Source organism: Lipotes vexillifer, unplaced genomic scaffold (assembly GCF_000442215.2).
Source record: "Lipotes vexillifer unplaced genomic scaffold, Lipotes_vexillifer_v1.1 scaffold164, whole genome shotgun sequence".
Taxonomy (NCBI): domain Eukaryota; kingdom Metazoa; phylum Chordata; class Mammalia; order Artiodactyla; family Lipotidae; genus Lipotes; species Lipotes vexillifer.
Genome location: NW_006789313.1, coordinates 4,866,498 through 4,920,760, shown reverse-complemented (window position 1 = coordinate 4,920,760; position 54,263 = coordinate 4,866,498). Strand labels below are relative to the sequence as shown.

General features: G+C 43.2%; 2 non-coding genes and 1 pseudogene across 2 annotated transcripts; 1 reads left to right on the top strand and 2 right to left on the bottom strand.

The window, feature by feature from the left end:
* Positions 1–14,720: 14,720 nt before the first annotated feature.
* Positions 14,721–17,689, bottom strand: LOC103088480 (apoptosis-enhancing nuclease pseudogene; annotated as a pseudogene).
* A 10,744-nt stretch (positions 17,690–28,433) lies between these two features.
* Positions 28,434–28,523, top strand: TRNAY-GUA (transfer RNA tyrosine (anticodon GUA)). Its single transcript is given in 2 exon segments — positions 28,434–28,470; positions 28,488–28,523. It is a non-coding gene; the product is annotated as a tRNA-Tyr (tRNA).
* Positions 28,524–53,465: 24,942 nt separating this feature from the next.
* TRNAP-UGG (transfer RNA proline (anticodon UGG)) lies at positions 53,466–53,537 on the bottom strand. The gene has a single exon. It is a non-coding gene; the product is annotated as a tRNA-Pro (tRNA).
* Between the last annotated feature and the right edge of the window lie 726 nt (positions 53,538–54,263).

The following is a 54,263-nucleotide window of genomic DNA, read 5'->3' as shown; positions in this document are numbered from 1 at the left end:
CCAAAAAAAAAAAAAAAAAAAAAAAAAAAGATAAAGCCGGTCTCAGCCTTGCTAAGCAGGGCCAAGAGGGAAATTTCGACCTGTTGGCTCTCGGCTCGTGGGGAGCAAGCAGCATAGCGCCCCCTGCCCGCCGGTGCGGTGCGCGGCGCCTCCGCCAGAGAAGAGGGTAGAGCCGCCAGAGGAAACGCTGCGAGCCGGGATCAGTTTTGTGAGAACAGCTCGTGAACAAATTGCCTCCATGACTCAGAGAGCATAACCCTAGGGCGGGATCAAGGCTTCCCGAAGTAGACGCTGCCCCGCTCCCACCCCACGCACCGCGAACCCTGCCAAGATTCCCCAGGCGAAAGGGGAACCAGGGAAAAGCCGAACAAGTGGCAAGTCTCAGCCTATGATGTCACGGGGGCCCTGCACTCATCTGGCAGGAAGGGCAATCACGCACGGAGGAGACAGCATGGCCATTCTCCCGTCGTGCACCCATGTCTCCTCACCCCACTCCCTGTCACTTGAGGCGCCCTGAGAGAGTTGGTGGGCTGGGGTCAGTGAGCTGTGCAGATTCGGGCAAGAAGTCTAACGAGGGGGAGCACGACAAAAGGCGGTCCAATTAAGGCGCTGGGGCGCTGAGATCCTCAGACGGCCCACGGAGGACCCGGTGACCCGGGAGTCCAGCCCTCCAGATGAACCTGCTGGCTCGGCACACAGGCCACTCGGATGTGCCAGGACCAGATCCTAAGACCTGTAAGGACAGTCAGAGCGCTAGGACCCCAGAGATACCACTTGGTGGTGAGTTTTCAGAGGCGGAAAACTCATTCATTCCGGCACCTGGTAGGTATGGCGCTGCACACCATTTATCCTTTGCAAGCTCTGGAGAAGGAAGGTATTGAGGGACTTGCAGACCCTAGAGACCACTCCCCTGTGCCGCACCATCACGTGGTGGTACTGACTGGACCCACGCAGGGTCCTGGACCTGGGGTAGTCATGATGACGCTGTGGGAGTCCTGGGCCTGGGAGAGAAACAGTCTGATCTAGCAGCAGAAACTGGAGGAGGGTCCACATCATAACTGTGTTTTCTGTGAAAGGCACACAGTGAGAATGTCTCTTCCCCGAGACACAGTATCTTCCGTCCTCCTATTCAGGAAATGTAGTACTGCAAGTTCTCGCCACTCTCTGTTGGAATTTTCCGACACTCCCTCTTCTGTACCAGTTCAGACACTCACTTGGCCACACCCTCTTCTACTTGACCCATCTGCTCCTTCTGCTTCTCTAGAGCTTCCCCATCCTTTATTCCCATCCCTCTGCACTGGCCCAGCACATTCCTAATCACAGTGCTGGGGTCTAGATTTCTTCAAGGAACTGAGGTAGAGGGAGCTGCCACACAAGAAGAGGGCCACATCCCACCTCCTTCTAAACGTGGCACAGACATCCCATCGTATCCCAAAGCATCTATGATCCTCACTTAATCGCTCCCCAGTAATTGCCATAACTTACATTTGTGAAGTGGTTTAGCGATTACAGAGCCTTTGTTTTCCTTTTTTTTTTTCCCATCTGATCCTCACCACAACCTTATGAGTTAAGGCAAGCATTTTTACAATCCCATTTTATTATTATTATTATTATTATTATTATTATTTTTGCTGTACGCGTGCCTCTCACTGTTGCGGCCTCTCCCGTTGCGGAGCACAGGCTCCGGACGCGCAGGCTCAGCGGCCATGGCTCACGGGCCCAGCCGCTCCGCGGCACGTGGGATCCTCCCGGACCGGGGCACGAACCCGCGTCCCCTGCACCGGCAGGCGGACTCTCAACCACTGCGCCACCAGGGAAGCCCTACAATCCCATTTTATAAAGAGATAACTGACTCTCAGAAAGTTTCAGCGCCCTGCCCGAAGTCAGACAGCTAAAAAGTGAGAGGCAGGCTAGAATAATGGTGAGCCCTTCAAATGCAATAAAAATAAAGTTCTCCACCGTTAGAAACCTGCCTCATGCTGCAAACTAAGAAAGCCTCCCCAGCCTCCTCTTCCTCTCATGCTCACTTTGCCTTATGTATAAGTACCTCACTCAGCCCCTTACCCACTCGTCTCCCCAGGACCACAGAAGGGTCACCACAGCCATTGCTACCCCTCCAGTGAGAAGCCTCACTTCCACAATCTTGATCTCATGTGTGCAGCCCCCTTTACTAGGCCCTGGGGCTGAGGATCTCGCAGAGTTAGAGTTGAGGATTCTGTGGCTGCAGAAGTGTTGAGGGTCTTTCCTCCCAAGGTGTATTGTTATATTGCCCAGGGAGGGAGGGACTGGACGTGGTGGGGCTGAGTAAGGAGTACTGTCGCATTATCTTCCAGGGATGAAAGTTGAGACTTTTCAGTCTTGACACTCAAATAGGACCTCAAGCAACATGTGACGAGACTGCATAGCAGGAGCCCAGTGGTCCTTGGCGGGGGACATCAGACGCAGGCATGGCCTGGAGGGTGAAAAGAAGCCAAGAGAAGGCAGCCCCAACTCCCGGACTCCCCAGGTAATTGTCTCCTCTCCTTGAGCCTCTTTTTTGCCGCAGGTTATAAGGGGAAGGAATCCGATTGTTCCATTTCATCTGGAAGAGCAGTGGTAAGGAAGAAGAGAGTCTAACTAGAAAGCATAAATCCTTTCAGCAAATGCAACCCAGGCTGAGCGACACGCCAGCCTCCGCCCTGACCGTCCTCTCCCCTAAGTAGCCCTGGGGCTCTGTCATTTGAAGCCAGGAAATCAAAGGGCCTATTCATAGATCCCCAGTGAAGAAGAGTCCCTCAGCTGGAAGGAAGGGAAGAGGGCCTGAGGACGGAAGGTAGCAAGAGCAGGAACTGAGATCCGAGGAAAAGAATTGGTGCTGACTGCGAAAGTAACGCTGCTCCCTCTAATGCCCTCCCAGCTGCCAAGAAGAAAAATCCTAACCCCCCAGTCCTCTTCTCCTTCCATCATGAGAGCCAGAACTTTGGTCTCAAGACGTTTTTGGTCACAGTCCACACTTGGGGACAGCTCTCTAAATGCCTCATCAAGCTCATGCACTGCAGGCTGGGTCACCCTCGTGCTCAGCCAAGTCTCTGCTTTTCTATTAGCTGGTTCTTTCAGCCTGAACACTCAGCCCTGATTGGCCTTCTTCCTCCTGGATTCAGGGCTCCCCCTGTGAGTCAGACCCTATTCTGATCTGCCACAGGCCCTTAGACAAGAATCATTATCCCTCGTCTGGAAAATTGAAGTAAAAGATAGATACACGCTCACTTATGATGCATGCATGGCCCATAGCACTTGCCAAGCAGATCTGTCCCGAATGAAACGGAGCCACCCACTAGGCGAAAGGAGAGTGCCTGAGTCCCTAAACCCGGCATCTCAGCCATCTAGCCATTCACAGCATGGTGGGGTGATAACAGGGCTTCTCCTATTCATAGAGCTCTCCAGGGTCTCCCAGATTCCCTATGCTGGCATCTACATGATCACTGCTGGAGATTGCTTTCTCATATGTCTAAATGCCTTTGCGACCAATGTACTGCAGTTGTGACCCCACTCAGCTTGTTCTTGTTTTGGAGGAGATGGAATATAAAAACAAAGTACATGTTGACTCTTCTTAGTGTTGCAAAACTTTTTCTTCCCCAGGCCCTCTCCTTTAACTTTTCCTTTAGGTTATAATTCTCAGGCTTTCAATCTTCCCATCTCACTCTTGGCAATGCTGGTGAGCAGGATTAAGTCCATTCTTCTCTGGAGACAGTTAGTGTGTGTTCCCATCACTTTCTCCTATACTGTGGCCTGACTCTCTGCTCTGCCAAGGCACCAGGGGCCCCATGCCAGATGCAGCTGCCATGGGAAAGGGAAAGGATCATGTAGGTCTTGCCTGTCTTGTGCCCTGTGGCTCCAGCTGCCAGTCTCTCCTACCCAAGAAGTCATCTCTGCTTCTTGTTAGGGGCTCAGGGATCACTGAAGTCCTGCATCGTGTTAGAGAGACCCAGGGAATGAAGCTCATGCTTGCCAGCTGCTACTACAGGGGAGTTTGTAGCCAAGGTGGCATGATTTGCCTATGTCTATCCCAGGGAAGTGAAGGGATGAATATGTACCTTTAGGCAGAAAATAAAAACCAGAGTCAAGGGAAAGACACTAAACGTGCAAAAAGTTTTTCTAATGTCAGCCTTGAGAATGGTTGAATAACTTTCTGGAATCACTTCCAGGCCTATCCTCTAGCCAGGCTGAACCATGGACAGCCACCTCCAGGTGGTATTCTGGCTCTGCCTGGAACATCCTTCCCCACGTGGTTTTCTAGGGTAATTATTTATCCTCCCAGATTCAGTGTGGTGTCATCTCCTGCAGGAAACCTTCCCTGTCCCCTGCCACACACTCACCAGACCTGCAGTTAGGCCCCCATCTTCCCCGTTCACCTTTGTATTATTATTATCTGATTATTGGTATGTTTTCCCCCAGCCGACCGTCAGTTCCCGAAGGGCACAGTATGCAACACCCATCTCTGATGTCTCTGCCTAGAATGTTATCTGTCGTTTGGAAGGGACTCTATAAATGTTTACAGAATAACAAAATTGGGATCAATGGATCAAAGAACACAAACAATCCTTTTGGCTCTTGATATATTGCAAACTGCCCTCCAAAACGTTAACACCTATTTATAATGCCATCTGCTGGGGAATACAAGTTTCACTGCAACCTTGCTTTTTTAATAGGAGGAACTGTGCCTCAGTGCTTTCTTTGGGCAGGGTGGGGGGGCGGTTATATTTCGCCGTGCCACGCGGCATGCGGGGATCTTAGTTCCCTGACCAGGGATCAGACCCGTGCCCTCTGCAGTGGAAGTGCAGAGTCTTAACCACTGGCCCATCAGGGAAGTCCCTATCCGAATGTTTTAACATGTATTTCTTTACTAGTGAGATGAAATAGTTTCCCCAATGTTTATTTCACTAATCATAATCCTCTACTGTGAACTCTTTATATCTTAGTAATCATTTTCTGACAGCTTGCCAAGGCTACAGGCAAATTTCTTTCTCCCCCTAAGCAAGGAGCCACAGGCCCAACCTTGCAGTTGAATGAAGGACTTGTTTCCTAAGCTCTGTAGATCCATATGAACATGCCCCAGAAGGGCAGCTTACAACCTAAGTTTGCTACAAGGCCCAAGACAGGTAAGATTCTCCACGTTACAGACTTTATTTTCTTGGTAGGAGCTACAGATAAGAATTACAGTCTGACAGTTTTCAGCAGATGCCTAAAATTTATGGAAACGTGCAAGTGTGTAAAAAAAAGACCCATCCCATCTATCCCTTGAAATTTGCCAAGTCTGTTCTCTAGAACTTCCCTTCAACCTCTAGATGGAGAGGGAAAGCAGGAGTAGGCAGCAGGTGGTTTTGCCAGAGCACAGGTCAAGGACATGCCCACACTGAAAACTTCTTAGCCAGCTTTGCAGTCAGCTGGTTAAGTTGTTGCGATATACATTTGAAAGGCAAAGTGTTTTTCTCCAAAAAATGTGGCCTGAGATCCTATTCTATCCCCATGCCTCTCTGGCATGAGGGAGGCCTCTCCCGTTCCCTCTGATACATAGTTATGTAAAGCGCGTTGTCACCATGGTGACAATGACTCTTCACAGTACATGCTAACTAGAGAGCATTAGGGCAAGTTTCTGGGTACTGTCGCAAGCCACACGATGTGCTTCGCACACTCTCAGCCACCATTCAGGCTGTGAAGCCTGCTGCAGTTCATTTCAAAGTTCACGTGTACGGCTAGTCTCCATTTCAGGCCAGAGCTCTTTATTTATCCCTTGATCTCTGAAGAAGCAGCCTTCTTCCAATCGGAACTCTGGGTCCAGCCTTCATGGCTCAAGTAGAAACTGCCCTCCTTAGGTCCATACAAAGTCAGCTTGAGAGCTTATCTGTATTCTGTTTAGAAAACATTTCTAAACTAGTCTCCTCCTGGCCGACAATTCTAACCTTTTCCTGCCCTGAAAACATTCTCTTCTTTTTTAAAAGTTCACCAACTATAGAGCATCCAGAGAGCCAGCAACACATCTCTTTCAAGAACTCATCCAATTCACTCAAAAAATTTTTTGATCAGATGCTTATTGGGAATCTGCTATGACTATATGCCTGGCTTTGCCTAAGTGCTGAAGATATGGCCAGAACTACCCTTAGGCCCAAGAAAGGAGAGCCCCTTCCCTGGGCCTCACATTTGAGGAAGCCCCACAAGTAACTAATGTAGGCATATAAATAATAAATTTACTAAACAACAGATGTGCCTCTGTTACTTGGCATCCAGTGCAACCTATCATCCTAAACTTCTGCTTTCGGGACTGACGTGGCTCTAATCCAGGAGAAACACTTTTCCACATCTCTTGCCCAAATCCTTAAAGGTGACTATGTCCAGTGACAAGACTCCTTATAGATTGTGCCTCTTCCAGGATAGGAGACAGGCACTGCTTCCAAGTACAGGAAGGACTAGGCAGCAGAAGCATATAGGGGAAAAAAAAAAAGACAAATTTGTCAAATTCTTCCTCTCAGAGAGCATGACTGCAGTGCATTTTTATATTATGATGTAACATGGTACAAAGCACCTATTTCTTTTTTCCCTTCATGTTCCAATGCACAGTTCTGAAGGTACTCAAAAAATTAGCACAATATCCCCAATAGTTGTACATGGAAGCTGAGGCACAGTTTGCAATAGCCAACAATGTCTTTACTCATAAATTTGTATATGTAGGTTTGGACAATATGTGTGAACTTGATATGAATTCTTTATAACTATCTCTGTATCTAGATGATGCTTTAAGAAATGGTAAAAATCACAATGTAAGTTACAGTACTTTATATAATAAAATAGTCCTTAATATTTAATGTGATCATGTTAATTTAACATATGCAAGCCCATTACAGTGTGAGAACACGGTATGTAAAACTACCAATTCATTTCCAAATCTAAGTATTGCTTTAAGGACTGTATTAGCAATACCAGTTGCTACGGACTTAACAGAGCAAAATATTTTCAAATTACATTAATTTTTAAAAACTGATAACTACAATGATTCAAGAAAGACTGGCTAATTTGACATCAATTGCTGTCCAAAGAACATAAATTATGTAGAAATCTGGACTGTAACAACACAGTGATTTTGCTGAAATGAGGGCAAAAAAAATTTTTCAGCTGTGCCTTTTAGAAGGTCGATCTGTCTGCCCTGCTTCCTTTAAACAGAAGACGTCCCACACACCATCGATTCTCTGCCGCTTTCAACTCCAGTGATCTTGCCCAGACTTTGGAAGGAGAAATTGCAAGGGACATGATTATATGGAAGTTAGAGAGCTATTTCTGGTACAGAGGATTTGTATGACTACAGAGAGGAGGCTTGAGGAGAAGCACATTAGATTCCGAGGCTCTTCACATGTTTCTGGGTCACTGATGCTATCAGCATTTGAGGTCAGTGAGCAGAGGCTGGAGGTTTCAAGCATGGGTGGGTCATGCATTTTTTGCCCCCTCCCATCCCAGGGGCCTGTAGATTCCCCTGTAGCCTCCTCTGCTTTCAGCCATCCTTCCAATGACCATTTCCTTTTCCTTTCCCAAGATCCTTACCAAACAGGACTGGAACCATCTTTAGTTTGAACCATATTGTATTGCGAGCTAGAACAGAGCTAGGGAATGCCGCAGAGAGAGAACATCAGGATCAGAAAAAGGAACAATCTTGATCATTTTCGAAAGCTCTGAATCCCCAGCAAGGAGCCAGACAGGGCTCTAAGGAAACAGAAGATGAACAGAAGTGATTTCTGAATGAGCTGGAAGTGAGGAAGAATGGAATAAGAACCATAGGACAGGAGGGAGAGCTGAGGTAGTTGGGGCGTGGTAACTAGAAATCAAATTCAGGATTGACTCAGGAAGGGACCTGGGAGCTGGGGAAAGTTAGGAAGAACCATGCCAACCACAGGGGGGGCACTGAATCCACCCCCCCCCCACCATGGGCTAGCCTGGAGTGTGCGGGACCAACAAAGTAGAGAGGTCAGTCAAGGACAGCAAAGCCCTTCTCCCTTGCCCCCAGCAGACAGCATCTCTCCCTCTACCTAACTCTTGGGTTTCTTATAGATGCAGAGGCATCTGTAGGAGAGAGACACACACACTCACCGCCCACTTCACACACATCCTCCATGACAGATACATACACACACACACACACACGCTCTCTCCTATGTACGCACAGCTGTGATTTACTCCCTCTTCCGAAGATTACCCTGCTAACAGTGTTATCTTTTTAGGCAAATGTACTGAGAGGACCTGCCTTCCCTTCCATGACGAGCAGCAGCAGCTATTGCTAGTCAAGGCTGTGAGTTCTTCGCCTTTTCCTCATGTTTATCTAGGAGCTCTTTGGTCCACTGACTCCAATGATGCTGTTTCTTTTCTTCAGTGTGGCATTTAAGCACTGCTTGCTGCCTGCCCTGCGTGTGGTTAGCCTCCCCATTCCTGGCCATCATGGAGCCACCTGCTGCTGATCAAAGAAGTTTGATGACTCCTGGAAATTATTGGTAATCATGAGACAAACCCTCCTTTTTGTTATAAAAGCAACTTGCCCCTTCTACTCAGGGAGCTAGCACTTTTTTTCCCATCTTCTCCCTTGTGCACAAGCTATTGCTCTCTTTTTTTAAATAAATTTATTTATTTATTTAATTTATTTTAGGCTGTGTGGGGTCTTTGTTGCTGCACTCGGGCTTTCTCTAGTTGTGGCGAGCGGGGGCTACTGCCATGGCTTCTCTCGTTGCAGAGCACGGGCTCTAGGCACGCTGGCTTTGGTAGCTGCGGCACACGGGCTCAGTAGTTGTGGCTCACCAGCTCTGAAGCGCAGGCTCAGTAGTTGTGGTGTGCGGGCTGAGTTGTTCTGTGGCACGTGGGACCTTCCCGGACCAGGGCTCGAGCCTGTGTCCCCTGCATTGGCAGGCGGATTCTTAACCACTGCGCCACCAGGCAAGTCCTATGTTTTTAATTGAAGCATAGTTGATTTATAATATCACGTTAGGTTCAGATTCATTTCCCTTAGAGTTGTTACAGAGTATTGAGAATAGTTCCCTGTGCTATACAGTAGGGCCTTGTTGGTTGCCTAAGAGTCTTGTGGAAACAATTATTCATTTCTGTGGTATTGCTGTCCAAAAATATGGAAAAGGCCCGAGAACATCCTCACGTATACACACATAGCTGTAATTTACTCCCTCTTCCGAAGATTACCCCAGTAACGGTTGCCAGTCAAGGCTGTTGCTGGTTGGAGTTCTTTGCCTTTTCCTCATGTTCTACCACAGCTTAAAAATATCAGGGCCTTTAATGGTACTCTGTCTGTGCTCATATTAAACTTGTATGTTCTTCCTAACACCAAGCTTTGTCTCATAAGAAAGAATGGCAGGAGGCCAAGGGAGAAGTGAATGATAATTCATCTTGGAAAAAATATTCTTGGATCAAAAGTAGAGGTTTTGGGGCTTCTCTGGTGGCGCAGTGGTTGGGAGTCCGCCTGCCGATGCAGGGGACGACCAGATGGCTTCACAGGCGAATTCTATCAAACATTTAGAGAAGAGCTAACACCTATTCTTCTCAAACTCTTCCAAAATATAGCAGAGGGAGGAACACTCCCAAACTCATTCTACGAGGCCACCATCACCTTGATACCAAAACCAGACAAGGATGTCACAAAGAAAGAAAACTACAGGCCAATATCACTGATGAACATAGATGCAAAAATCCTCAACAAAATACTAGCAAACAGAATCCAACAGCACATTAAAAGGATCATACACCATGATCAAGTGGGGTTTATTCCAGGAATGCAAGGATTCTTCAATATACGCAAATCTATCAATGTGATTAACCATATTAACAAATTGAAGGAGAAAAACCATATGATCATCTCAATAGATGCAGAGAAAGCTTTTGACAAAATTCAACACCCATTTATGATAAAAACCCTGCAGAAAGTAGGTGTAGAGGGAACTTTCCTCAATATAATAAAGGCCGTATATGACAAGCCCACAGCCAACATCATCCTCAATGGCGAAAAACTGAAAGCATTTCCACTAAGGTCAGGAACAAGACAAGGTTGCCCACTCTCACCACTCTTATTCAACATAGTTTTGGAAGTTTTAGCCACAGCAATCAGAGAAGAAAAGGAAATAAAAGGAATCCAAATCGGAAAAGAAGAAGTAAAGCTGTCACTGTTTGCAGATGACATGATACTCTACATAGAGAATCCTAAAGATGCTACCAGAAAACTACTAGAGCTAATCAATGAATTTGGTAAAGTAGCAGGATACAAAATTAATGCACAGAAATCTCTGGCATTCCTATATACTAATGATGAAAAATCTGAAAGTGAAATCAAGAAAACACTCCCATTTACCATTGCAACAAAAAGAATAAAATATCTAGGAATAAACCTACCTAAGGAGACAAAAGACCTGTATGCAGAAAATTATAAGACACTGATGAAAGAAATTAAAGATGATACAAACAGATGGAGAGATATACCATGTTCTTGGATTGGAAGAATCAACATTGTGAAAATGACTCTACTTCCCAAAGCAATCTATAGATTCAATGCAATCCCTATCAAACTACCACTGGCATTTTTCACAGAACTAGAACAAAAAATTTCACAATTTGTATGGAAACACAAAAGACCCCGAATAGCCAAAGCAATCTTGAGAACAAAAAATGGAGCTGGAGGAATCAGGCTGCCTGACTTCAGACTATACTACAAAGCTACAGTAATCAAGACAGTATGGTACTGGCACAAAAACAGAAAGATAGATCAATGGAATAGGATAGAAAGCCCAGAGATAAACCCATGCACATATGGTCACCTTATCTTTGATAAAGGTGGCAGGAATATACAGTGGAGAAAGGACAGCCTCTTCAATAAGTGGTGCTGGGAAAATTGGATAGGTACATGTAAAAGTATGAGATTAGATCACTCCCTAACACCATACACAAAAATAAGCTCAAAATGGATTAAAGACCTAAATGTAAGGCCAGAAACTATCAAACTCTTAGAGGAAAACATAGGCAGAACACTCTATGACATAAATCACAGCAAGATCCTTCTTGACCCATCTCCTAGAGTAATGGAGATAAAAACAAAAATAAACAAATGGGACCTAATGAAACTTCAAAGCTTTTGCACAGCAAAGGAAACCATAAACAAGACCAAAAGACAGCCCTCAGAATGGGAGAAAATATTTGCAAATGAATCAACTGACAAAGGATTAATCTCTAAAATTTACAGGCAGCTCATGCAGCTCAATAACAAAAAAATAAACAACCCAATCCAAAAATGGGCAGAAGACCTAAATAGACATTTCTCCAAAGAAGATATACAGACTGCCAACAAACACATGAAAGAATGCTCAACATCATTAATCATTAGAGAAATGCAAATCAAAACTACAATGAGATATCATCTCACACCAGTCAGAATGGCCATCATCAAAAAATCTAGAAACAATAAATGCTGGAGAGGGTGTGGAGAAAAGGGAACACTCTTGCACTGCTGGTGGGAATGTGAATTGGTTCAGCCACTATGGAGAACAGTATGGAGGTTCCTTAAAAAACTACAAATAGAACTACCATATGACCCAGCAATCCCACTACTAGGTATATACCCTGAGGAAACCAGAATTCAGAAAGAGTCATGTACCAAAATGTTCATTGCAGCTCTATTTACAATAGCCCGGAGATGGAAACAACCTAAGTGCCCGTCGTCGGATGAATGGATAAAGAAGATGTGGCACATATATACAATGGAATATTACTCAGCCATAAAAAGAAACGAAATTGAGCTATTTGTAATGAGGTGGATAGATCTAGAGTCTGTCATACGGAGTGAAGTAAGTCAGAAAGAGAAGGACAAATACCGTATGCTAACACATATATATGGAATTTAAGAAAAAAAAATGTTATGAAGAACCTAGGGGTAAAACAGGAATAAAGACAGAGACCTACTGGAGAACAGACTTGAGGATATGGGGAGGGGGAAGGGTGAGGTGTGTTAGGGCGAGAGAGAGACATGGACATATATATACTAACAAACGTAAGGTAGATAGCCAGTGGGAAGCAGCCGCATGGCACAGGGAAACCGGCTCGGTTCTTTGTGGCTGTCTGGAGGGGTGGGATAGGGAGGGTGGGAGGGAGGGAGACAAAGAGGGAAGAGATATGGGAACATATATATATGTATAACTGACTCACTCTGTTATAAAGCAGAAACTAACACACCATTGTAAAGCAATTATACCCCAATAAAGATGTTAAAAAAAAAAATGAGCATAAAACACAAGGCACAGAATCAATAATCAAAGAGAGAAGAAATATTCTTTGGCGGGAGGTAGGGAGCTGGTTTTAGAAATAGGTAGACCCCATAGATTGCCACCACAGGCAGAAGCAACACAATACCATTGCCTTTAAAAAGAATGTCTAAAACGTAACAAAAGAAAGGCTTTCTGAAAGTTGTTAAGTAGGAAAAGCAGATCACTAATAGAGCAATACAGATAATAATAAGCCATGGCATTCCACTGAAAAAATAAAAACTACCACGTGGGCACCAAGAAACAAAGGATACTTTAGTTAACTATGTATTCTTATGTGAAGACAACAGAGAGCCATTCTTCGATTACTAATATTTATTTAACTGACATTTCTTTTTTTAAATTTATTTATTTTTGGCTGCGTTGGGTCTTCCTTGCTGCGTGTGTGCTTTCTCTAGTTGTGGTGAGTGGGGGCTACTCTTCGTTGCGGTGCGCGGGTTTCTCATCGCAGTGGCTTCTCTTGTTGTGGAGCACAGGCTCTAGGCATGTGGGCTCAGTAGTTGTGGCTCACGGACTCTAGACCGCAGGCTCAGTAGTTGTGGCGCATGGGCTTCGTTGCTCCGCGGCATGTGGGATCTTACCGGACCAGGGCTTGAACCCTTGTCCCCTGCATTGGCAGGCGGATTCTTAACCAGTGCGCCACCAGGGAAGCCCCTGACATTTCTGAGTGTCTTTGATGTGACAAGTGCTATTCTAAGTGCTGTGCGTATAGTGAGCAAAACAGACAGGTGCCTGCATTTTAGAAATTTTGTCCCCATGATGCCAAAAGCTCAACGTCTCTGTCCGCCGGTGCTGAGTCAAATCTTGGCGATAGAGTTTTGGGTGAAATAGAAAAGGATAGCTTTAGCACTTTGTCAGGCAAAGGGGGACACAGTGGGCTCCTGTCCTTGAAAACTATGCATTGTCGCAACCCGGGAGGCCTGGAGGAGAAGTTTTACAGCAACGGTTCAAGGGCGGGGTCTCCGACAAGGTCGGGGTGAGCAGGGCCTGCGCTCCCTTCATCTCGTCTCAGGTGGTCGGTCCCCCAATCTGGATGAGCTCCTCTGGTCCTTCAGTCTGGCCTCAGGTGGTTTCTTGGCAACAGTTGATTAGCAGCTGTTCGAATCTGCCCTTTGGAACTCAGGGAAGGTCCTGGAGGCTGGAGTCTTGCCTACAAGAAACAGGGGCCGAAAAAGGCCTCCGTGCCCGGGAGCCCCACAGGGCCTCACTCGGTTTCACCCTCGGCTCGCTATGTGCCAGGCACTGTGCCAAGCACTTAGTACTTCGAAACAGCCTCGTGAGGCAGTTGTATGATTATCCCCACTTTACAGATGAGGGAAGAGACTCAAGAATGAAGTCACATACTTGCCTAAGTCTCAGAGCTCTTAAGATGGGGCTCAGGTTCTGTGTGACCTGAGCTCTTCGTTACCTCATACCCCAAAATTGCCCCTTAGGAAAGAGGGGTAGGGGATGAATTCTGACAGAGAACACTTTTAGAAATTTGGAGAAAACCCAGCCACTGCAGTGATTGGGGGCACCCACCTGAGTGCAGGCAAAAGTGCGCAGCTGTCAATGCCTGGCCCAGCCCCAGTAGACCGGCACTCTGCTCCCCTACAGACCTGTGGCCTTGCTTTCAATAAACAAAGGTCATCGTGGGCAATTCTGCACAGGAGTCCCAGATTTCAAATTGCTGTCTTGTTTCTCAGGCGTTTGCTTAAGAGAGCCTAGTGCTGGGTGGGCAGGAGGAATGCCTGATTCAGGTCAAAATAAATATGCCGGTCTCCACCCAAAGCTTATCTGCTCTCGCTCCTCCCAGAATAGTGCCTGGTGACTTCTGGTGGCACCATGGGAGGACCCAGCTCCCCATGAGCCTGTAGGCTCTGCTATTCCGTTGTAGCCTAGCAGTTCCTACAATGGCTACAGCCAGAGTTCCAGTTCTGAGAGAAAGGGATAAAATGACCCTTGAGTGGCCTTAACTCTATAGCTTCAGGGCATATTTATTCTCTGGAAAATGACTCTGAAGGAAGAGGCAGATGGCAACAACAGGATGAGAACGTTACCCCAGGTCACTGAGTTAAGAAAACTCTTAGATATTGACACCCCTACCCACCTCCCCAGGGAGGGAGACATTTAGAGTAATAGCCTGGGACCATCTGTTGGTACATTCCCTACTCCTGCTGGGCTCTAGCAGCTAGCCCACCGGACATTTTCATCATATCTATAAAGTGCCATTAGCAAAACCACAGGATTTGGGGAGAAAGGGCTGTCAACAGCCCTGGAGCACAGAGGGCTGTGCTGTGGGCAGAGGGAGCTCAGAGTAGATAGATGGTCCCAACTCTTTAGACCCTAGGGGCAGCTGGCAGCATCCTGCCCCAGCCACTCTCCTGGCCTCCCCTCCCCCAGGGAGCCTCTCCTTCCTCACTCCCTTCTGCCTTGTGCCTCCTCCGTTCCGCTGCTGGTGCCCTGGGCCAGGTCCTCAGGCCAGTACTGGTCCTCCATACACTGTTCCATGTCCGTGCTGCTCTCAGGCTCTTGGTCCTCAGGGTGGGTCCGGAAGCTGCTGGCCTCCTGCTGTTTCCACTGCACCTCCACCAGCCGGTAGAGCTGTTAGACCAAGTTCCTGTGCCCAAAGATGAACAGTGAGACCAAACAAACCGAAACGTCGCAGTTTGGAGCAGAGAAAGGTTTTTTTTTTTAATTAAAAAAAAATTTTTTTTGTACATCTTTATTGGAGTATAATTGCTTTACAATGGTGTGTTAGTTTCTGCTTTATAACAAAGTGAATCAGTTACACATATACATATGTTCCCATATCTCTTCCCTCTTGCGTCTCCCTCCCTCCCACCCTCCCTATCCCACCCCTCTAGGTGGTCACAAAGCACCGAGCTGATCTCCCTGTGCTACGTGGCTGCTTCCCATTAGCTATCTACCTTACGTTTGGTAGTGTGTATACGTCCATGCCTCTCTCTCGCTTTGTCACAGCTCACCCTTCCCCCTCCCCATCTCCTCAAGTCCGTCCTCTAGTAGGTCTGTGTCTTTATTCCCGTCTTACCCCTAGGTTCTTCATAACATTTTTTTTTCCTTAAATTCCATATATATGTGTTAGCATACGGTATTTGTCTTTCTCTTTCTGACTTACTTCACTCTGTATGACAGACTCTAGGTCCATCCACCTCATTACAAATAGCTCAATTTCGTTTCTTTTTATGGCTGAGTAATATTCCATTGTATATATGTGCCACATCTTCTTTATCCATTCATCCGATGATGGACACTTAGGTTGTTTCCATCTCCGGGCTATTGTAAATAGAGCTGCAATGAACATTTTGGTACATGACTCTTTTTGAATTATGGTTTTCTCAGGGTATATGCCCAGTAGTGGGATTGCTGGGTCATATGGTAGTTCTATTTGTAGTTTTTTAAGGAACCTCCATACTGTTCTCCATAGTGGCTGTACCAATTCACATTCCCACCAGCAGTGCAAGAGTGTTCCCTTTTCTCCACACCCTCTCCAGCATTTATTGTTTCTAGATTTTTTGATGATGGCCATTCTGACTGGTGTGAGATGATATCTCATTGTAGTTTTGATTTGCATTTCTCTAATGATTAATGATGTTGAGCATTCTTTCATGTGTTTGTTGGCAGTCTGTATATCTTCTTTGGAGAAATGTCTATTTAGGTCTTCTGCCCATTTTTGGATTGGGTTGTTTATTTTTTTGTTATTGAGCTGCATGAGCTGCCTGTAAATTTTAGAGATTAATCCTTTGTCAGTTGATTCATTTGCAAATATTTTCTCCCATTCTGAGGGCTGTCTTTTGGTCTTGTTTATGGTTTCCTTTGCTGTGCAAAAGCTTTGAAGTTTCATTAGGTCCCATTTGTTTATTTTTGTTTTTATTTCCATTTCTCTAGGAGGTGGGTCAAAACGGATCTTCCTGTGATTTATGTCATTGAGTGTTCTGCCTATGTTTTCCTCTAAGAGTTTGATAGTTTCTGGCCTTACATTTAGGTCTTTAATCCATTTTGAGCTTACTTTTGTGTATGGTGTTAGGGAGTGATCTAATCTCATACTTTTACATGTACCTGTCCAGTTTTCCCAGCACCACTTGTTGAAGAGGCTGTCCTTTCTCCACTGTACATTCCTGCCTCCTTTATCAAAGATAAGGTGACCATATGTGCATGGGTTTATTGCAGGGCCACGCAAGGAGACAGGTGGTTCAGGCCCCCCAAACCCCGAGCTCCCTGAAGGGTTTCGGCAAAGCATTTTTAAAGGCCACGTGAGGGAGGTGGGTTGCAGGGTATGTGATCAGCTCATGCACAGTTCTCTGATTGGCTGATGGTGAGGTAACAGGGTGGTGTCACAGTGGTTAACACTATCAGTCCTTAGGCTTGAGGAGGCCTGGGACTATATGCTCATGGTCATCAAGTAGTTAACATCTTCCATTCGGTGGGGGGGTTTTCACTTCTGTAAAACAACTCTGGGAACATGCATCAAATACTGTTATCTAGGTACTTCAGAGAAGAGCTAAAGCAGAGAATGAGAGGAAGGGCCTGTCCCGGGAAGGCCCCATAGGGTCCTGCTCAGTCACAGAGCTCCATGGCTGTCCTGGCATCTTCCACTGAGGAGTGCCCCTGCTGGCCCACCTGGATTTTCTTGTGCAGTAGTTGCAGGGCCAGGTCCTTAAGAGAGACCTGGGTCTGGGTGTTGAGGCTGGACTAGCTGAGGAGGTTGGAGACATAAGTGGTATCTGGAGTTTGGCCCCGAGGGTAGACGTACTTGAGGAAAGACCTGGAAGTCATTGTGCAACATGTGCCTCCCACCACCTGGCCCTTCAGGAGCTTCAGGATATCTTTCTGGGCCACCTGGAAAGAGATAGCCTTGCACACGTGCTGCCTAGTGATGGTGCTCCAGAGACTGCAGTAGTCCATCATGGGCATCTCAGGCCAGACGTACTTGCTGAAGAGGACCTCGCCGTGGTAACTCACCGCAGAGCAGCGGGCCAGCTCACTCACCCACCTTCGGGGTTCCATGCCCACCGTCTCACAGTCAATAGCCACATACTTGCTGAGCAAGGGCCCAGCAGATTCCCTGGGTGTGGGCTTTCTGTTGCATGGGGCACCTCCAGATTCAGCCCTTGGACACGCTCCCTCGTACTGCTGGTGGCTTCCTTGCCTGGTGGTGCCTCCAACAGCGTGGGTGGTGGGGAGGACCCTGGCTCTGGGGATGTGCTCAGCAGCCCCTGCTCCTGCAGCAAGGCCTTCTGGGCCATGAACCGCTGGTGCTGTCTGCTCTTCCTCTTGTGTTTCCGCCAAAGCACATTCTTGCTATTCAGGCTGGCCAGGGAAAGGCACAGACACTGGGTGGACTCAGGAGGTTCCCGGCGTGCCATCCCAATCAGCTCACCATTGAGGGAAAGCGAGGCCTGGGAGGTAATCTACCATCGGGGCAGCACCCTGAAGCTCTGCGTAGCTCCCACATGCCCCAGGCTTTCATGTTTTCTTGGAAAATAATTTCAGCTTTACTTCTTTGTTTAAACACAGATGCTGGATGCCTTCTATTTCAATTATTTATTTATTTATTTATTGGGCAAAAATCTCTAGTACAATGTTGAATACAAGTGATGAAAGCAGATGTCCTTGCTTGCTTCTTATCTTACAGGGGAAACATTCAGTCTTTTATCATTAAGTTGAGGTTAGTTGGAAGTTTTCCATGGATGCCCTTTATCATATTGAAGACGTTCCCTTCTTTTCCTTATTTGCTGAGAGTTTGTGTCAAGAATGAATGTGTACTTTGTCAAATGCTTTGTCTGCATCTTTTGGTAAGATCCTATGATTTTTCTTTTTTTAATCTGTTACTATGATGACTTACATTAACTGACTTTGAATATTAAGCCAACTTTGCTTTTCAGGGATAAAGCTCACCTTACCTTTTTTTTTGTTTGTTTTTTTGGCCTCTCCCGTTGTGGAGCACAGGCTCTGGACGCGCAGGCCCAGCGGCCATGGCTCACAGGCCTATAGCTGCTCCGCGGCATGTGGGATCTTCCCGGACCGGGGCACGAACCCGTGTGGCCTGCATCGGCAGGTGGACTCTCAACCACTACGCTGCTAGGGAAGCCCCCACTTTACTTTAATCTTGATGTATTATTATTTTATATACCATTGATTCAACTTGCTAAAGTATTGCTAAGCTCCTTTGCTTCTATGTTCTTGAGACATATTGGTCTGTAGTTTTCTTTTTTTTTGTAGTGTCTTTGGTTTTGATGCCAAAAACATGCTGGCCTCATAGAAAGAGTTGGGAATTATTACCCCCCCTTTAATTTTTCTGGAAGAAGTTGTGTATAAATGGCATTATTTCTCCCTGAAATGTTTGTTAAAATTCACCAGTGAAGTTTTCTTGGTCTGGTAAATACATCGGAGAGTATAAAAAGTGCAACAGCTAGAGCCCCATGGGGACTTCACATCTTAGCTCCTGCCTGGTGCACTAACCTTTGAGTTACAGTGTTTCCTTATTGTATTCTTCTAAGAGAGACACATTTTGTTGATCCACAGCCAACAAAAGTGGCAGAAGGACGAAGTAGGAGATACTTGTCCCTAGGCTCAGGTAATTGCAACTCGCTCTCCGGGGGCTATCACACCAGAAGACAAGTCCCCAGACAAAGCAGGAACACAATCTGTATGAATGCCGCCTGTGCAGCTAAGTCTGGACAAAGCCCCCGATACACTGCGCCGCCACCCCCTCACACGTGATTTGTCCTGTACAACAGGGGTCCCCAGCCCCCAGCTCTAGACTGGTCCACAGCCTGTTAGGACCCGGGCCGCACAGCAGGAGGTGAGCCACGAGCGAGCGAAGCTTCATCTGTGCCTCCCCATTATCGCCTGAACCATCCCCCAAACCCCCGCTGTGGAAAAATTGTCTTTCCCGAAGCCGGTCCCTGGTGCCAGAAAGGTTGGGGACCGCTGAGGCACAGTACCCACTTCAACCTCTATGTCTCTCCTAACCTAGAAAATCTGCAGTGTTGGTGCAGATGGCTCTGAGACTGGTGCCAGACCCTCCTCCAAGGTTCCCCGCCCCCGAACATTCTCCCCAGTTCCTGGGCAGAAGCTTTGGGAAGAGCGCAATGGCTCTGGGAGCAACATCTCTGTCTCATCTCTTCTATAAGCCATGTCAAAGGTCAAAGAGAAGCCAGTACTTTTAGACTATGTTGATTAAGACAGCCTCTGACGATTAAATGAACGATTTATGATCCGCGCAACCATGAACTGGAAAACCTATTCTCAGGTGTCATTTCGGGGATATATTTGCTCCTAGTTCTAAGGCTTTAAGTCCAGAGCTCACTTCAAGTGTGTGAGTGGGAATAAGGGAGTTAGAAGCCCTAGATCATCCTGAGACATGTCAAAGAACAGGACTGAAAGACAGGAATTTAGAGGCACTGGGGAAGATCCCTTCTTATATGTGGTTCCTCGTTGTAATCTATAACAACCTTACCTTGTTTTTATTGAAAGTCTAGTAACTGGTAAGATGTAGAGCACACTATCTTTTCCGTAATCTGACAACAGTAGCCAGGCGGCATTTGGCGGCTGCCATCCAAGCATTGAACCCAGCAATGACATTTCTTGGCTGTGTCCCAGGAGGTGTCCAGAGAAAGAGCTGCGGGCCAAGCAGGTTTTGATTTGACAGGCAGGACAAGTGAGATTTCCTTAAAAGGAATAGAACAGGCTTGTTGGAATATCCTCCTGCAGTGCACTTTTTTTTTTTTTTAATGTTGGCTGCACTTGCAAAACTTTACAAAACGCTGATGCTTGGATACCACCCACAGAGATTCTCATGTAATTGGTCTAGGGTGTGGCCTCCACATCGGAATTTTTTTTAAGTTCCTGTACAGCCAGGTTGAGAACTACTGCTTTAGGAATTTAATTATTATTTTGGATGTGATGTGCCAGGTTACAAACCTGAAGGACCCTGAATGATCTTCTGAAAAATGGCGTCAGCCATTAAATGAAGGTGATCTGTGCATGAGGACAGAATATTCTGTGATAGTAAAAACTGCCTGGTGGGAGGGGACAGCTGCCAGGATCGGAAGCCCCAGTCAGGCCTCTGTGGAGCTGCAGGACTTCTATCACCAAAACGTTTTTCTATAAAAGGGTTTCATCTTCAAGGAATTCATGGAAAAGACTGACAAGTACAGGTTTCTGGTAACTGACTATACTGCTGAACCGAATGAATAAGCCTTTTCAGAACTCTAATGGAAAACTGATGAATTCATAAAAGTGCCAACAAAAGATCAAGATAAAAAACAATCAATTACATGGGACTGAGTGAGCTGATGAGGATGATTATAATTTTTGTGACTGTTTGAATAAAAAAAATCCCACAAGGACTCAGAGGCAAAAAGTATACAAATCAATTTTCACTACAAAGTAAAGGAGCTGCTACGGTGCTCCTTTTGTTGCTTTTGTTATGGTCATCCATTTACAATGCTTGGTGTCAGTTTATTCATCTCTTGTAAAAATAAAATACAGTGTGTGTGTGTGTGTGTGTGTGTGTGTGTGTGTGTGTGTGTGTGTGTTGTGAAAAAACAAAACAAAACAAAACGTTTTTCTCAGAGAAACGAGTACGTTGTGTCCTTGGGCTAGGAGGGAGGCCTAGAGACGGAGATCCTTCGGGAGCCCTGGGCAGAGCTCTCCGCGGTGCGTTGACGGTTCCACCAGGGGAGCAGAGTTTGTCAACAGGGAACTTGAGCGCTGCTTTCTGCTCACATCGACATTTCCCACCCCCCACCCCCCACCCCCGGCACAAGTTCCGGAGCAACAAGAGGGTGGATCTGTAACGCAGAGATGTCAACATGGCGACCTGGGCGACGCCTAAGGTCCTAAAACCGTCAAATTCCAAAGACGTGAGCATCTGCTATGAGAGCAGAAGACATCTCCAGGTGTCTTAGGAATAGAGTATAAAACCATGTGAGAGGCTGCTCCTTCTCTGAAGAAATAATTCAGCAGAGCCACATGTGTGCATTCTTTGATGCCTCAGCTGGTAAAATGGGGGAGGGGGGCGGCGCTGTAGAGCTCCGTTGGCTTTAATTAGCGTCAGCCTTCGTTTGTCTTCCTAAGAAATTTGTGGCGAGACTGAGAGGAAGCCTAAAAGAGCAAAACATAGTAACACCTACAGAAGGCCCACGGCCTAGTTGTGTGGCACAGATTCAATTCACTCATTGTTCATCCACTAAGTTCTTCCCATTTAAGCACTGGGTGGAAGATGAAAACTTCAGAGCCGATGAGGAAAGTAAGTTTTTGTGATAAGCCTCCGCCGTTCCCTGAACCCTTCCTCCACTTGCTCTTGAGGTATCAAGTTAGGACTTCAAGAGCACATTGTATAGAGCACAGCTGAAATGTAAAAGAAAGTAGGTAGTATGGGAAAGAATAGGCAATATCACATAACACCAAGTATTGGCCCAGTGGTCTAAGGTCACTGGAATGAGGCCTCAGTCTCTTTGGGTGGGGCGTTCGAATCCCACCACCGCTATGCAAGAGCTTTGCCAGTTGCAGAACCAAGGTCTAAAAACGGGAACACTAATCTAGTCCCCGGTTTGGGGCTGAGATGAGTGACTGAGTGTACCAGAGTGAGGTTCAGGTCAGACTATTCAAGGCAAGTGGGTTCCTGTTTTCTGGCCAGATAGGGCTTGGGAAAGTTTTGCCAGGTAGTAAGTTTTGATAATTTTGATAAGTCTTAAAGTTCATCCGCAGGATAGGGTTCGGTAAGAAAGAGAAGTTTTAAGTACAGCTGTAACCCCAGAAGAGGAAGCTGTCACATGCAACAGGAGACGGATAAAAGGGTGGAGAAAACAGGGAGTGGTGTTTGTTTTTATTTATTTTATTTACATTTTTTTCCTCATAATGGAGACTCACAGAAGCTTCGTGCGCAGTCTATAAGCGAACTTCAAGAGTTACTCCTTTGGCAAGAGCACCGGTGCAGGCCCTTGGGTCTGTACTGCTGCTGGGGTACATCAGTGACCTTAGAATCAGCCCCTCGGGTCCTCAGCTCCCCAGTGGTCTGTTTGCTCTGGGACGTTTCTGCCTCCTCACGCCCAAGCCCTATTTCTTTCTTTTTTTCTTTTTTTTTTTTTTTTTTGCGGTACGCGGGCCTCTCACTGCTGTGGCCTCTCCCGTTGCGGAGCACAGGATCCGGACGCGCAGGCTCAGCGGCCATGGCTCACGGGCCCAGCCGCTCCGCGGCCTGTGGGATCTTCCCGGACCGGGGCACGAACCCGTGTGCCCTGCATCGGCAGGCGGACTCTCAACCACTGCGCCACCAGGGAAGCCCCCAAACCCTATTTCTGATCTCCCGATGGAGCTCCTACCCTTCCCTCTGCATCTTTCTCTGCCAGGAAGTCAGGACAGAGGGGGTCTGAGTGAGACTGTCCCGAGATGTGACTCAGCAAAAAGGCAATGCCCCGGGGATGACGGAGATGTTTCAATTCTTGCAGACTTGAATTGAGCATCTTTGACAACTAACTTGGAAAATTAGCTCACTGCCCCTACAGTTTGCTCTCAAAGATCCCGAGAATGCTTTAACCCATAATCTGAACTCCTATTAGATATTTTCACGGCTTGATCTGTAAGTACAGTGTGCTTTGGATCTTTGCCCATATTTTGGGGGTCCCAGAGAGTGGATGGGTGGAATTTGATGTCCATTGAAACCCAGGTTGAATCAAAGTGTTGCCCCTTTCTTAGTGCGCCTTTGGAGAGGTCACCTTTAGTAGGAGACAGCACCTTTAGGCAAAGGAGAGAGCACCTTCAGGAGGTGGTGAAGGAGTGAAGATGGCCCATGTCCTTAAAAGAATCACCAAGAGAAGTTTCAAGTTCCTGGCTGAATTCTTGATCTAGGGGTCTGAATATGATCGTCCCTCTTTTGCTTAGAAAAACTCACTTAACAAAATAGCAATCTTTATTTAATGTAAGCATTCAATACATGCCCTCACCTAGCTGAACTAGAATGAAGAGAAACCCAGTGATGCTGAAATGGTCTCAATTTAAATTCATGACAATAATCTCAAGTGCATATGCATAACAATCTTACTATTTTTATCAATCTCTTCACTTCTACTCTTTCATCCCTTCTCTTGTGTCTTCAAAATAGCAATACCTCAGCATACATTCTCACTCTCAGCTTTCTATTTCACTTAGAAGACAGAAGCATTCACAGGAGAACATCTACAAGGTACCCATTTACAGGCATCTCAGTACTTTTATTCCTCCTGTTACTGTGGATGACCTATCCAAGATCCTAGCTAAGACCATCCCCTCTAACTGTGCACTAGATGCCATCCTTTACTGCTTACCCAAGAACATTCTTTCCAGCAGTTGTATACACATAAATGAATATACATGGACAAAATCAATTTATTAATTTTTCAGTTAATACTGTTTCTGTTTGGAGGCAGTTTTCTGTAAAAAACTGAGCACAGTGTCAAGAATGTTCTCATATATATGTTCTCACTGCCCCTCTTCCACTATTTTCCCCTCTAACGACAAATTGTATTGGTGTAATACATTTTATTACAATCGGTGAGCCAATTGTACTACTTTATTAATAATTAAATCCAGGGATACGTAAGTTTCATCCTAGCAAAATTTCTTTGATTGCCATTAAAGATTTCTTCCAAACTGGAGAGTAAAAGAAACTTGCAGCAAAAGCCCAAGAGAATCTGAGCATACATAATTAAAAACACATCCAGGATAACTATCCTTAAGCCTCTGGACCTCTCCCTTTATTTTCCCACTGGCTTCTCTCAGCCTGCACTTCAGATGACATCTATTGCCCTATACACTGCTCTCATTGCACCCAGAAAGCGTTAGTTCCACCTGAAAGATCAATGACTGCCGAAACTAGGTGAATCAGGAACAAGTACACTGCAAATTCTGACATAGAGATATAGAAATAGAAATATAGAGAGACAGAAAAAAAAGAGAGACAAAAAGCAAGAGAAAGAGACATAGAGAGAAACAAAGAAGGAAACAGTGAAAAAAAGTTTCAGAGAAAAATCAGACCAAAAAATCAAAAAAGAGAGCCAGACACCCTGAGAGATAGAAAGAAAGTGAGAAAGACACAGATATACAAGAAGGGGAAAAGTTTGAGAGAAAAACACAGGCTTAGGGATCAGAAGTACACCTGGTAGCAGGAAGGAGGTGGGGAAAACAAAGCAGGCTGAAGGAAGGGAACTGAAGGGTGCAGGGAGTGGAAGATGGATGCTGGAGAAACAGCTACTGAAAAAAATTCTGCTCTGTGAGCAGAAAAGGGGATCCAAGTCCGTAGGCTGGCCGCAGAGGGCTGGGCCGATGGGTACCTATGGGCGTGGTGTCGTCGTCGTCCCCCACCCCCTTCACTCCACCCCCGGCCTGCCTGGCCCGACATCCCGACATCCCTCCTCCATCACATCCCAGGAAGCCTCACTGCGCATAAAAGTAAGACTAGGTCTACGTGGGCACCTCGGCCCCGGTCTTGAGTAAGTGGCGAGGTGAGGGGGGTACAGAACCGGGGGCGAGGGCTGGGGTGGGATGGGTGGGATGGGGGGAGGCGCTTAGAGGCTGTGCTCCTCCGCAAGGGATCTTCTGTGACCCTGTGGGCTGCGTTCTTCTGCTCTCCATTCCTCCGCAAGCCTGCCCCCAACCAGCCCATGCATCCGTTTGCCCGACGTCCCCTTTCCCCTCACTCTCTTGCCGGCTTTCTGGCCTGGGATGGGCGTCATCCCCCCACTCTGTGTAGAAAGGGACAGGGCGGGGTGGGGGGGCGGGTAGAGGAAATGAGTCAACGGGTGACTGTCCAGTCCCAGGCATTCTGAAAATTGCCGCCCCAGGATGCCTGACAACCACGGAGCCAGCATATGCACCGCTCCTTGCCTGGGGCCCTTCCAACCAACCAAAAGCATGTTGTACCTGGGGCCATTCAGTGCGTTGGCCTCTGTCATTTCTGCAAAAAGGAAGGACTCAGCACTTACCAGTGTGGACCCTTTGATAGCTCAGCGGGTAGAGTGGAGGACTGTAGACCTGACACATGTGGATATCCTTAGGTCGATGGTTTGATTCTGGCTTGAAGGAAGTGCCCTTGATGCTTTTGCCCCATCATGAAGCCCACCACAGCCTAGTGCAGCCTTGCCTCTACCCTGCAAATTGGCCCTTCCCCTTGCACTACAAGAGCATCCTCATTCTCACAGGGGAAAGCCGACAAAGCCCTTCTGGAGCCACTTGTCCCTTTCCCAAAATCCAGAGACACATGCCTCTCAGCCAAAAACACCCTTAGCAGCCTTAGCAGACTGCCCCAACCATCCAGCCCCTTCAAACTCCGAAGCCCTTTAAACTCTTATTCATCCACCTCTCCTCGGGGAGAGAAGTGCCCGCTGTGCCACCACTGCTTTGCTCAACGTGGACAGATCCCTGACAAACATGTGGCCACACAGGAGCTGCCCACCGGTCACCGGCCTGGAGGCCGACCAGCACACAGGCCATCACATGGGTCATGGACAACCAAGGCATTCTTCTTGAAAACCCTCCCACTCAATTTCCCTTTCCTACTCTGCCTAGTCCTACCTTAGTCCATGGCCTCTCTCTTCTGTCTAGCCCAACCACAGTCTCTGTGTATCTCTGTCCATCCCTCTCTCCAACTGTCTCTCTCTCTCTCCCTCATTCTCGAACTCGTTCTCTCTTTCTGTGTCTCTCTTGAATGATCATAAATATATAAACTTAGGGAGACAGAAAACCTTCACCATTTGTTTTATATACTGCGGGACAGGACTGCCACCCTGAGAGTTGCCAAGCCATTGCCAATTGTGCGCCTGCATCAAGAGCCTCTGGCACTGGCGGGAGCAAAAGACACCAGGGCTCTCAGGACAGGGGAGGAGGCTTGAAGTCACTGATGAAAACTTCAGAGGCCCCATTCAGGTCTCCTGTCAGTCAGAGAAAAAGGCCGAGGCCACGGGAAAACTTCCAGTTCCTCGAAATTTCACACCTGTTCTTGCTGCCGTAGGAAGGTTTGAGTTCCTTCTGCAAGAGCAATGATTGCTCACACTGTACAATTGTGGGAAAAACCCCTGCACCAATTCCCCTGCTACTTCTGGTGGCGAGACAGAGAAATAGAGACTGAGATAAAGATAGAGACAGAGAGAGACCGAGGGAGAGCGACTGCAAGGGAGAGGAAGGGAGTTTGTGAGCAAAAGGAAAGGCTGAGACCTGAGAAAGAGACCTGAGAGTAGGAAAAGGCTGGGGTGGGGGGCAGATAATGGTGGCTGAAGGCAGGGAGCAGAAAGGGCCCGGGACTGGGGCTTGGTGGCCGGATGTGTGATCCTGGAGGGGGCACAACAGCTGTCCTCCTGACACAGGCCACTGGCCTGTGCCTTCCGACCAGCTGGCTGAATTAAGTGCTGGGCCGCTGAGGCTACAGCCTTCCACACCCTCCTCCCTCCACCGCCACTGAGCCGGGTTCCAGGGATGGTGCTGGTTGGGGGAGGGTTGTCAGGGCATGTGGGTGCAGAGAGGAAAGCCAAGGAGTGGCCCTTGCCCTTTTCTCTCCTGTGGGAGGGAAACTCCCGAAGGCTGGAGATACAGTTGGAAAGCACTGTCAGAGGAACGGTGATGGGAGGTGGCTCTCTGCAGGCTCTGGGGCCCAGCCGCTGCCCTCCCCTGACCCTTGTGGCCATGAGCTCCTTTTTTGGTTCGGGTTCTGCCTCTGCATCCAGACTGCGTTTCCCGCATATCTTCGTCTCCTCTGCAGCAGCAATCTTCCCCGCTGCCCCACTGCTGACCAAGAGGAGCTGAGCCTGGGGCTGTGGAGTTTCCAGGGTCCAGGGGGCAGTGCCACTGCTTTCCCACAGGAGCCCTTCAGGAGTAACCTACTGCTCTGTGGCCACAAAGATTCCCCAGCCTCGAATGTCACCATCTGCAGAGACCGGTGGACAGGAACCAAAGAGAGATTCTAAGGCTTCCATTGGATGTGCCCATGCCCTCCACCCGCCATGGGAATTGGAGGTTCCCAGGTTTGGGTGAACTAGCTTTGGTGTTTGGGGGATATAACAGGGGTGGAGGATGTGCCCGTGGTTGGGAGGTGGACTCTGGAGACTTGGACTCCCCGGTGAGCCCCGGCACGGCCACCTCCTCCTGTCTGGGGCCTCACAGCGGGCAGTAGGGGACCTCTGCAGACATGGCCCTCATCCTCGCAGGTGCAGACCTGCTGGTCTCCCGAGCAGGGGTGGCGACACAGGCATCGGAGGGCAGGTGACTTGGGTGTGGCTTGCCGTACATCTGTGCGACCTGAGCTGGGTGGGTGAGCGAGTGGTGTCAGGTGGCGGACACGCACCAGATGGGATCTGAAACGTTTGTCAAAGACGCCGAGTGAGGGCGAGAGGTCCGACCTGGACAGCGGTGTGCTCTGCCTTGTCCAGGAAGCCCACAGAATCTTGAGCTGCTTCAGGGAGCACCCGCCTCTGTCAGAGGAATCCGGGTCTGTGGGCAGAGAACGCGAGCCAAGTCCCCAGACCGGCTGCAGCGGGCCAGATGGCTGGGTACCTATGGGGACATCCTTTCTCCCTCACTTCCAGGAAGTCTCACTGCGCAGAAAAACGAGCCCAGCTCACGGTGGGCAACAGGGTCGGGTCGAGGTTAAATGCGGGGGTGATGACGCCCCAGCACCCGGGGGCGGGTATGTGATTGGGTGGGGGCGGGGGCGAGCTCAGAAACTCCTCGAGGACCCTTCAGCGATCCTGCCTGCCTGGTGGTGCATTCTTCTCTCCTGCTTCCCTCCGCAAGCCCGCCCCCACCCGACCCACTCATCCGTTTGGGTTTCACCAACGCCCCCCTTCCCTTCACCCTCTTACTGGCTTTCTGGCCACCGAGGGCTGTCGTCCTGGTCTCTCCCTGTAGAAAGAACCCAGGGGAGAGAAAATGAGTCAACAGGTGGCGGCCCGGGCCCAGGCATTCTGAAAATCGCCTCCCCGGGATGCCTGGCCACCACGGATCCCCGGCGTGTGCACGGCTCCCTGCCAAGGGGCTTCCAACTAACCTAGGACATATTGCACCCGGGGCCTTCCAGAGCCTTGGCCTCTGTCGTTTCCAGGAAAAACGAAGGACCCAACGCTAGCCGACGCGCACCCTTCGATAGCTCAGTTGGTAGAGCGGAGGACTGTAGGTCTAACGCACGCGGACATCCTTAGGTCGCTGGTTCGATTCCGGCTCGAAGGAAGTGCTCTGTTACTTTTGCCCCGTCATGAAGGCCGCCACCACCCCCTGGCGCCCAGCCCTGCAAATTGGCCCTTGCAGCAGGTCAGCAGCTGAACTCAGCCAGGAAAACCCTTCCGGAGTCACCCTCACAGCCACCTGTCCGCTGTCGCCAAGGAACACACCTACTTCTTGAAATCCATTGACCCATGCCCTTCAACGCAAGACGACCCAGCCCCCATTGCTCCTGCTTTAGCGGGCAGCCGCAATTAGCCAGCCCCGATCCCCCACCTCCAAAGCCTTTTATACTTTTATTCACCCACAGCTCTTGCTTTTGCTCCTTCTGCCCAGGACGGCGCTGTCTCTATCTGATACCACAGCTTCTCTAATCATGGACAGATCCCTGTCAAACAGGTTGTCCCAGAGGAGCTGTTTACTTCAAGCCCTGTATGTCTGCAACCATACCGGCCACTAGGCGGGCCACGGATAACTCTGGCATGCATCTGTGAAACTTTTCATGTCATTTTATGTATATGTCTGTTTTCCTCGATGTTTTTTTCTTTTTCTGTTGGTATTTTTAATTTTATCTGAGAACTATAATTTTTAGAAGCCCAGCTATGTAGTAAACTACCATGGTTGCCTTCTTAGCATGATATTTGTAGGGATTTACCTTTTGAGAATGTATTTGCTAATCCTCACTACTTTTTAAATGACATTTAAGCCGAAATATGCAGCTGTTTGGTCCCTGTAGTTTAATGGGTAATTATTACTCCCAGTGTCTTATTTAGGTGGTCTGTCAATCTGATCTCTGGATTTTTTTCTGCTAAGAATTCTCAGGTTGATTTGTCTTGTTAATATTTCCCGGCGCTCATGTAGATTTTTGGCTATTTTATGAGCAATGATATCTCCTAGTCTGCTTATATTATTTAGCTCAGACAGGTGATCTATACGTTGCTCTCTGTCCACAAAGAGACCCCAGCCTTGAATGTCACCATATGCAGAAATTAACATAGTGAGACCAGTGATGGAATTGGGCCTTTCTTGGACATCCTGTAATTCTACCTCTTACACCATTATGTATTTACTAAGAATGTGTTCTTAGAATTATGAATGAAGGCATGTACGCATCAATAAGGGGACTAGTAAGTCCTGCATCCTCTTAGCTCATCAACCCAGGTCGTGTTGACTCAATAGAATTGCCACTCCTTAGGATTGGTATTCAGGTATGTTTTGTTCACAAACCATTTAATAAGCACCTAATACATACCATGTATTGCGCTTGTGCCAGGGATGCAGAGGTTAAAATATAGGTCTTGCCCTAAAAATATTTCTGACTGTAGGTTACCCAGAGATGGAAGCAGACAGTTATAATACAATGTGCTGAAAACTTCAATTGAGGTAGATAGAATATTCCATGTAAATCTAAAACTAAAATCAATCTTAGGAAGTTTTAATTCAGGCTGGGGTGGAGGGCAAAATAGAAAATATGGAAGATCTCATGGGAGAGGCAATGCACTGTAGTCAGCTCAGTTTTAGAAGAGGAGTAGTAGATCTGTGATCAGGTGAGCGGAGCGGATCCAAAACAATTAAAAAAGAAACAGAAACCCGAGGAGTGTTGATTTTTTCTGTAACTATATGTGGTATCACTAGAGCATACAGAGAAGTCCAGGACAAATACAAATAATTGTGCATGGAATTTTAACTTATCTCATCATATCCCTGATTTCCAGTTGCTGCTCACCCCAGAAGCAAGGGAACGATTTCTCAACATCCCTTGTGAGTCTTTTTGGAGAAGACACCATGGCTTTTTAACATGATATGTTTATTATTTTTCCAGAATGACCAGCAGAAGAAAGGTTCGTAATGTCCTTGTACTTCCACAATCACCTCCATTGCATGCATTCCCACACCTACTGTCATTTTCTCTACACATACATTTTGCAACTACCTGGCTTGGATCAGCTGACAGAGAAGGCAGAGACATTGCTGATGCCAGGAGAGAAAAATTGTATGTTGTATAAGGGTTTACCTCCTTTCCAGATTTGTCAGGAATGGGGAATTGGAAAGTTTCCGTTCAGGAGCTCTTGAAATTTTCTCCTCTCTTTCTCAAACCTCAACATCACTTCTGTTTACCACCAAGGTAGCCTTTCTCAGAAGGTCTTGCCTCTCTGATGCCTGGATCAATAAAAGCCTCTATGCAGGCCATACTCAGTGATAATTAAATAGCTATACATAGGCTATACATGAAAATATTTACCTTTCAATAGTGAGATTAATTAGAAACCAAAGTTTTTTCACTCTTCTCCATCCCTACACTCATGCTAATACAAGTAATCAAGAAGTATGTGGTCCAAGATGGGCAAAATGACATTTGCATGTAAAATCCATAAGCAAGAAACATAAAACCTAGCTTCAAATGGAACAGTTTTTCAATCAGTAGTGGGTGAGGGAATGTGGATAAATATCACAGCCTTTTCAAGATGGAGGATGAGAAGTGTAATCCTTTCAAGGATTTTGCCTGCCAGTCCCATATTGTACACAGACTGAAATGTCTTGGGGCATTTTGTGGCCAAGTCCCTTTATTTAAATATCAGAGTATGCTCAAGCCAAAATCATTAAGTTCATTGTAGATAAATAAAACTCTCTAAAAGAGGGGAGGGTGGGGTCCTTGAGGTTGGTAGCCACAAGATGCAACAAGGTGACTCATCTTCCTCAGGATCAGAAGGCACCCCCTTTATTTGTACAAGGCAGAAGAACAGCGTCTGAGGAGCCACACCTGGGATGAAAGCCTAAAAACCAAGCAGTATCTTACTGGGCAAGCTCCTTGTTTTCCCATTGTTGCAACTTCACTGTCTCTCACTGTGTGCCAGGTAATAGGGCAGGAATCCAAGTCACAAAGAGGGCAAATGAGTTCCTGCCTCTAGGCCCTGCAGCACAACCCATTCTCAACCGGAGGTCAACACTGCCCTAGAAGATGGGAAGTGCTGCTCTTTTTACTGGTGGCTTTTTCTTCCTATCATCTTAGTATTTTACTAAAAATATTGGAGCCAGAAAGGATCACATTTGAAGTAACCAGCTTAATCAGTTCAGTGCCCCCCATTCCCACCCGCACCCAAACTCTTTGATTCAGTCAAAATGTGCCACGTTTCCTGGGTTTACGAACACTGGACGGTAACAAGATGCTCCTTCTGCTTTGATCCCTCTGCCTCCTCTTTTATCAAATTCCTTCTCATTCTCTCTTACTCATTTCAGGATCATCTTTTATCATAACCTTTTCCTAGCTCCTCAAGTCTCAATTTTGTCCTCTTCCTCTTTGTCTCTTTGGTACTCCTTAATTACTTTCACCTTTCTGCCTATCATGCTATGCTGATATTATACTTTAATATCCTCTTTCGGAGTGAGCTCCTTGAAATCTGGGGAAATCTCATATTTATTTTGGTACCAGCAGCACCTTGCTTTTCACAGTACCTTGCGCAGGACAGACATCTAGCACATGTTAAATTATTTACTGGCCTGAGGCATTTCACCATCAGCTCCAGAAAGATGAAGGCTCTGTTAAATAATACACCCTGGAGTAATGTATAAATAATACACCCTGGAGTAATGACTAAAGACCTGATTTATTGGAAGATAAAAAATGGTCCATAATTCTTTCTAAGGTAAGGACCAGAGATGACAGATTCCATGTAAAGAGTCCAGGGTTTTCTGTGATGAAAAGCGAATGAAGAAAATTCTGGGAATCACATAGTAAGATACTCAAACTAACCCTTGTCACTGAGGAAATCTGAAAGTTGAAACAATATATGAAAACATCTGCTTCTCGATACTGGAGAGAGCAAAAAGATGACAAGACTTACTCAGTCAAAATATAAGACAGGTAAAATCCAGAGTGATAATAACTAGAAAATCCACACATATACGAAAATGACTCATTTTATGAAAAAGCCAGTATGAATGTTATAACAAAAGCAGACAAGGATATTAAGATAAAGATTTATTACAGGTCAATCTCATTCATGAACATGGCTATAAAAATTCTAAACAAAACATTAGCAAATCAAATAAACCATATATAAAAATTATTACATATCTGACAAAATTGGAGCTATTGCATGAAAGTAGCATTGATTTAACATTAGAAAAATCAGTGTACTTCACCATACTAACAGAACAAAGGAAAAAATGAGACTATTTTAATAGATGAAGAAAATTCATTTAATAAAATTCAGTATCTCTCATGATAATGTTATTAATAAACCAGAAGGCCATTTGTTCGATAAAGTGCATTTACAAACAAAAGTCTCATTGTATGTTGCATCTAACAATGTGTTTAATGGTGAAATGGTGCTAGATTTCTGTCTGAGACTGAAACAAGATTAGAACGCCCTTGGTGAACGTGCAAGCCTCACGTTGAACAGCCTGGATCTCTAAGCCATTGCTGCAGCCCACGAGACTGTAATATGAGTGAGAAATAAACCTTCACTATGTAAAGCCCCCCCACCCCATAAAAAAGAAAAAAGAAATCTACAGCTGTATTTCTAGAGATAATAGGTTATTTTAATACACTTGCAGTATCAAAGGTCAATATTCAAAGATTACTTATATTTCTATATGCCATCATCAACCAGAATAGTTAGAATATTAAATTTTCAAAAGATTACCTTTATAATAGCATCAAACAATGAAATACCTAGAAACATATCTTTAAAAACGTGCAAAATCTCAAGGCACAAAATACAAAATATTATTGAAGAATTAAAGAAAAGTTACATAAATGGAAAGACAGTCCATTTATAGACTAAACAACTCAATATTGAGTTGTAAAAATATCAAATCTCCTCAAAATAATCTATGATCTTAAAAATCTAATCAAAATTCCGTAATTGGGCAGGGAAACTTGATAAGACAATTCTAAAGCATATAAGGGCATGCAAAGTGTCAAAATAGCTAATATACTCTTGGAAAGGACAAATAGAGAGGACTTAACTATACCAGATACCAAGAAACTTTATAAAGACACAACAGTTTAGTTAGGATGGTAATGATATAGGACAGGCAAATATACCAACCAAACAGTGCAGTCTAGAAATAGACCCAAACTTGGCCACTGATCTGTGACAAAGATTACACTGCAAGGGAGATAATTGTCTTTTCAATAAATAATAATGGATCATTTAGCTACTACAATGGAGGGAAAGGAATCTTGATTCAAAGCACATATTGCATACAACACTGATGAATTATAAATCTAATTGTAAGTTGTAAAAACTAATTGTGAAATGTAAAACAGTAAAACATCTTTTAAAAAACATAAGAGAATACCCTGATGACCTTGAGTTAGGCAAACATTTCTTAAACAAGACACAAACAAATGTAGAGGGATAAAATTGATAATTTGGGCTACATTAAAATTAAGACCTTCTCATTTTAAAAATCCCATTAAGTGAGTAAAGAGGCCTGCCACAGAGTGGGAGAATGTACTTGTATATCCAGCAAAAGATTTACATCCCAAATATATAAAGAATGCCTACAAATTAGTAAGAAAACCAACTGACAACCATCTCAAATGCTTTTTCTTTCATCAGTTTTTAAAGCAATGTCTTTCCTGCTACTTCAACCATATTTTTGTTTGTTTGATTTTGTTTTGTTTTTTAATTTTATCAGAGTATAGTTGATTTACAATGTTGTTTAGTTTCAGGTGCACAGCAAAGTGATTCAGTTATACATATATTCATTCTTTTTCAGATTCTTTACCCATATAGGTTATTACAGAATATTGAGTAGAGTTCCCTGTGTTATACAGTAGGTCCCTGTTGGTTGTCTATTTTATATATAGTAGTGTGTTACTTCGACTATTTTTTGAGGAGCTTTTATTCCATCTAGGAAAATGAGTTCTCCAAAAACTTAGCAGATAAAATATTTAAGTTCCAAAGGTTAAAATTTAAGAAAAATTTAAGCCTTAAAAAATCCTATAGACTTTACGTGAAATATTTAGATTCTTTAGGAAAATAACTTTTAATATCTGAAGAAAAGGATATTAAAATCAATTATTTTAAAACATAGATGAATGATCATATAAAAAATGTGTTTTTCTTTGTCATCTTCTACTTCAGAGAAACACAAACTATTTCACTATCTTTAATCAACTCTCAAACTACTGGTGTCTAAAAACTTGAAATTACATGAACTGCATTTCTCAACTATCATGGGGCCAAAGACGTTTAGATTTCACGTATTAAAGAGCTACCTTATAACTCTCAATGGTTTGAAAAGCCAATAACACATAAATAAGTGTGTGAAGATAGGTCGTCCTGGCTGCAGGCAGAATCAGAGGCAAATACTATCAGAAGGAGAGTACCCCAGCTTAGGTCCTCAGTATTTCCACAGATAAAGATAAACCAGAAAAGAACTCTTACTCAAAAATCACCAACACACAGGAACAAAGCAGCAGGAAAAAAATCTTAAACTCAGTAGGCCCTCGGATATTGGAGTTTTCAGCTAAACAACACAAAATCACTAAATAGAAAATGCTCAAAGAAATAAAAGATAGGGATCATATAAATAAACAAGCAATATGAAACTATAAAAATGATCATGCAGATTTGCAAAAGAAAAAAACCTATAGCCTTTAAAATGAAAAATATAACTATTAAAATAAAACTCTCAATGAATGATTTAATTAGTGAATTACACATACCAAGAGAGAATTAGTAACCTTAAATAAACATCTGAAGATGTTACCCAGAATTTAACAGACACAAGGAGATGAAAACTATATAAGAAATAGTGTCCTAAAGAAGAAAACAGAATGAAGAAGAGAGGATACTTGAAGGGATAATAGGTGATGAATTCAGAGAACTGATGAGTGTTGAATTCCAAATACAGGAAGCACAATGTTGACCATGCAGGAATTAAAAAAAAAAAAATTCTAAACATAGATACATTATCATGAAACTCTAGCATATCAGTGACAAAGAGAAGATTTTATATGCAGCCAGAGTAAAAGACATTACCTACAAAGAGTAACAAAATGATAGCTGAGGGCTTCCCTGGTGGCGCAGTGCTTCAAAAAAAAAAAAAAAAAAAAAAAATGATAGCTGACTTTCCAACACATATTAATTGAAGACTGAAGACAGTGTTGAGAGGAAATAACTCTTAATTATGTATGCAGAAAGAATATCAAGAATGGGGTGAAATAGGCATTTTCTGATAAATAAAAACTGAGAGGTTTAATGACCAACAGATTTCTATTAAAGGAACATCTAAAAGATGTACAGAAAATGAGCCTGAAAAGAGAGACTGATACAAGAAGGAAAGATCAAGAAAGAAATTGGTAAATATGGGCATAAATATGGTAGATTGAACACATGCATCCATATTTTCTCCCTCCCAAAACTCCACTAAATCTATAGCATGGGAAAGGAAACAAAGCAACAACATTTTGGAAGATAAAAAGCAGATAATTTAGTAGTAACTGGCATGGAAAGACTGATGGAAAAAGATTATTTCTATTCAAGCAGTGAGAAAAAACAAGAATCAGCTTGATATATTCCATAGAGTCTCTCTATATTTTTGGAAGTGGAGTGAATGGAAGGCTAAATTAAGAAGAATTGAAAAATATTTAAGAAGCAGTTGAATTCTAGATACTTCTTTACTACCCAGGCTGACTGTTGTCCCTCTCCCACTCCAACAGGAGACTGGATGATTTGTTTCTGGCACAGGTAAAACAGAGGGTCTCTTGATTGCCAAAGATAGGAAAACTGTACAGAAAGTAGGGGATTAAATAAATGTATATGTACTGGTTGCTGAGTTGCCTACTTAGCTCCCACACGTTCGGCAGCTAGACAGGAAGCTGAAGAATTTTCTTTGTGTTATCTGACAAGTCCAAAATGAAAGATCTGAAGATACTGGCATTGGTGTTTCCTAAAAAACAAGCCAGTCATGTCACCGTAGAGTGAGGTCCAGATTCAAGTACCATCCATGCACTCAGAACTTCCAAACAGCTACTTAGTCTCCCTCTCTTTAATATAAACATTTAACCAAGGATCAGCTAATTGCTGGGGGAAATCATCTAATGTGATTATATTTGTCTGAAACAAATAGGAAAGGGTAACTTGGAGGAAACAGTGACCACATAGGAAAGACATCATCTTATTTTTCTAAAAAATGTCATTAATGTTTTCAGTGATAGTATGTTGCAGACATGGGGCAAAAAGTGATGTTGTCAGAAAACCCCAAAACCAAACAAACAAAAAACCCACTCGGGGGGGCGGGGGGAGGCATAAATCAGGAGCTTGGGATAAACATACACACACTACTATATATAAGATAGATAACCAACAAGGACCTACTGTATAGCAGAGGGAACTCTACTCAGTATTCTGTAATAACCTATATGAGAAAAGAATCTAAAAAAGAATATATGTATATGTATAACTGAATCACTTTGCTATACATCTGAAACTAACACAACATTGTGAATCAACTATACTCCAGTAAAATTAAAATATTAAAAAACCCCCAAAACCCAAAACCTCACTCGGAAATAAGAATTCTTAGGAATTAAAAAATACGATAGCAGGAATTTTTAATATATGTCATAATGTAGAGAAAAAGCAAGCTCCCAGAAAGTAAAGCAAATGATTACTAATAGAAAATAGGAAAGAATAGTTAAAAAACATTTGAGGATCAATTTAAAAAGTTGTATTTCTAATTGATAAGAGAGAGAGAGAGAGAGAAAATGGAGAAAAATAATTCCTGAAAGTTTGTCAGATTTTAAGGGGATTCGTTTCTTGATGCTGTTGTTTGATGTACAAAGTTTATAATTTTGATGAAGTCCAATATACCTATTTTTTTTTTGATGCTTATATTTTTGGTATCATATCTGAGAATCTATTGCCGAATCCAAGGTCATGAAAATTTACCCCTATGTTTTCTGTTAACAATTTTATAGTTTTAACTCTTACATTTGGATCTTTTATCCATTCTGAGTTCATTTTGTATGTGTTGTGAGATGAGTTCAACTTCATTCTTTTGCATGTGAATATCCAATTGTTCTGGCACCATTTGTTGAAAAGACTATTCCTTTCCCATTGAATGGTCTTGGCACTCTTGTTGAAAATCAGTTGATCATAGATATATGGGTCCATTTCTGAACTCTCAGTTCTATTTCATTGACCTATATGCCTATCCTTATGTCAATACCACAATATCTTGATTACTGTAGCTTTGTAGAAGATTTTAAAATTGAGAAATGTGAATCCTCCAACTTTATTTTTATTTTTCAATACTGTTTTGGCTACTAGGGGTCTCTTGCAATTCCATAAGAATTTTAGAATCAGCATGTACGTTTCTGCAAAAAATGCAGTTGGGATTTTGGTAAGGATTGCACTGAATCTGTAGATTGCTTTGGTTAGTAATGCCATCTTACTGGTATTAAGTCTTCCAGTTCATGAACATGGGGTGTCTTTCCATTTATTTAGGGCTTCTTTAATTTCTTTGAACAACGTTTTGTAGTTTTTAGTGTACAAGTTCTGTATCTCCTTGGTTACATTTATTTCTAAGCATTTTATTCTTTCTGATGCTATTATAAATGGTGGAATTATTTTCTTAATTTAATTTTTGGATTGTTTATTGCTAATGTACAGAAATACAAATGATTTTTGTATGTTGATCTTGTTTCCACCAACATTTCTGAATTGATTTGTTTTTTAAGGTGGGTGGATTCTATAGGATTTTCTAGATATAAAAATCATAAAATCTCCTAGTAGAGACAGTTTTACTTCTTCCTTTTCAATTTGGATGCATTATATTGCACAGTATGGTATGGCATAGTACCACATTGTATCATTTCATTTTGTTTGTTCCATTTTGCTTTATTCCATTCCATTCCATTCCATTCTATTTGCCTGAATTCCCTAGCTAGAACTTCCAGTACAATGTTGAATAGAAGTCTTGAAAGTGGTTGTCCTCTCTTGTTCCTGAATTTAGGGAGAAAGTTTTTAGTATTTCAACATTAAAATTGATATTAGCTGCAGATTTTTCATAGATGTCCTTTATCATATTGAGGAAATTCCCTTCTGTTCCTAGTTTGTTGAGTATTTTCATCATGAAAGGATATCAAATTTGTCTAATGCTTTTTCTTTATCAGTTGGGATGATCATGTGTTCCCCCCTTATATTTTATTAACATGGCATATTATATTGATTTTCATATGTTGAACCACCTTGCATTCTTGGGGTACATCCCAGTTGGTTTTAGTGTATAACCCTTTTAGTATGCTGATGGATTAAGTTTACTAGTATTTTGCTGAGGATTTTTGCATTTGCATTCATAAGGTATAGTGGTGTATCATTTTCTTTTCTTATGATATCTTTGTCTGGATGTGATATGAGGATAACACTGGCCTCATAGAATGAGTTTGGAAGCATTCCCTCCACTACTTTTTGGAAGAGTTTGAGAAGAATTGGTGTTAATTTCTATTTAAATGTTCAGTAGAACTCACCAATGAAGCCATCTGATTCTGAATTTTTGTTTGATAGGTTTTTGATTACTGATTTCATCTCTTTATTTGCTATATATCTGTTCAGATTTTCTATTCTTTTTTTTTAGAAAGTTTTGAGTCAGTTTTGATAGTTTATGTGTTTCTAGAAATTTGTTCATTTCATCTAGGTTATCTAATTTGTTGGCGTGCAGTAGTTCATAGTATTCCTTTACAATCCATTTTATTTCTGTAAGGTCGGTAGTAACAGCTCCACTTTTAATTCCTGATTTTAGTAATCTGAGTTTTCTTTCTTTTTCTCTTTGTCAGTCAAGCTAAAGGTTTGTTACTTTTGTTCATCTTTTCAAAAACCAACATTTGATTTTGTTGATTCTATTTTTTAAAATTCTCTCTTTCATTATCTCTAATCTTTATTATTTCCTTCCATCTGCTTGCTTGGTGTTTAGTTTGCTCTCCTTTTTTCTTAGAACTTTTCTTCTTAAACTTTTTTCTTCAACCTTAAGATTGAAGGCTAGGTTATTGATCTGAGAGCTTTTTTTAATGTATGCATTTATAGCTTTAAATTTCCTTCTGAACATTGCTTTTGCTGCATCCTGTAAGTTTTGGTATGCTGTGACTTTGTTTTCATTGATCTCTAAGTATTTTCTAATTTCCCTTGTGACAGCTAATTTGAGAAATTGGTTGCTTAAAACTGTGTGGTTTGATTTCCACATATTTGTGAATTTTTTCCTTCTGTTACTGATTTGTAGTTTTGTTCCATGGTGATCAGAAAAGACATTTGTATAATTTCAATACTTTAATTTTACTGTGACTAGTTTTGTGGCCTAGTGTCTATCTTGGAGAATGTTCCATGTGTACTTCTGAGGAATGTGTATTCTGTTGCTGTTGGATAGAATGTCCTATGTATGTCTGTTAGGTCCAGTTAGCTTACAGTGTTGAAGTCTTCTATTTCCTTGTTTATCTTTTTTCTAGCTGTTCTATCCATTATTTAGAGTGGGATGTTGAAGTCTCCAACTATTACTGTAGGACAGTCCAAATCTTTTTTTTTTTTTTGCGGTAGGCGGGCCTCTCACTGCTGTGGCCTCTTCCGTTGCGGAGCACAGGCTCCGGACACACAGGCTCAGCGGCCATGGCTCACGGGCCTAGCCGCTCCGCGGCATATGGGATCTTCCCAGACCGAGGCACGAACCCGTGTCCCCTGCATCAGCCGGCAGACTCTCAACCACTGCGCCACCAGGGAAGCCCTCAAATCTTTTTTTTAATTAAAAAAATTAGTTGTTGGTTTTCTTATGAACAAGTTTTAAAAGTTCTTAATATAGGCTAAAGTCCTTTATTAGATATGTGATTTTAATATATTTTTCCCAGGCAATGACTTGTTTATGCATTGTCTTAACAGTATTTGAGAAAGAAAACTTGTAATTTTGATAAAGTTCAATTTATCAATTTTTATTTTATGGACTGTGCTTTTGATTTAGTTTCCATGAAATCTGCCTAAATCAAAGTCACAGAGATTATATCTTATTCTGTATTTTTAGAAGTTTAAAATTTTTAGTTTTACATTTAAGTTTATGATTCATTTTGACAATTTTTATATATGATCTAAGGTTTAAAGTCCATTTTATCATATTATCCAAATGTTCTTGCAATATTTGTTGAAAAGGCTATACTTTTTCCACTGAATTTTCTTTTCCCCTTATTGAAAATCAAGTTGCCATAAATATGTGGGTCACTTTCTGCACACTCTATTCTGTTTCGTAGCTATTTGTCTACCTTTTCACTTAACATTTCTCTCATATATTTTATCTCTTAGTTCTATGTTCTAGAAGATAGGCTTCAGCCAATCCTGAAGTGACTGTTTCCTCTAAGGTCACCTGTCCTATTTTATCCTTCTCTTTCACATTGTGGTTATACTGAAGGCCAGGTGATATATGGGTGTGAGTTAACATGTATGAATTAAGGACTATGGAATAAGTATTTCCTGTTCATATTTTAGATTTGCATTGCATTTCTCTGTTCTTTTTAATTCAATTTTATGTGCTATTTTTTTTCTCCTGGAAGCTCCTTTTATATAAAATTTGGTAATGGCACTCTGTCTTGTTTCCTATGTTGTTATTTACTCACCCTTTTAAAAAATGAAAAGGGAAGACAACAAGGGAGAGTAAAAAGTAATCTTTGTTTTAAGGAATTTTGTAATAATGAAAAAGATAGGCTTCTGTACTCAATATATTATTTTAATCCTATCTCTCCATTCTGAACTGTGATTCTGTGTGAATAGATGTGTTTCTATATTGCCTCCACTACTGTTGGATCAAAAAGCAAGTTGTTACTGAGAGGTTTGAATTCCTCTTGGAGTTGAAGTTCATTATAGTTTTACATTTCCTGACTCTGAGGAGCCCACATGGTATTTGACATTCCCCAGGGTTTGGCTGGCTAATTTTGTGGAAATGAAGTTGCCATCTTTAGGGAACTATTTCTGACATTCATTAATTTCTAACTGCAGACATCTTGTATTTCTAAAAACTTGGAGTTTTTTAAAACTAGATACCTGATTGTCAGTACATATTTCTGAAGCTTTTTCATTATGAAAAATTTCAAATATACTAAAAATAAAATGGTATAATGAATAATGGTGCAACCAACTCATAGTTCCATGAATTTCCAAATCATGGCCAGGCTAATTTTATCTATACATCCACTCATTTTATTTTGAAGCAAATCCCAGGTATTGTATCATTTTGCTATAAATTATTTTTACTTACAAAATGATAATTAAATTTCTCATACAATGTCCACCACAATAGGAATTTTACTGATGAGGAACACTAAAGTCAAAGTGATATCAAACAATGATTAATGTAGAAGTATAATTCAAGAATGTTGCAGTCCCATCATTCAACAGAGTTATCAAGCTAGCAGTCTCCCTAGTTAAAATATTTTCCTCTGTTCTCCATGTAATGCCAGGGAAATTTTTCCAGGGTACCTTAAAAGCAAGAAATAAGGTGCAGAACAGTGTAAGAAAGTCACACGTAAATAACTAAGCATTTTGACATTTGCTTACATACACACAAAATAACACTGGAAGGATGTGCAATAAAATAATGAAAATAGCTAATTAGGGAAGGGATATGGGATGGATGGGGAGGAGGAGGACTAGGACTCTAAAAATCTATATATTGTTGTATTTTTTTGAGTCATTTTAGTATGTTTTATATTTTTAAAATAAATATAGTGCCTTCTAAAATGAACTATTTCATGCAAAAACTAAGATATTCCTATGATCAAGTCAGTTTGAAAGTATTATAAGCTGAATACAAAAACCATTGTCAATTGGACAGATGGCTATGCAATTTTTAAAAAATTTTTAAAAAAATTTTTTTTAAATTTAAAAACTACTTTATAGTTAAAGCCTTGAGCTTTATGGTGCAATTAAATTTTAAAAATGTGTATGTCTTAAAGTGTGCTTTACTAGCGCTCAGACTTCATGGGTCTCTCTTCACTTAGACCTCTCCTCCCTGTAGCTCAACAAACAAGAGCCTCATTTTCTAGTTTATTTTTGTTCGGCTTAGCTCAGCCAGGTCTACCTCTCTGTGCTCCCACTCCCTCCTCAGAATCTAAAGTGATGAAACTTCTCATGCCTCATTCATTCTTCCAGTTAGGTATTTTCTTTTCTCTAAAAAGGAGTATGTCCAGAAGAATGGAATTCAGTCAAACTGTGTCTTGGGGGACCTCTGTACAATCGACCCTCCGTATTCATGGGTTCTGCATCCGGGGATTCAACCAACCGTGGATTTAAAATAGTCAGGAAAAAAATTCCAGAAAGTTCCAAAAAGCAGAACTTGAATTTGCTGCATCAGCAACTATTTACATAGCATTTACATTGTGTTAGTTATCATAAGTAATCTAGAAATGATTTAAAGTACAACTGACCCTTGAACAACACAGGTCTGAACTGCATGGGTCCGCTTACATGTGGATTTTTTTCAATAAATGTAGTACTTGTATTTTCATTTTACATATCTTTAAATTAAGAAGGTATGAGGAAAAGTTTCTTTTCTCTTAGAGATCACAATATGTGGAATCAAAAGAAATCAGAAGGATTTGAGTCCTGATTCTAAACAAACTGTTTCAGCTTTCTGCCCTTGGGTGAGTGATTTATCAATTCCTTTGTTTTTGAGGCAGAAATAGCAATGGGTTTTCAGCTGCACAGAGGTTGGCACCCCTAACTCTCCCTCTCACATTGTTCAAGAGTCAACTCTATGTGGGAGATGTGTGTAGGTTATATTCAAACACTATGCCATCCTATACAAGGGACTTGAGCCTCCATAGATTTTTTTTGGGTATCCCTGAGGGGTCCTGGAACCATCCGATTCAGATACCAAGAGACAATACTACTCTTCTTCCTCTCAACTCAAGACTTAACTGGTGTTCATCTCACAAGACCAGCTGCTCCTCAAGTCTGGGGGATCAGAGCAGTTTAGTTCACATGCCATTTATTGAGCACCCAATGTGTGCCAGGAACTGTGACTGGTGTTTGATATTATACCAAAATATAGTTCCTGCCCTAAGAGTTCAGAGTCTGGCATGAGACACACATGAGAAAGCAGAGTTCCAATTAGGTATTGAGACTGAGGTCAGCAGAACCTGCCATGGTTCAAGTTGGAGAGTGGGCAGCGGGTGGGGATGAGGGGAGTGGGTAGGGGAAGCCTCTCAGAAAAGAAGTTGATATGTGCCAGAGTAAACTGAGTTTTAGAATATGAATAGGAGTTAGTCAAGTCTTTAGTCGGAGGCATAATGCAGACACGAGTGGGAAAATGTGAACAATGGTACAGAATTCTGAATAGTGTTTTGGGTGTACCACATACACTATTACTAGAAGATAAGGTCCAAGGCTGGCAAAAGCTGTAGAAGCTAGAGCAGGGAGCCTTCTCCTATCTTATCCCACCCTTGGGGATACTATCGCTTCCCAAACCAGAAGTCGGGGGAGGGATTCCCAATATCAGTGTAAGTCTTCAGGGAGAAGAAACAATATCTATATTACTTGGGATATAAAAGTTTCCCTTGAGTGACATACAGGAGGAAGATGGATCACGGCTATGGTCTTCCACAGCTGGTCTAACTCCATCCTTACTCTCATTCCCACTGTATTGCTCAGTACTTTTGCAGCTGCTGGTTTGGGGTGGGTGACAAATGAAGGCAGAAGAATTCCCACTCATCCCTTGTCGAATGAAGGGTCAGCCTCCTTTTCCGATTTATCAGGCATGGAATCTGGGAAATTTCTGTTGAATTGCAAATCTCCATTTGGTCTCTGAGGAATTATTTTCTCTCTTTCTTATGGTTTTATCTCCTCACCATTTGGGTCTCTTTTCTCCAGCAGGCACTGTGGCTAGCTGGGCTCCTAATGTCTGGTTCAGTAAACCATCATTTGGGGGCATCTCCATTGGAAACTCAAGTTTTGCATGAAGGCTCCTACTTGTCAATAGAGGGACTAGTTAGAAACCAATGACTTCTTCAGCCTTCTCCTTCCTTGCACTCAGGCTAATGTCAGGAGTCAGGGAGGGTGGGGTCTCAAACAGGAAAACTGACAGTTTGTACATAAAACTCACCAGCAAAAAAGGTGAAGACCTGGCTTTAAATGGAACATTTTTCATTAGGCAGTGAGCTACATGAGTATGTCTCCTCTATCTCCGAATCATCAAACATAGCCCTTGACACGTAATCAACACAAGGCAAAAGCTGAATGATTTCACTGACAGTAAGGCAATTTCTATAGAAGCTGGAGAGAGATGAGACTTTGACTCTCCCTAGGGAGAAAGACCACAGAATCGCTTTATCCTTAACAAAAGGTGCAAAAGTTTCCCTACTCAGGTGGGATCCACAGGTTAGAGATTTTAAGTAAAGAGTCTAAGCTTTGCTGGGAACAAAGACTGCTGGGTGTGCTAGACAACAGTAAGGTTGACAGAGAACCAAGGACTTAAGGTCATTTCTCACGCTTTGCATGGCTAAAGGGGATCAGTTTTCTCCTAGTAACTGAGGGGGTTATTTTTGTTTTTTTAAAAAACAAAGTTACAGAATATCATTGATTTGTTCTTATAACTGGTGTTAGTCTTCAGAATTGGAATGACTTGAGTCAAATGGTAAGGACTTCATTTCTGATTTCATTAGTAATTACCAGGAATTCATAATTCTGTCTCTGGCAAGTCATCTAATAGAGCCCAAGTTTGTGGAAGGGCCTTGGCTTGGTATCATGGACTGAAAAAGCTTGAGAAACTCATCTTAATATTCCCCAGAATACTTAGCGTGAAGTTGGCAGTAAATAAATAGATGTGGATAACTGACTGATTGAATCAATGTGGTTTATCCCTATTCTCCCTTTTAAATATGGCATAACTTCCTTTAGGTAGGCAAGCACATTGTGGCAAGCTGAGTTCAGTTAGACCCTTGGGTTGCAGGAGAATTTCTCCATGAAAAGGTAATTTTATATAATATATGTACTAATGGCCTAGATTCCTATGACTCATTCTACAACTGAGCAGATGAAGGACAAACAAGATTGGATTAATTGATAGTCTTGCAAGGGAAGTGGCAAGCCAAACCTAGACTCCGGTGCCCTAACTTGCAGTACAGAGCTTTCTCTACCACATCATTTGTCAGCTAAGTGCTGGCAACTCTTTGCACTATGTTTTCATTTGCTCCTTACAGAATTTTGAGGAGCGCAGAGAGGTTAAGTAACTTTTCCAAGGCAACTGACTAGTAAATGTAGATGCTAGAATTCAACGCTAGGCAGTCTGGCTCAAGTTCTGATAGTGGTTGAATGGGAATCACATTCTTCACAAAATCGTTTTTCTGATATTTTTGTCCAACTCAACAGATATTGTTATTATAATAATGAGGTATCATCATTTAGGATCTTAGGATATTAGATGGGAGGATAGAGGCTCCTGGCATCTTCACACCTTAGTTTTAGCTACCCTTTATAGAAAATCTTCCTCAGCTCTAAAAATCATTAGATGAAGACCTCAGGTACTTCAAATCTTTTTTTTTTTTTAATTGGAGTAAAGTTGATTTACAATGTTGTGTTAGTTTCAGGTGTACAGCAAAGTGAATCAGTTATACATAAACATATATCCACTCTTTTTTAGATTTTTTTCCCATATAGGCCATTACAGAGTATTGAGTAGAGTTCCCTGTACTATACAGTAGGTCCTTACTAGTTATCTATTTCATATATAGTAGTGCGTATATGTCAATCCCAGTTTTCCAATTTATCCCTCCCCACCCCTTACCCCCTGATAACTGTGTTTGTTTTTTACATCTGTAAGTCTATTTCTGTTTCGTAGATAAGTTCATTTGTACCCTTTTTTAGATTCCATGTATAAGTGATATCATATGATATTTGTCTTTCTTCGTCTGACTTACTTCACTCAGTATGACAATCTCTGGGTCCATCCATGTTGCTGCAAATGGCATTATTTCATTCTTTTTCATGGCTGAGAAATATTCCATTGTATATATGTACCACATCTTCTTTATTCATTCCTCTGTTGATGGACATTTAGGTTCTTCAAATCTTAAGAGGATCTGTGACTGGAGAAAGTGGGGTAAGCGTGCCATATCATGATAAAATAAATTTCAGGATTGTCTGGAGAAGACTTGTCTTCACCAAGACCGTGCTCATGCTGTTGCACAGGTGGGAAGGATAATGGCTCCTGGTGGGAACCAGAGCAGTGGTGTAACAGAGTTCATCCTGGCGGGTTTCCCAAATCTCAGCAGCACAAAAGCAGAACTGTTTTCTGTCTTCCTTCTTGTCTATCAGCTGACTCTAACAGGCAATGTGTTGATTGTCAGGGTGGTGGGAGCTGATATTCGCTTGCAGACTCCCATGTACTTCTTTCTGGGTAACTTGTCCTGCCTAGAGATCCTGCTCACTCTGTCATCATTCCCAAGATGCTGAGCAATTTTCTCTTGAGGCAACACACTATTTCCTTTGCTGCATGTATTACCCAATTCTATCTCTACTTCTTTCTTGGGGCCTCTGAGTTCCTGCTGTTGGCTGTCATGTCTGTGGATTGCTACCTGGCCATCTGTCATCCTCTGCACTATACTTTGCTCATGAATGGGGCTGTGTGCTTTTGGGTGGCCTTGGCCTGCTGGATCAGGGGACTCCTCCCTGTGCTTGGCCCTACAGTGGCTGTGGCCTTGCTTCCTTTCTGTGAACAGGATGCTGAAGTGTAGCACTTCTTCTGTGACAGTGGCCCACTGCACCACCTGGCATGCACCAAGACCAAGGAACTGGATGAAACTGACTTTGTCCTGGCTTCTCTTGTCATCATATCCTCACTGATGATTACTGCCCTGTCCTATGGCCACATAGTCCTGGCTGTCCTGTGCATCCCCTCTGCTTCAGGCCGTCAGAAGGCATTCTCTAACTGCACTTCCCACCCTCTTCTATGGAAGTGCCATTTTTCTCTATGTACGGCCATCACTGCTGAACCCATTCATCTATGCTTTACGCAATGAGTGAGTCAAGGAAGCTTTGAAGGACGTATTTAGGAAGGCAGTAGCAGGATTTTGGGGGGATCTTTTACTTGCTACAAGTTTCAATAAGAAAACAGTGAGGTGGAAGTGAAGGGATGTCGTCACTTAAGGGATATCTTAAGCCCAAGTCTTCTTCGTTGTCTTCTCATTGTCTCATCATCATGGACATCACCACGTGACTAAATTCTGGAACCACTAAAGAACTCCAAAGTCATCAAGTCCATATTTCTTCTCTTCCAGGCAAAATTCCTTGATTCTATCTCATATAAATCCACATTATTATTGATTTATCATAATCTATACCATCATTATATCATAAGACCCTCCAACCTGTGCAATCTTAACCTAAGGGTCTATGGTCACCAAGAAGTCTAAGGAGGGGCTTCAGAAAGTATATAAGCCCCATTATTATGTAAATGTCTATATTTGAGCCTGTATGTCTGAGAAGAGGATACACAGCTTTAACTCAACTCCTAAAGAGATCAATGTACGATTGTCACCAAAAGTTAAAAACTAAGTAAAACTCTCACTAGAGTCTTTAAATTGCTTATGAAAAATCGAGAACTTTAAGAAAATTGTCTTTATAATTATAAAATTAAATAGATTAACTGGATATTTTTGTACATACTTTCTGAAAAAAAAATTGCATTTACTGCCAGGTGGAAAAGAGGTAAAGCGACTTTAATAAGGGACTTATTTACTTCTCCATGGCAATTTCAGGTGCCTTTGGAAAAGCAGATCAAAAAGAAAGTTCATAAATAATAGCATTTAATGTGGCTTTCTAATTTGCACTGTATTATAAAAGTGAATTAAAGACATATCCACTCATTTTGTCATTGGATTGTGTCTCTTTCATTTGTCCATCTTTCTACATTTTTATATCTCTTGTCTTCATTCATCTTTTATCTTTAGCAAAATTGGGATTGGAATGAGGACCTTTTATATCAAAAAATTATGAATACCAACTATTGTTGTACCTACCAAGAACTAGACTTTGTGTTATGTTTTATCTACCTCATTGTATATTTGAAAGGCAACGGGGGGTTCCATTTGTGGTGACCTTAGAACCTTGGACAAATATTTATTTATTTATTTATTTATTCAGTCATTCAACAAAGGTCTTTAAGCATCTTTGTTGGATACTGTGATACACTAATATATGCTAAGGTGAACAAGCAATGATTCCTAACCTCAAGCAACTTTGACCTTAGAGGGGAAGACTAAGAGACAAATGATAATTCAAAAGTAGGGGATGATAAGGGGGTTTACAAAATAATGTTGGAGGTCATGGGCAAATTGATTTACCCTGTCTAGTATTTTTTTGCTAGAGAAATTTTCAGAAGCTATAATTCACTACACAGGAATTAATTCCATGTTAAATTATGTTTGTATATATAGAGACTATATTAAAAAATAAAACACATAAGAAAGTAAGGACAGCACCTCAAAAAAAAGGTGCAAAATTGGAAAACTGAGCATTAACGTGCAAAGAGATGACCATAAAGCTTCAGTGATCACTGGAAATAGTAATGCTTTTATCTGGTTCCATTAGTAATACACACAAACACATAATATTTCTATCCTGAAAAATTTCTGAGGGAGAACTAAAGGAATGGAAGGAATGATCAGTCATTTGAGAGGGAAAACGAATTCTTCTCGAGTGATCTAGAAGTGTTCCCCAGAGGGCAGATGAAGTATTGCCTTAAAAGCTACCTAATTTCATGGAGCATAAAAACCTGAAATGAATCCTAGATACTGGCCAAAGAGAGGAATCCATATAACAGTTTATAGCATTTCTGGAAGGAATCACCACCAAATTTTAGTAATAAAACATGTTAAACCATCTATTTTCAAAATTATTTTACTGTGGGAAATTACTTTGGACTCATTTTAATTCAGTAAAAATTTATTGAGTACCATGTTCTGGGAACTAAGTTGGTATGCAGAGATACAAATACATGACCCCCGCCATCAAGGAACTCACAGACTCTTTTGGGGGAGACAGAGAGGGTGGGGGAGATAGGGATGTCTCTCACTCTCTCTCTCTCTCTCTCTCTGACTGTGGGTCAAAAATGTAATAAGATTATTGTAAAATTTTAAAGTGGGTCTAACAAGATGGCATTTTACTAATAAAGCACAAGAGCAAATATTAGGTAAGTGAATGGGATTAGGAATAGAAATATCACATTAAAAATTGTACTAGGGAGCAATCTGTGAATGTATTTTTTTCAGTCTTATTTTATAAATTTCTGTGCCATAATTTTTTTTTTACTCTTCACTTTAATCTCAGCAGTACTTGGCACAGATAATCTTGGCTTCTTATTTAAATTAGGCTTATTCTCTGATTTCCCTGGGACCGCACTTGCCTGATTTTGTCTCTACATTTCCAATTGCTCTTTTTTTGTGTGTGTGCTTTGTTTTACTTTTGTTTTGTTTTGCAGGTGTATCCTCTTTAATAAAGCCATTAAATATTAGCTAAGCTGTCAAGGAAAAAAAGATTATTCCCAGAGATCACAAAATAAGAGGAAGCTGAAAATAAGAATGTGTTCCAAACACATAGAACAGAGCCTGGTACTTAGAAGGTGCCCAAGAAAGTTGACTTTGTGCTGTGTCAGTTTACCTAAGCTAGAACTACATTATCGAGAATTTTCTTTTCTCTATGGATCTAAATTTTCTATATGGATATGGTGAAATTTGTAGTGAGATTCGGAAGGTGAAAATGTCACACATAGCAGCCACAGTGTTCTGAAGGTTGGCATGGGATGCCAGGCTCTGTTGCAGCTTGCACTTATTGATGCTGGTCTGCTTGTTCACTTGTTGGCATGGGGCTTCAGTTGGACCCACAACTCCTCTGGCACAAATGAATCTCCTCCTTCAGCTCCTCCAACTCCTAGGCCAAGTGCATGGGTATCTCCATAATGAAGGGAGCAAGTGCATGGGTATCTCCATAATGAAGGGAGCAAGTGCATGGGTATCTCCATAATGAAGGGAGCAAGTGCATGGGTATCTCCATAATGAAGGGAGCAAGTGCATGGGTATCTCCATAATGAAGGGAGCAAGCTTCTCCTGCAGGTCTCCCACACCAACAAGGTTGGAGGCAGTGAGAGACAGCTGTAGGTTCCAGTCTGCCCTTTTGATTTCAGTTTGTCTTCGTGGATTTCATGGTGTCGGTTTGCACTGATTCTCCTCACTTCATGCCCACTTGTCCTTCTCAACTGCTCATCCTGCTGAGTTACAGAGATTCAGGCCCAACTCTAGACATAGAGAGAAGGGTCTTGGGCTTCGCTGGTGGCGCAGTGGTTGCGAGTCAGCCTGTCGATGCAGGGGACTCGGGTTCGTGCCCCGGTCCGGGAAGATCCCACATGCCGCGGAACGGCTGCGCCAGTGAGCCATGGCCGCTGAGCCTACGCGTCCGGAACCTGTTGCTTGGCAACGGGAGAGGCCACATCGGTGAGAGGCCCGCGTACCACAAAAAAAAGAGTCTTACGTATACTTCTTCATCAATTCCCAGAATTATAATAAATCTCTTATTCTTCATCACTTATAGTGGTTCCTCTTTGACTGAATCCTAAATGATATAATTTCTTTCGCAATACTAATAAGCTGCAGTATCTCTCCCGTTTCCCATTATTTTGCAAATCCCTTGAAGACAGAGACTGGGTCATACCTGAGTTTGTTTCCTTGCCATCTAGAAGAGTACCTGGAAATCTAGAACATAGCAAAGACTCATTATGTTTTTGTTTCTTGAAGGGACAAACGACATAAGGGATGAAAAAATGTCAAACAGTCATGCTCTATAGTGATTTCCTGGGAACCCTTTTGTGTAATTCAAAGGGAGTCACGTTGATAATAGCATCCTAAAGGCCCACATAGTACCATAGTTATTGCTCAGGAGGTGAGGAAGACTGTTTAGCAGCTCGAGCTAAGATTGTACAGGCCCTGACTCTACTGGCTGAACTCCTGAGTGGGCCTTGGAGCAGATAAGTTCAGTAGTTATACACAGTCAAGTCCCTGCTTAAAGATCCTTGTTCCAGGAAAACCATGATTATGCAAAACTTTGCATATGGATATCTCCCTTGGGTTCCCTTTTTTTTTTTTTTTTTTTTTTAATGCATTGCAGATATAGGAAACATTTCAAGATCTGACAATACAGAAAGGACTTTGGCTCTGTTGCAGCTTGCAGCTTGGTTTTCCTGGATCCAGACCTTCTCTGTGACCCCTGACATTCCCCAATCAATGAGGATGAACTGGTAGTTCTCAGCCCCAACAAGCAAGTTCTCAGCTTCCAACAAGTTACCCATGAGCTATTCTTTAATTTGCTTTTTTTTTCAAGTGCTGCAGAATTCCCTCTGTCTTGATTGTAGCCAGTATTTCTGCCTCTCACCATGGTGACGGGACGAGTAATGCTGCCATTTTCATCTGTGCTGGTGATAAAACCCCTTCAGAGTCAGAACATACCAAAGCCAAGGAGTGCACTCTTGGCAACCCAACACACCTTTGCTCAGGTTTCAGGGCAGGGAAAGAAAGGCCCCACAAAATAATTGTGGAGCTACCCTAAGACCTCCAAGCCAGACGTGTGAACTGGCTAGGTCCTCCCCTTCACAGTCGAGATCCTAAAAAGAATGATTTACTTAGTTTTCACACCTTCCCCTCATTCTTCAACCCATCCAATGCTATCATCTTCCCTAAACTTTCTGCTTTAAATGCTGGTAAAGATTGTCAACAGCCCCTGAGTTAGCAAAGCAGCCATCAGATTTTTAAACACTAGTGATCACCAGGGCCTGTCTTTAAACTCTTCCTCTCTCTATTAATGCCCTTCCCTGTGGGTTCTTTCCAAAACCAGTGTTAACCACTGCCCTGTGTTTTTTATTCCTAAAATTCCTTTCTCTGGCTTGGATCTTTCTCTTGAATCTCAGGACTTTATATCCAACTTCCTTCTGTTCATCTCCACCAGTAATCATTCAGCGAATACATCAAAGCCCAGGCTAGATATAACACCTTTCTCAGGAGACAACCAACCTAGAAGTCAGGATGTCCTGGCAGATTCTACTCTCTCCCCTCCCTCAAATTACCAACCACAAACCCCTTTATTCTTTCCTGAGTACATACCTTTTCCAACCTTGCAAAGGGCAAATATGATCAGGTCAGACAGAAATCCTGTCAAAGATTCCCTTGTACAAGCAGTTTAGGAAGATTAGCAAGTTTGAAGGCCTATAGTACCAGTAGTTTCTAAGTCTGGGCAACTTCGACAAACCAGGATCAACCACACTCTAAGGTTACAGGTAGACACCTCACACTATAACCTGCTGGTTTTCCAAGTGAGCAATCAAAGGGCACTAATCCGGGTGGATTCTTGCCAGAAATGGCAAGACGACTGTCACAATGTTCTATTGCGTTTTGGAAAGTAACGCCTGAAAATAATTCAACTGTACTCCTTTTGGACGGAATGAATATCTGCACCCTTTGAGCCCGAGGGTTCCCAGGGCCCCTATTTAGCATTAGGAAGACTGCCCCAGCACTTTCGACTCTGGGGTAGACGGACTAGGGCCTCAGGAAGAGGGTTCTGTATGGCGCTGCGACCCCAACACACCTCCAGGTACCACTCTTTTCCGTGTGAAATGCCCTAATGAGAAGTGCACTAGTTTTTTTCCGCGGGAAGTGCCGGCGTGAGACCTGCCTGAGCAAGATATTCCTGACAAAAAATCCTGTCATAGCGGGACGAGGGGCCCCTATCTATACGACGAAGCCCTTGGCCCACGGTAGCATCTTCGTTGTCCCTGGATTGGTCGACAGAAGTGGCCAACTTGCTCACAAGCTAATCTCGAATCAGGTCGAGGTTGAAAGGAACTTCGCCTAGGTGGATCTAGACTGCGCGGTGTTGGCTTTATTTAGCTCTAAAGCAGGAGGGGGAAAAAGAGAGAAGAAAGGTGGGGCTCGTCCGGGATTTGAACCCGGGACCTCTCGCACCCAAAGCGAGAATCATACCACTAGACCAACGAGCCACCCGCAGAACACCCTTTTTCTCATTAGTAATATTCATACGTTCTGTTAGTTGCATCACAATATTTGAGGACCGTTTTTGATTCCTCTCCTGAGTCCAGCGATTTTCTCCAGACCCCAAGAGCTTCACCGTGCAGATTCGGAAGAACCTGAGCGTTCCAGAGGTAGGAACGTTCAGTATGGGACTCAGGCTGAGCTGCTAAGTCCACCTGTGAACCCTCTGGCGAGGGCCCGAGTACTTACAGGGTTAGGACCAACACCATTGCAGGTGGTCTAGGGATGGAGGACAAGTAAGCACACACAAAAAAAGAAAACAAAACAAAACAACAAAAAAAAACCCAAAGCGTTGATTTCGTCAAAAGACCCTCCTCCCCAGGGTGCGGCAGCGGAGGAACTCGATACCACGCCCCTGCGGAGGTCAAATCCTAGAACCATTGTCTGAGCCTGCGCTGCTATCTCACACCCTGTAACATGCTCTTGCTGTTTCCTTTCAGCTTTACTTAATCAACTTTGTACTATAGGTCTAGATTTAAGGCACCCTTCAAGGGCGCACAGAACATGGCAACCGTCCGGGAGAGTTGCCCACTTCCAGTATCCTCTTCTAGAGAAGCTTGCGCTCGCCCGCTTCTCTATCACCTAGAAGGCGGTGGGTGGAATGGGAAGGGAGAGCGTTGTCCTTACGCCGCAGTCCCTTCTGCTTGGGGAACGACGCTCCTGGGCTCTAGCAT